We start from the raw sequence: 64,406 nt of genomic DNA on the forward strand, positions 1-64,406 counted from the left end.
GCATGGGCAAAGCGTGGGATTCGCAGGGGCTGTTCTCCACCCTGGAGGGCAGAAGGTGTCCACTCCTGAACGGGGGGTCCCCTCCCCAGTGCCATGCAGAGACCACACTCTTCTAGAGCCCAGGTCACCTGGCTGCGGTCAAAGTCCCTTTCCTCTCTGCAGAATCCTCTTTGTGTCACGGCAAAGCCTTGCCCATGGCATTTCTGTGACAGCTCTGTCCCCGCCAAGTTCTCCTTGAACCTGATCAGTGGGAAGAATTTGACCCCTTTGGTTTAGGCATCGCTGCAGTGGCAGCTGGTGCTGCTGTCACCCTGCCTCGCAGCCCCTCGTGCTTTCCTCCCCAGAGCTGAACGGGGCAGAGACCCATGGGGACCCACCCGGCGTGCATGGGGAGCCCGGCCCTGAAGCTCTGCTCTCCCGGCTTCCGGGGGGGCCCTACCCCCATCCCCCGCTGCAGATCCCCAGGGAGGCTCCTGCCTGCAAGCTCTGACTCATGGAGAGGGGACACGGGCTGTGTTCTAGGGGAGGGCACAGGAAGGGGCAGAGGCTGCGTTGGGGCTGGCATCTGCCTGCCTGCCACAGGGCAGGAGCCCCATGACAGGCTTTGCTCAAGCTTGGAGGAAGCCTGGAGTGACCACCTGAGTCCAGCCGGGAGGTCAGCAGTGCTGCTGCTGCTGGCAGGGCCATCAGCTCCCAGGGCTCACCAGCAGCTCCTCTCCTCCCAGATGCTGCTGGCCTTCACCGAGTGCCCGAGAGAAGCCGTGCGTGAGAGGGCCGTGGGGAGGATCGGGATGCTGAGCCGTTTGCTGGCCAGCTATTCCTCACTGGAGGTAAGGAGCCAGGCCCTCTGCAGCCAGGCCGTCTCCCCTTCCCTGTGCACTGGAGCAACCCGCAGCTCGGGGCTGCCTGTGAGGCATGCTGGGGCACAGGTTGGGGCACTCGGCAAGGCTCTGCTCTAAAGCAGGGCTCTTGGTCCCTCCTTTCCCCACGGGCTTCTCTCTGCAGTCACCTCTGAGGCAGGAGCCAGCTTTGCCCCCAGTCCTGCACAGGGCAGGACAGCCCCAGCAGTATGGCGGGAGCCCGGGCCTGGCAGCTCTCCCTGTGCCGGGACGGTGCCTGGCGCGAACTGCTTTGGGAGCCGGGGCCAGCAGGGCTCTGCACAGCTCTGACTCGCCGGGTATCCAACCCTGGGCACAACTCCTGGGTTCATGCCTTTGGCCCAGGCTGCTGCTCCTCAGCCCTTCTGATGTTCTGCCTCCCTCGCCCAGGGCTGGTGGCCCTTTGGAAGGGAGCAGGACAGCCCTGCCTGCTGCGGAGACATCCACATCCCCATCCTGGGACAGCTGCTGGGACGCCTCATCCTTCTCAGCTCCTGCAAGGAAGAAGAGACCAGCTGTGCAGCTGTGGATGCTCTTCGCCACCTCTTCAGATTCATCCTGCAGCAAAGATGTAAGAGAAGCTGTGGTGGTCCGCGTCCCTCTGCACACACACATCCCTGGATGTGTCTGCTTGTTTTCCTGAGCATTGCAATGGACCGTTCTTGTGCTTGGTGGAGGCTGTCCATGAAAGTCAGCCAGCTTCCCCGACCTCCTTTGCCCTCACAACTGCTTTCCGTAGGATCCCAGCGCTATCATTTGGCTGCAGAAGCTGAATGCTCCCCTGAAGTCCCGGGTCTGCTCTCTGCTGCTTTCCTTCCTCACTCCTCTCAGGATCTCGGAGCCAGCTGTTTCAAGGGCCCTGCGGCTGCAGCTACCATTCATTGCTACGGCTCCAAACCACTTCTTCCCTGGCAGTGAAGAGCAGATCCAGCTGGTCCCTCCAGGGCCTGCAGCAAGAAGCTCTCCCTTCTTCCTAATCCTTCCCCGCCGTTCCTGAGGAATGTTCCCGTCTTGTTCCCATTGCCCGTCCCCCCTTGCTTAACACCCATCCACCACCGCCTGCCCTGACTCTGGGCTGTCACCTGCCTCCTCAGCCATTCCTAGTTCCAAGCTCTTTCCACCCTTTAGGAAGCTTGTTGGCAAAGACGCTGTGGCTTACGGACTCTTCTGTGTTTCCCTCCATTTAGGCAGGACACTGCCAGAGGCTCAGGCACAGCTCCAAAGGCTTTTGGAAGCCGAGAACACCTCCTGGCCTTCTTCAGCCAGAACCAGTGACATCACTGCGGTAATGAGCTCCCCCCTTGCTGGGACTCTTGTCCGAGGCATCGACAGGGGACTTGTGCGAGCAGAGGGACCCAGAATGAGTGGGGCTGGCGGTGTCCCTAGGGAGAGGGTTCCTGCTGTCCCCGAGCAGGGATGGTGCCAGGGCTGCACTCCGGTGTCCCGGCAGCAGCTCCTAGCCACCAGCAAGCTCTGGTTCTCGGCATGGCCAACACACTGCACTGAGGAGCCCAACCTCCTCCCTCACCCTGGGGCCCTCTCTTTTCATCCCCCCCATGCAGCGACCGCAGCCCCTGCTGCCAGCTTTCCCCTGGGCACTGCCGCCAGCACGACCGGGCATCTCTCGCCAGGGCTGCTCACACTGCCCAGCTCAGCAGCACCCTCAGGGCACTCGGTGTGACTTGTCTTCCCTCCCCTCCTTGCTCCTAGGCGTTTGGAAAATACCTCCAGCCTTTCGAAAGAACAGACGTCGTCCTGACGGCCATTGAGGTCATGACAGATGCTAGAATTTCTGACAAGGAGGGGGCTAGCAGCGTGCTGGACGAGGCCATGAACGACCCTGACTCGTGGCTGGCAGACGTAAGTGGCCTATGGCTAGATTGCCCTTCCCGTGAGCCCTGCCAGGGGCTGTTCTTCCCTCCCTCCCTGTCTCCCTTCTTCCTCCCAGCACTCGATCCTCCCTCCCTCCCAGGCCCTGGTGTCTCGGGCACCTGAAGCTCTCGCACCCCAGCGGAGAGGGATGGGAAGGGCAGCAGTTTCAGTGGCAGTGGCTGGGGAACGACTGCGCTCCAGTGGCAGCACCATCCTCACCTGTGTCCCCTCCAGGTGCCACAGATCGTGGGTGGCCTCCTCGGAAGCATGAAGCGCATCCCCACAGAGCCAGCCCGTCGCAGCCTGGACTCGCTCCTCCTCCTGCTGACCAGCCGGTGCCCCGGGGAAGTGGTCAGGAACCTGCTGAACTGCTCTCAACCAGCTGACAGGTACCGGCCCCGGCAGCCCTGAGGGCTTGTTCTCTGTTGGGAGAGGATCCCAGAGGCTGTCTGGCTGCCGGACCCCAGGAACACCGCAGGACCCCCCCGAGGAGCAGGGCCCTCCATCCCACCACTCTCCCCAGCTCGGGGGGGGCCGGCCAGGCCCGCAGCAGCCAGAGCTGGCTCAGCCCCACGGGGACACACCGCCTCAGCCCTCTCCTGCCGTCCTGGGCGAGAGGGGTGGATGGGGCCAGGGCTGCAGCACCGCCGGGGTCCAGCAGGGCGGGCCCGGGCCCAGCATGGTGGCCAAGGCAGCCTTGCTGATGCAGCACTCCGGCTTGCAGTGCTGCCCTGGCCATGTTGGAGGTGATGTTCTCCATGCCCCAGCCTGCGGAGATGGTCTTGAGGGAGCTCCGCCGCGAACTCCAGCAGCAGCAGGTGCACAAGCTGTTCAGCACCATCACAGACTACATCTGCATCCTCCACCTGGATGTGAGTGACCAGACCAGGGCTTGCTCACCCGCAGGCCTGTGCGCGCCCCCTCCCCTGCCATCAGCCCCCCAACACTGCTCCGTCGCTTCTCCGAGGTGTGAGGACAAGAGGCAGTCAGAGGACAGGAGGAGCCGACACAGACACCGTGCGGTGCGCGGCGAGGTGCAGGGCATGGGGGGGCCAAGCAGCCCTCCGCCTGCGGAGCTGTGCCCGGGATGGGCTGTCTGGCACTGCTGCCCTTGCCCTGAGCTGCCAGTGGGAACCAGGAGCCGCACGGTGTGGGGAGCCCTGCGGGCTCTGCCAGAGTCTCATGGACATCTTTGTTTCAGCTGCTGGCTGCCAGGGACATTCGGTCCCAGGATTTTGCTGCCGTGCACAGCATCTGCAGCTCTCTGAGGTATCCGAGCCTGGAGATGCTCTCGCTGGTGCTCCAAGGCCTTGTCACACTGTCACAGAGACCGGAGACGGTGAGTGGGGTGCAGTCGCGTGGAGCCACACTGGCAGCCCGGAGCTGGGGCAGTGGGTAACGCGGCGGCTTGGCCTGGGCTGGGAGTCAGGGCGTGGGGTGATGGCTCCAAACACCCTCCCTGCATGGAGGGGCCTGCTGGCGTCCTGGGGAGCTCTCCGGGCACGCAGCTTTACCAACCTGTCTGCCTTTCCGGCCGGTGGGAAAAGGGGGTGGCTGAGCAGGGGACACGGAGCCTTTGCTCTCCTGCCCCCCCTTCCCTGCCCCTGCTCTCCCCGCATCCCCATCCGTGCTTCCGTGGGCACCGCTGGCCAGGAGGCTGCTGCAGCAGTTCCTGAGCCCACTGCCAGGATGCCAGGCAAAGGCTGGTGCTCAGGGACCAGAGCGTTTGTGCCGGGTTGGTCTTTGGCCGCTTCACATGAAGGAAATGGCATGTTTCATACAGGCAAGAAAAATGCAGGTCCTGCTGGAAGACCTCATGGCGACCCTGCAGCATGCCAGCGAAGATATCCAGATGCAGGTCCTGCTTGTCTTCAGAAACGTGCTGGGCCATGTGATGGGGGAGGAGGCCAGCCCCATCGCTCTGCAGCTGGTGGAGAAGCTCCTGCCACTCTTCAACGACGTAAGGCTGCTGCAGGACCCCGAGCCGCGGCGATGGGCACGCTGCAAGGAAAGCTGCCCGTCAGCCCAGCCCTGCGGTCAGCCCTCGGGCAGGGCTGCTCCCCTCCTCGCTCCCCCGGGCTCTGCAGCTTTGATTTCCACCTGATGGAAACATCTTGGTGGCCTTTGACAGGCCCGGGGCCGTTGAGCTGTGGGTGCAGGTCTGACCCACAGCTCCCGTGTTCAGAACCCAGCTCCGGAGCATCTCCCCTCCCATCAGCCACGCCAACGCCCTTGCTCACCTTGGGCAGGGAGCGGCTGTGGCTGAAGTCCCTCATCCTCCTCCCTGCCAGGTGTCCAGCAAGGTGCGGGAGCTCTCCATCAGCCTCCTCAAGGACGCGATGAAGACTGTGGTGGGGAGGAACAAGAAAAGGATGAAGAAGCAAGTGCGGAGGGTCCTGCTCCCCCTGTTCCTCCGTATGAACGATCAGATGGAGAGCGTGGCCAAGGTGCAGTGGTCAGCGACCAGCGGCATGGGGAGGGGTGTGCAGACACCACAGGGGTGGCCGGGCACAAGGACTGCTGGGCGTCGGAGTCTGGGGATGCGTGCCACCGCTGGGTCCCACTGCTCTCCTCCTGCCCCTCGCTGGTCCCACCACTGCCTGCCTCCTTCCCCCCTGCTGCTTGGGCTGTGCCCGAGAGACCCCAGATGTCTGGGGCTCTGCCTGCAGAGCGGGCCCACTCGTCCTGTGCCCTTCAGCCGGCCCCATCCCTGGCAGCAGCTCAGCAGGATCTCTGTTCCTCAAGAGATACCTGCGGTGGTGGCTGTCCCGTGTCCCCGCCCTGGGCATCGAACCCAGTACAGACTCGGTCCCCCCCCACCTCTTCCCAGAAGGGGCTGGGAAGGGCTCAGAACCTGACCAAGGGGAGGGGGACGCCAGGTCTCCTTCCCCAGGCCGTGGTGCCATCTCCCAGCTTCTGCTGCTCCGCAGGCCTCCAGGGAAGCCCTCCTGGTTGCAGCAGAGCTGCTCGGGTGGAACCAGCTCAGACACCTGGTGCGGACCCAGCAGGCGTGGAGGATCGGCGAGTGCTTGGTGAGGATGACCCCCAAGCCCCTGGGCCCAGGCTGAGCGAGGGCTGCCCCCCGGGTCTCAGCAACGGCCGGTGCTGGAGGAGGGCCTGCTCCAGCTGACCAGGGAGGCTCTGCGACGTGCCTGTGCCCGTGTGCTCTCTGCAGCTGGCGCAGGACAGGAGCAGGGCTGAGGAATACGTGGAGCAGAGCCTGCCATACCTGCGGGATGCCCAGGCCCCTGTGCGAGAGGCGGCCATCAGATTCATCGGTGAGCCACAGCCCCTGGTCCCTCTCTGGGCAGCCTGGCCCCAGCCCGCGCCACTGTGCTGGCAACAAGGAGCAGCCCTGGGGCTGCCGGAGTGCCGGCTGCCCCACGCGAGGCGTGGGCCTCCCTCTGCCCCCCTGCCCCCGCCGGTGGGCTTGGTGGCACCTTGCTCAGCTCCCCCTCAGCTGCTGCTTTTCTCGGGGGTCACCCTGCTGAGGGGGGGAGGGGGTGCGGCCCAGCCGGCAGGGCCAGGGGCTGCGCTGCTGGGAGCATGCTGGGGAGCAGGGGGTCTGACGGAGCTTTGTGCCTAGGGCTTGTCGCACGACCCCTGAGGGACCAGAGCGAGGAGAAGGTCTGCGAGATCTGCAGCGGTGAGTGTGGTCCAGCGGGGATGCCTGGGGGTCTCTGCCAGCACGGGCACTCATCTCGGCTTTCTTTCTGTTTGTCACAGTCCTGCAGACCCTGAAGGAAGACAGTGAACCCTCTGTCCGTGCCCTGGCAGGTCAGACCATCCACATCCTGAGCTCTCCCCGGGCACAGCCGAGGCTGGGATGGATCCTGCGAGCGCTGTGCTGCTGGTGCTGCTGAGCCGGGCAGAGGGGCAGCTCCTCTTGGGACCGCGGCTCTGTTTCAATAAAGCTGGCACAGCAAGCCTAAACCCACGGTGTCCTTCAGATGCGCAACGTCCTGAGCGTGCTGAGCAGGCAGCGTCGCTCCTGGCCTCTCCCGCTGCCTGTGGGACAGCTCACCCCTCAGCACGCCCTGGCTGCCGTCTTGTTTGACAAGTTTACCCCTCGACTAGGTTCTGCCCCAAAAGTAGCTGGGCTTGTTCCCCCCTGGAGAAGTCTCTCCTTTAGTGGGGCAGGGGGCAAAGGGGACATGGCAGCCCCCGGGGAAGCAGAGTTGCCCGGGGAGGGTCTCGATGCCGTCCCTTCCCAGCAGCCCACCACTGGAGCACAGAGACGCAGAGGGGAGGAGGAGGAGGAGACGCTTTAGGCAGCCCGCCCCCTCCCCAGACACTCCCAGGCACGGAAAGGCCCCCGCGTCCTGCCAAGCCGGCGAGTCGCCACTCGTGCTGCAGTGCAGAGGTGGCCACCTCCTGCGTGCTCTGGGCTGGCACAGCCGTGCCCTGAGCTGAGGGAAGGTTCCCTGTGCCTCAGTCCAGAGTCCTCACCTGCAAAGCCTCATTTTCAGGGCCAAAATCCTCATTTTCGGGGCCCCAACATGTCTTTGCCCACAGCCGTGTGTTTCCCTCTCCCACTGATTGACCTTTGTTTCTGCACAAACTCAGTTCTCCCCTGGCTCCCATCCATACATCATGACGAGACCTTGGGTGCAGAAAGATGGGGGGGGGGGGGGCGCCCTTCCCCCAGGGCCGTCAGCCCTCTCTGGTGGTGAGCACTGCAAAAGGTGAGAAAACGCCCTGAGAGCACCCTTACCCAGAGCCACCGTGCCAGTAGGCGTGACACCATCTGGGGTAAAGCAGTGTAACTCTACTGACCTGCTCTTCTCTCTCTAGTCTTCCCTTTCTTCTGAGGGTTTCTGTCAGCAGGGTTTGCTCCTGAGTTCCTGCAGATGCAACCAGAAACCCTTCTGTTATGGCCTAGGAAATAACTCACCCAGGAGCTATTTTTCCAGCAGGGCTACGGTTACTTGTCTGACACCAGCAAGGTCCACACAGAGCTTCTGATGCACCTCCTGAGCACAGGGATGCAGACAAGGGGTTGCTAACACTTACAGTAACTCACATCATTTAAGAACACACAACAGGGACTTGAATGTGAAAATGAGCACAAAGAAAGGCATCTTCTCACAATCACTACCTCTTTCTTTTTCATGTCCATATTTTCCTCACCATGAGGAGGAAACACAGGCCCTGCAGGCCCTGCGGTCAAATACCTTTCTGGGGGACAGGCGAGAGAAGAAAGCAGAGAGACCTGAACAGGGAATTTTCAAATGGGTGATGAGTCAAGTAGAAGCAATGGCAAAGTGTAGCAGCAATTTACAGAAATTTAAACCCGATGGAACTGAGTAGTAGAAGTATTACAGAGAAGTAGAGGGCAGCACTGCAGTCAAAAGGGTAAGCAACGCAGACAGCTCTAACCGCAGTTTTTCACCTGGTTGCCTTAAACAAAACAGGCTTGAGATCCCGACTGCTCACTTCACCCTAGAACAGTCTCATTTCCTCCTCTGACAGCCACTGTGCACCTGGCTGAGGACTGACACAATCCACACAAGGAGCAATCAGAGCTAAAGGCTGAACTTTCCTTAGTGAAGTCTCACTGTTATTGCGAGAACCAGGAACTAATAAATCCCTCACAGGCTGACTGGAACTTCCCGGCTGTGGTAAACCCATCCACCCTCGGTACCCCCATTTCCCAAGAGCCGCCAGCACAGTTTGGGTGGGGGGAAAGGCACCAATCAGGCCTAGGGGCCAAGACTCGAGCACAAGCATCTGCCAAGGGAGCCACATCCAGCCAGGAGCGCTCCCCACTGGCTTCTCTGACAGCTCAGCCCTGGGGCGTGCCCCCACCAGGAGGGAGAAACCACTCCCACGTCTGGAAATCCCCATTTGTGACAGGCTGTCAGCAGAGAAAGGTGCTCCACGAGCACAAGCCCCACGCACAGGCCTGGGGACAGCAGAGGCCCCCGCTCTGTCCCCACCAGCGCACGCCTGCCCCATAGCGTGGAGCCGCCTGTGCGAGAGGAGGCCGCTGCGCCTTGCCCCGGCCTGCGGGCAGGACACACTGACCTCCAGCTGCCAGGGCTTGGGCCTCACTGCAGCCCAGGCAGAGAACATCCACAGCCTTCCCCCCACCCAGCTCACCCACCTCACCCGGCCCTGCCCCCAGCTCTGCTCCCACCCCGCCCCAGCTGCCCCCCCCCCATCTCTCACCTCTTTCTCCTCAGGCCCCTCGGCCTCTGCCCTCCGGCCCCGCCCCAGCCCGGCTGGGACTGACGGGCAACCTCTGGCTGTGCTGATTGGCTCAGCTGTGGCCAGTGGGCGGGCACAGGCAGCCCAGGCCTCTCCTCACAGCTCCGCTGATTGGCTCAGCTGTGGCCAGTGGGCGGGCACAGGCAGCCTGGGTCTCTCCTCACAGCTCCGCTGATTGGCTCAACCGTGGCCAGTGGGCGGGCACAGGCAGCTTAGGTCTCTCCTTACAGCCCTGTGGGCAGGGGCAGCCATTTTGTCCTCCCGTGGTGGCCAAAGCCGTTTGTCTGCAGGGAGCGGGGCGGGGAGATGCCGAGCTGCTGTCGGTCTGGGAGGGCGGCAGGGACACGAGGCAGTCACAGCACGCACACAGGGGGGACAGGAGGAGAAAGAGGCCTGCCCAGGTTCTCCTGCTCTCTCAGTCTGAGCTCCGGCCTGGGTGTGCAGCCCAGCACCACAGTCAGGGGTTTCCTCCCGGCTGCACAGCTTTGTATCAGGGAAAGGGACTCTGCTCCTTCCTTATTTAGTTGTAGGCCTACAGTTTCCCTTTTTTTCCCACCTTTTCTTTCTCCCTGTGACATGCGGAAAGCAGACTCCACAATCTGTCAGACTGTGAAGTAGGTATGTTTATTCGTGCCGGGCGGCACGGGGGGTAGTCCCACCAAAGTCGTGCGCGCCGAACAGCAACGGGTCTCTTCAATTTATACAATCAAATATTACATATACATTAGATTTCCCAATACACCTATACACATGCATCTATCCTCATTGCATATCAAAATCGGTTCTGAGAAATAATTTCCATATACTCCTCCCAGTTGCGCTTGCGCAGTGCCTCCTAGTGCTGGTCATCGGGGGTCCCAAGATGAAGGCCCATCCTCTTCATCACGGTGTCAGCTGATTGACCTTTGTTTCTGTACAAACTCAGTTCTCCCCTGGCTCCCATCCACACAGCAAGGTCGGTCTTGACCGGTTCTAGGCGACTCCCAGCCCCTACCAGGAACTGACCCCTTTGTATGGAGATGCAAGATTCTGCTTCAGTTAATTTAGACAATAGATGAGCACCATCAGCTTTTTAAATGCACAGTAACTATTAGGTAATGCCACTTGTATTAAAATCCCTTTTAACCCCTTCCTTCACCTGCTTCCCCCTAGTTTCATTCTCTATTAAAGACAGTTAGGATTTTATTTCTGGACGTGTCAAGGAGTGGCTAGATACAGGATATAAGCGTAGGCGAGTCTATACCTGCAGAGCTGTAGGCTACGGGTAGAGTAACGATTTGCTCATTGTAGTTTCTTTGTTATATTCTAAAATAGGTAAGCCCGAGGACAGCAGTGTAGTCCTCCCACTGAGAAGGTGGGCTCGGTGCAGAGTGGCAGGAAGCCCACCCGGACTGATGTGGGAGGAAGGGAGACGGGAAAGGAGCACAGCAGAGAGGTCCAGTGAAGAGGCAGCTGAAAGACGGTTCCTCCTGCACGCGAGGTAGGAAAGCCTGGGCTGGAGAGACAGAGGGCTCTGCTGCTGATGCTGGAGACAGCCAGAAGCAGGTCCTCTTCACAGAAGGTGATGTGCATTGCAGCCTTTCAAAGGGCCTTCAGAGCTCCTGTGAGTTGGGGCCCTGTGACAGTGACAGGCAGGTCGTCAGCCCGCAGCTCTGCGGCAGTTCAAACTACCGCTGAAACACTTCTGGCAGGTGCTGTTCTGTTTCACTCTGGGCACTCCTTTCATTGACTAGAAATATTTCTTTCCAATTAGGTGAAGCCGATCTTCTTGCACTGGTCTTCTCTTTCTGGAGCACGCCCTGACATGATTTGTTGTTCAGAGCTTTCACCTCTGTTACCAAGAGGAGAGGCAGTCACGCTGTAAAACGACTGCTGGGAGTAATGACTTCTTCAAGTCTGATTTTGAAGGTCCAAGCCCTCTTTTTGGAGTCAAAAGCTTTATTTATAGGGTCCGAAGTCCAAACCTTCAGTTTTAGCTTCCAAAGCCTCCTTTTCAGGGACAAAAGCCTCCTTTTTGGAATTCAGACTGCAATTCGGAGGGTGCAAAGCCTTGTTTTGAGCATCCAGAGACCGATTTTTAGGCTGCACGTCCTTAATGTTTGGGGTCAAAGCATCATCTGGGGGAATAAAATTTTATTTCAGGGTTCAAAGCCTCTTTTTTATTTCCAAAGCTTTATTTTTAGGGCTCAAAGCCCAATTCTTAAGGCCCAAACACACATCTGGAGCTTCCAAAGTCTCATTTGCAGCATCCAAAGCCCTCTTATACAGCGCAAAGCCTCCATTGGAGTGCCCAAAGCCCTGCAGGCACAGTGACTGAGCCCAATGACCAACCTGTGCAGGTAGCAGTCGCCCCCGTAAAACTAAAGAAAGATGCAAAGAGAGCAGATCGCTCCGGGAGGGATGACGATGAGCCAGGGTCATCGCGGGAGATAGAGACAGAGATCATCACCCGGTCCCTGTCCCTGGGCGAGCTGCGAGACATGCGGAAGGATTTCAGCCGCCACCCAGGCGAGCACATTGCCACCTGGCTGCTGCGGTGCTGGGATAACGGGGCCAGCAGCTTGGAATTAGAGGGCAAGGAAGCCAAGCAGCTGGGATCCCTGGCCAGGGATGGGGGCATTGACAAGGCCGTTGGGAAAAAGGAACAAATCCTCAGCCTCTGGAGGAGACTTCTGTCAGGCGTGAGGGAGAGGTACCCCTTCAGTGACGATTTTGTATGCTATCCTGGCAAGTGGACCAATATGGAAAGGGGTATTCAGTACTTGAGGGAATTAGCTGTGCGGGAGCTGTTTTACTGTGACACAGATGATGAGCAGGTACCCACAGACCCAGATGAACTTAAGTGCTCACAATCCATGTGGAGGAAGTTTGTGCGGAGTGCACCCTCCTCACATGCCAACTCACTGGCAGTTGTAAACTGGAAAGGTAAAGACGCACCAACAGTGGATGAGGTGGCTGTCAGACTCCGCCAATATGAGGAAAGTCTCTCTTCCTCCCTTGTCTCAGCCGTGGAGAAACTGGTCAAGCGACTAGACAGGAATATGTCCTACTCCCCACCTGTGCGGGCCCGCATCTCAGCTATTAGGGGCAAGCGTTTCCCTGCTCAGGAGAGGTAATACAGAGGCTACACACCACGGGGCACCCTGTGGTTTTACCTGCGTGACCACGGAGAGGACATGAGGAAGTGGGATGGAAAACCCACCTCAAGTCTAGAGGTACGAGTCCGTGGGTTGCGAGGTAAAACAATCACAAAAGGGGACTCTGTTAGGAAAAGTGCCGCTCCAGTTTCCAGAAGCCAGCTCTCCAGACCAGGTAGACAGTTTGACCTTGATTCCGATCCTCTGGAGGGGACCTCCAAGTCATTTTTACAGCAGGTGAGCAGCAAATTCTCTGACGAGGATTAGAGGGGCCCTGCCTCCAGCCAGGTGGAGGAAAGGGACAACCGTGTCTATTGGATGGTGTGGATTCGGTGGCCTGGCACGTCAGATCCACAAGAGTATAAAGCTCTAGTGGACACTGGTGCACAGTGTACTTTAATGCCATCAGAGTTCAAAGGGTCAGAGTCCATTTGCATTTCAGGAGTGACAGTGGGGTCCCAAGAGCTGAGTCTACTGGAGGCTGAAGTGAGCCTCACTGGGCAGGACTGGCAGAAGCACCCCATTGTAACTGGCCCCGAGGCTCCGTGCATCCTTGGGATAGACTATCTTAGGAGAGGCTATTTCAAGGACCCAAAGGGGTATCGGTGGGCTTTTGGCATAGCTGCTGTGGAGACGGAAGAAATTAAACAGCTGTCCATTTTGCCTGGTCTCTCGGAGGATCCTTCCGTTGTGGGGTTGCTGAGGGTTGAAGAACAACAGGTACCCATCGCGACCACAACGGTGCACCGGCGACAGTATCGTACCAACCGAGACTCCCTTCTCCCCATTCATCAGCTGATCCGCCAGCTGGAGAGTCAAGGAGTGATCACCAAAACTCGCTCACCCTTTAATAGTCCCATATGGCCAGTGAGAAAATCTACTGGAGAGTGGAGACTGACAATAGACTACCGTGGCCTGAATGAAGTCACACCACCGCTGAGTGCTGCCGTGCCAGACATGCTAGAACTTCAATATCAGCTGGAGTCAAAGGCAGCCAAGTGGTATGCGACAACTGACATCGCTGATGCATTCTTCTCCATCCCTTTGGCAGCAGAGTGCAGGCCACAGTTTGCTTTCACCTGGAGGGGCATCCAGTACACCTGGAATCGACTGCCCCAGGGGTGGAAACACAGTCCCACCATTTGCCATGGACTAATCCAGATTGCACTGGAAAAGGGTGAAGCCCCAGAACATTTGCAGTACATCGACGACATCATTATATGGGACGACACAGTGGAGGAAGTTTTCGAGAAAGGGGAGAAAATAGTTCAGATCCTTCTGAAAGCCGGTTTCGCCATTAAGCGAAGTAAAGTCAAGGGACCTGCGCAAGAGATCCAGTTTTTGGGAATAAAATGGCAGGATGGGCGCCGTCAAATCACAATGGATGTCATCAACAAAATAGCAGCTATGTCTCCACCAACCAGCAAAAAGGAAGCACAGGCCTTCCTGGGTGTTGTGGGTTTTTGGAGGATGCACATCCCAAATTACAGCCAGATTGTAAGTCCTCTGTACCACGTGACCCGGAAGAAGAATGATTTTGAATGGGGCCCTGAGCAACGACAGGCATTTGAACAGATTAAACGGGAGATAGTTCATGCCGTAGCCCTTGGTCCAGTCCGGTCAGGGCAAGATGTTAAAAACGTGCTGTACACCGCAGCCGGGGAGAATGGCCCAACCTGGAGTCTCTGGCAGAAAGCACCAGGGGAGACTCGAGGTCGACCCCTGGGGTTCTGGAGCCGGGGATACAAAGGATCCGAGGCCCGCTATACTCCCACTGAAAAAGAGATTCTGGCAGCATATGAAGGCGTTCGAGCTGCTTCAGAAGTGGTGGGCACTGAAGCACAGCTCCTCCTAGCACCACGATTGCCGGTCCTGGGCTGGATGTTCAAAGAGAGGGTCCCCTGTACGCATCATGCCACCGATGCTACGTGGAGTAAGTGGGTCGCTCTGATCACCCAGCGCGCCCGAATGGGAAACCCCAGTCGCCCAGGAATTCTAGAGGTAATCATGGACTGGCCAGAAGGCAAAGATTTTGGAGCATCGCCAGAGGAGGAGGTGACACGTGCTGAAGAGGCCCCACTGTATAACCAGCTGCCAGAAGATAAGAAACAGTATGCCCTGTTCACGGATGGGTCCTGTCGCATTGTGGGGAAGCAGCGGAGGTGGAAGGCTGCTGTATGGAGCCCTACACGACAAGTCGCGGAAACTGCCGAGGGAGAAGGTGAGTCCAGCCAGTTTGCAGAGGTGAAAGCCATCCAGCTGGCTTTAGACATTGCCAGTCGAGAGAAGTGGCCAGTGCTCTATCTTTACACCGACTCTTGGATGGTGGCCAATGCCTTGTGGGGGTGGCTGCAGCAATGGAAGAAGAACAACTGTCAGCGCAGAGGCAAACCTATCTGGGCTGCCCCATTGTGGCAAGATATTGCTGCCCGGCTAGAGCAGTTGGCTATAAAAGTCCGTCACGTGGACGCCCACATCCCTAAGAGTCGGGCCACTGAAGAACATGAAAACAACCACCAGGTAGATCAGGCTGCTAAGATTGAAGTGGCTCAGGTGGATCTGGACTGGCAGCATAAGGGTGAACTGTTTATAGCTCGGTGGGCCCATGACACCTCGGGCCACCAAGGAAGAGACGCGACATACCGATGGGCTCGTGACCGAGGGGTGGACTTGACCATGGACACCATCGCACAGGTTATCCATGAATGTGACACATGCGCTGCAATCAAGCAAGCCAAGCGGGTAAAGCCTCAGTGGTATGGAGGACGATGGCTAAAATATAAATATGGGGAGGCTTGGCAGATTGACTACATCACACTGCCACAAACCCGCCAAGGCAAGCGCTATGTGCTCACAATGGTGGAGGCCACCACCGGATGGCTGGAAACCTACCCTGTGCCCCATGCCACCGCCCGGAATACCATCCTGGGCCTGGAAAAACAAGTCCTGTGGCGACATGGCACTCCCGAAAGAATCGAGTCGGACAACAGGACTCATTTTCGCAACAGCCTCATAGACACCTGGGCCAAAGGACACGGTATTGAGTGGGTGTATCACATCCCCTACCATGCACCAGCCTCTGGAAAGATCAAGCGGTACAATGGGCTGCTAAAAAACCTATCTGAGGGCAATGGGGGGTGGGACTTTCAAAAATTGGGATCCCCATTTAGCAAAGGTCACCTGGTTGGTTAACAGCTGGGGATCCACCAACCAGCCTGGTCCTGCCCAGTCAAAACCTCAGTGCCCCGTAGAAGGAGATAAAGTCCCTGTAGTGCACATGCGGAACATGTTAGGGAAGACGGTTTGGGTTAGTCCTGCCTCGGGAAAAGGCAAGCCCGTCCACTGGATTGCCTTTGCTCAAGGACCTGGGTGTACCTGGTGGGTAATGCGGAAGGATGGGGAAGTCCGATGTGTACCTCCTGGGGATTTGATTTTGGGCGAAAATAGTCCATAAATAAATTGTATAAAGTTAATTGTTAAATAACCCTGTCACTGTCTGTTATCACTGTTATAATTGTTATATTTTGTACCAGTAGTAGCATAGTAAGAATCATCCACATTAAAGAAGGATGGACTTTTTTGATGAAAACCTAGCAGAGCACAGCGATGATGGAACTGGACCTGGTTTTCAACAACTGGCATCCAGCAACTTCATCAAGATCAACATCTCCTGCAGACTGTGGACATGGGCCGCACCAGATATATCAGCCGTGAGCTCCGGATGCAGCAAGTGACCGCCCACCACCACACATCACCTCTCCTGCACGGAAGACCATTATGACAGATGGAGCCCAAAGTCATGGATTAAATGAACTCAATGGACACTTTAGAGTGATGATCCATAGACTAAGGGAATGATATCTGGAGACAGGAGAAGTGGTGGTGATCAACTGGACAATGGGGGACCTGGGCATGACGTAGATGGTATGGAATAAGGGGTGGATAATGTCCTGGGTTTGGCCAGAACAGGGTTAATTTTCACCGGACTCCAGGAAGGGGCACAGCCGGGGGGTGGGGGCTGACCCCACCTGGCCGAACAGAGCCCGGTGTTCCATACCCTGTGACGTCACGCTGGGTTCCGGTGCGGGGGGGCGGGGCGGCGGGAAGGCACTCGCGGCTTGGGGGGACGCAGCGCCGGTCCTGTTTCGGGAGAGCGGCTGTCTGGGTTGTACGGTTCGTTGTTGTGTTTCCTCCTTATTTGTATCGTTGCTGTTCCTGGATTCCCTCTGTTTGCTGTTCTGTTAAACTGCCCTTATCCCGACCCATCAGTTTCTGCCTCTTTCTTTTCATTCTCCTCCGCACGCCGACGGGGAGAGGGGCGGCCGCGTGGCGCTTTTGTTGCAGGCGGCAGCCGAAATCGAAACAGTTTTTCAGCAATTTAAGTCACAGATATGATCTGTAATGGGACAGATGACACTAACTGCATCTGACCATCCTAATATACTCCAGATGTTTATCTTTGCAAATATTGTTAGCTTGCAGTAGACTTTGTGCAAAGGTAGCAAGAGGAAGAGAAGTCTGTCTTTGAATTTTAAAGCTTTCTTTGCATGTGTCATTTTGTGTCCTTCTGTCTACGTGACTCGCAGCACTACACTGCACGTTCTGCGGAGCCCCTGATCTGCTAGTGACATTCACGGCTAGCTGGGTGGTGGTGGAAGGGTGCCAGTTCTCGCAGTGCGATTTCAGTAAGGAATTTCAAACTAGTTAGACTTCCCTAAAATCCAGAAACTCATTTACCAGTTCAGGAAGAGGTGGTGGTGTTGCCTTGTCCTGCCAGTGCTGAGTGCTGTATGTCCTGGGTTCGGCCAGAACAGGGTTAATTTTCACCGGACTCCAGGAAGGGGCACAGCCGGGGGGTGGGGGCTGACCCCACCTGGCCGAACAGAGCCCGGTGTTCCATACCCTGTGACGTCACGCTGGGTTCCGGTGCGGGGGGGCGGGGCGGCGGGAAGGCACTCGCGGCTTGGGGGGACGCAGCGCCGGTCCTGTTTCGGGAGAGCGGCTGTCTGGGTTGTACGGTTCGTTGTTGTGTTTTCTCCTTATTTGTATCGTTGTTGTTCCTGTTTTCCCTCTGTTTGCTGTTCTGTTAAACTGCCCTTATCCCGACCCACCTGTTTTCTGCCTGTTTTCTTTCCATTCTCCTCCGCACCGCGGCGGGGGGGAGGGGGGGTCGCGTGGCGCTTTTGTTGCTGGTGGCAGCTGAAACCAAAACACTGTAGCTGTCACAAGAAGATGTGCAGATGTTGCAAACCTGCCTGACAATAAGAAAAGCAACTGTTTTGCTACCGTTTTCCTTTAGAACAGCGTCTTTCCCAGGCAGGCGTTTGACCTGTTCGTGGAATAACAACTGCCACTAGAAGTGGGCCGCATGGGAAGAGCATGCTGTTCTCCTGGAAGTCAGAAGACTGGCTTCCGTTCCTGCGTGTTGCTGATTTGCTTTATGACCTGCGAGTCCTCTCCCGCTATGTTTGCTTTACTTGTTTTCTCGATGGCGATCTGTTCAGCAGAGGAAATGCCTTTTACTTCTGTGCAAGATCTGGGCTCAAGTTGCTTGGGGGGGAAATTGCAGCTGGTTGAGAAGTCAGTCACTAATTTTTGCTAACCAAATTGTAGCTGAGATAAATTTGCCTGAAAAGTACTTTCCTTTATTGGAAAGGACTCTATAGCTTTACACACACTGAATTTAAAACCATGTAGAAACTTCAAAGTGCTTATGCCAGCTGAGCTTTTTGTCTTTTAAATGTGTTTGAAGCTGCTTCAGAGCAGAAGCTTTTGCTGCTCTAGGGAAAAAGCTTTAATTCTAGATACTGCATCAATTTACCAGCGACTGTCAGACTTTCCTTGACCTGTCTCTGTAAAGTAGTTTGTAATGGAGAGATCCTTCAGTTAATTGATGGAATAACCTTGTACCTCCAGCCTGAGGCTATTGCTAAGGACGGTTTTCTTGCTTGGATGCGCTGTTTGCCGTAGCCCCTGGCTGGAGTTGATACAGCATTTGAATTCGGGCTAGTAAGGTTTTGTTTCTACTGGTAGTGGAATTGAGACTGAAATAAAGCAGGTGAAATTACGACCTTACTGAAGTCATTAGCAAAGCTGCCATTGACTGAAGTAAGGCTAGGATCTCAGCCAAGGGTTTGGGTTGTTTAATTTATGGTAACATATTAATTGAGTTATATTAAAACAAGATTTTGAAAAAGTTAATCTTTAGCTTCGTGATACAATCTCCATTCCATAAATATTGTACATAGTGTTACTAAAAGTTTACCTTTTTTGGGCAGGTTGATAGAGGTAGATTTTAATTTATTTTTATAATCTGTGTGTTTGCACTCCTAGGAAAGAACTAAAGTACGCAGATGTCATTATTTCTGTAAATGAAAAGGACTTAATCCTAAATCTTCTAATTCTTTTATAGTATATGGCAGCAGAGCTATCTAACACTCTGTCCCGCAGGAAATATTTGGCATACTTGTAAGCTCCAGGGAGAGGAGAACTAGGATGATAACATCCATTAGCGTTGCTTTTGAATGAGAACTTGCATAAAGACTTTCTCGAGGAAAAAAAAAAATCACTATTAGATTTAAAGGCTTTTTAGCAAAAGGAATGTATTGCAAGCTTTTGACCTTCCTGTGCTGTATGAAGCTTTACTGGTGCGTATGCCAGAAAATTCTGTTGATTACTGGACTCTTCCAATGTGTGCTGCCCTTCTAGAAAGTCGACATCTGGACTGTATTTATTCTACTATTTTCTCGTCACTGGATGTGTCAGAGTAGATTTTCCTCCTTTAAATTTTGATAAACTTTGTTTCTATGATTTGGCAGAAAAGATTTTGTGCAATTTTAAAGGCACGACTAATAATGCGTTCCCAAGCTCTGATGACAGTTAGAACAAACGGTATTGTTTTAAAACGTAAATGGATATTTTGCTGTACTACTCTTCTTGCTTCTCTTATCTGCTAGAATAGTTTTAGCATTAAGCATATTTTAATACACATCTAGAAACAGGCAAGACTGCTTTTATTATATTATTATATTGCTTGAAGTCATGAATTATGTTAATGTAAACACTGTAGTAAAAGGGAGACTGTATTGGCACCTGAGGTCTTTTATTCCTGCTTGTCAGTCTTCACATTTGTCTTGTATGTGGAGACTCTGGACTGGGTAGAAATGGGATTATTCATTAAGAGTCAAAGTGTGTTCTTCCACTTGTAGCGGTCCCAAAGTACACCCAGTTTGTGTTGCACATCGATGGTATCTTGGCAAAAAGGAAACCGAGTTATCCATTAGCTAATTTTCAGAGTAATCTTCTTTGTAACCAGCTCTTCAAGTAATACCTTCCAAGTTTTCCCATGCAATGAGTAAAGCTAGCATAGTCAACAAGTTTCAAGGAACTGCTCTCTCAATCACTGGAAAGTTTTGACTAATTGAGCACAGTGATTTTTAATCTCTGGTATTCTGTATTATTTTTCAGTGATGTTTGTCTTATGAGGAACAATGGAACAAAATGGTTTTGGACAGGTTGATGTAGTTGCTTCTGAGAATTCGGGAGCGTGCGGCGCCGGTGCGGTCCGAGAGAGCGGGTCTGTTTTATTGATGTATGCCATCAATAAAATCAGGTGCCTTGATTAACCCTCTAGTATTGCAGGCCACAACTTGGTAACTGAGGCTGTGATAAATATCCCATAGCTTGTCTGCAGAATCAACTTTTTTTTTTAGTGTTTTCAGTTAAAAGTTTTCTCCTGCAAAACCTAGGGACTGATACTGTTCTGTCAGGTCAAACAGATAAGCTGTTTCACCTGAAGTTTGTACCTAGCTCTTGTAGGCTACTTTTCCATGATGGGTTTGCAAAGCTGCTGTGAGTGCACTTCCTCAGTCTCCATTGCTGCTTGCTCATGGGTGGAGGAGTGCACATATGGCCACCTCATAGCGAGAGGTCACCTCTGCTAGCGCAGCTGTCCCGTGGGCTTTCCGTCATTTGAGAAGGTTGGAAGGTAAGAAGAAATGAGATTGCTTTAGAGTCCATTCTCTTTGAACATCTGGGGTGATATCCTTTCTGGGGTGATATCCTTTCTGTATATGCAAAGTTAAAATTTCAAGTGCTATATTGTCTCATTTTTGCAGAGGTTAAGTGTAATGTGAGGATAGGGATGCTTCTAAGCTGCCTATCTGATCAAGAAGTGCAGGTCTGAAGGTACTAAATACCCAAGTGAATGCAGACTAGCTGCAAAACTGACGTATGCAGCATGGTGGAGGAAGGTGAAGACTGTAAGAATGTGCTTAAACTCCCCCTGCTAAATTAACATTGCTGTTCTGAGTATCTTAGCTGAGAAATATGCAAGCATGCAAAATGTACACTTGTCATTCTTAAAGTAGTTGGTTTCCAGCCTTTAATTTCTGAAGGACTGTTGAATGACGGAACTACTTTGACTTTTTCCACACAAATCCCTCTAATGAAATGCGTTTCTGCTTCACACCCGTAAGAGTTGCTAGTGGCAGTCACTGTCTCGCTTGAAATAGGATCTTTCTCCAGTAATTTACTGCCAGTTAATCAGGGCTAAGTGAGACCTGGTAATCCCATTGATGTGCCTGGACTTATCTGAAGACAAGACCTAATTTTTATTTTTTTAAAAAGAGCTGTAGTAACATCATTCGTAATTATAGTGATATGAACTTGGTCACGCTTCCTGCCTACAATATCATGTATGTAAACACTACAATAAATTCTGTCTAAACACGTTCTGCTTTAACTCTACCTCTGTCTTAAGAAGTAAATATGCATTTGCTGTCTTTATTTATCTCTGTACTGTACCACTCTGCACTAATAAATTCATTTCTTAATGAATTCATGTAGCCGTGTGGCCAGAAATATATTTTTTAACTAGCTAAGAGTCTGTGATAAGCAGTGCAAAGAATCTGTTTCTTTAAAATATGTTTTACTGTACTTTGAAACTGGCTTCTAAAGATACTGAATGTTTCCATCAACTTGGTAATACTCATAACCAGCTCCTGGTATATACAATATATTAAAATGATGCTAAATATAAAAGTGTGTGTGTATAATGATTTTAAGAAAACTAATATATATGTCTCTGCACTCTGAATAAATCTGTCTCTGGACTTGTGATCAAGGCAGGGGACAGGGCTGTTTCTTGTTACTTAAGGTAACACAGGAATTCAGGCACATAGCAAAAAGCTTTTAATCACACTAATGTGATGCATTGTATCAACATCTTAATGCTAAGATGATCTTTAGGATGAAGAAAGTATTTTAAACAAACACCATGTAGTTCCCTGCAACATCGGTGCTTTTTGTTCTAGACAGTGAAGGTCTGTTGTGTAGTCAAAGCCGTAAATGGAATGAAATGAGGTTGCTTTAAACAAAGGTTTCATAAGTTGTTGAAAATCAGTTTTGAGGAAAATGTCTGAAATGTTTTGCAGAGGTGAATCTGGTGCTGGGAAGACTGAAAACATGAAGAAGGTTATTCCATACCTTGCTCATGTTGCTTCCTCCCATAAAGGAAGAAAGGACCATAATATTCCCGTAAGTTGGGATATTTTATCATTTGTTTATTGTTCTTTTTGAAAACTACCATCTTTGCATTTAAAAAAACCATAATATTTTTACTAAAGATAAGCTGGAATGTAATCCACATAATTTTCTCAACCATTATTTTCTCTTTAGTAGGGGCTGAAATGAGCAGTTCCATTAAAATTTCCAGTTGATGTTAGCTGTTTAACTTCTCTTCTGAAATTAAAGGCTTTATGCAACCATTGTAACTAGGAACGGTATCAAAGCTTTCTGATGCAGTGTATGCCAGTTTTCCAAAAATTTAATTAACTTGGGCAAGTCTTAGTGAATTTAGTTCCCTCAGATGCAGTTTTCAGTACTATATTTGTGAACAAGCTTTCTGTTCTTTCAAAAATTATCTTGTAGATAAGAAAAATCATCAAGCTTCAAAACTGCTGTAGACTTGATATGTCTACAAGCGAGCACCTAATAAAAAGCTCTAGTTTTAGTACATTACAGACAAAAACATATGCACTTATGTCAGAGTCTTGGGTTTTTTGGTAACTTGTCACTAACTGATTTATGTAGAACTTTCTTCAGATTTACTGCTAGACTTCAAAATTCACAATGAGTTTTTATCAATATTTTGCTTTACAAGATATGGATGGGTTTGAATATCTGTTGCTATGACCACTTGGATCTCTTTGCAGTGGAATATTATTTCAACTTGCTAGAAGCAAGTGGCTTGCTATATTCGATACTGGCGTATGTGGTTGGAAGTTTTCAAACTATATCAGACTCAGAAGCATCAGCTTCTGTAATTTCTAGTGTATAACACTTAATATTAAGATATTCTGGAATGTGTCAAGACTCAAACTCCTAGAAAACCAGGAGAGGACTTTTGACCAGTCTGTGAAGGAAAAAAAGCAATAATTTGAAGTTGGAGAGAGGGAAAGATTGCTCTGCAGATAGATTTGGAGGCCTTAGGAGGACGCTGTGACTGGAGTGTCGGCAGCATTAGCATTGTCATGTGCTAGGGGAATACATGGCTCTGCAGAATGCTATTTAGAAAGTCATCCTTCAGAACTTGTTTTCTGTGTGGGTTTTGATTTATAAATATTCTTGGATTTATGGCTGTGCTGCCTTGAACAAAACTAGTGTTTTTAAAATTTCTACAGGAGTATAATTGCCTACAACTTTTTTGGGGGGAAGGGAATTATGCAGAGAATGGAACTGCACAGAGTTTGTATACCAAGTACTTCTAAACACACTATTGACAGCTTGGAATGCACCAGGTTGAAGAGACTTCTGTGAGCCTCTTGTCGAGCCTCCTTTCAAAATATGCTTCCCTTTAAAGCTGAGTTTTGAAAACCTTGTGTGATGAAGATTATACAACCTTTCTGCAAAACTTTTCCTGTGCTTAACCACTTAAACAGTCAAAAATAGGGGTTTAAAAAGTACTCCTTGTTTGTTTGGCTGTGTTTCCATAAGCACTTTGTGCCAGTACCTGTGCTAAAAGTAGTCCCCTTTTTGAGTTTTGTCATCGTAACAATTCCTGTGGCCACTCACTGGGCTTGGAGACTGCAGGCTCAAACTACTGTTCTGAAAGTCATAGAATCATAGAATGGTTTGGGTTGGAAAGGGCCTTAAAGATCATCTGGTTCCAACCCCCCTGCCATCAGCAGGGACATCTTCCACCAGACCAGGTTGCTCACAGCTCCATCCAACCTGGCCTTGAACCCTGCCAGGGAGGGGGCAGCCACAGCTTCTCTGGGCAACCTGGACCAGTGTTTCATCACCCTCATGGGGAAGAAATGAAGTCCATCTGGCTTTAGATGAAACAAGTTTCCTCTGTTTGTTGCGTGGCTGCATAACTGATATGAAGTGAAGGCACAGAAAAAAGCTGGGGTGGAAGATGTTGGTGAAGGGAAGGATGAGCTGCTCAGTCTAATGCAGTGCTGGCTAATTCTGTTTAAGTTGCTGGTTGAACTGGAATCTAATTCTCTACTTAGCAGCGTGATCAAATGGGACAGGAGTTTAAGATGGTGGGTGTAATCAGCTGCTTCGTGAGCCATCGAAGACTGTCACGATGAAGACTGGAAAAGTTTTTATTCTTTGTAAAACATAGTTCAGACACAGTAAAAAGAATAGGGTAGTGTCCTGAATAGAAGTTTGATACTTTGATTGTGCGCTTCATTCAATGCACTGCTATAGTAAGCACTGAATTAAGTATATGTTTATGAAAAATGCAAAATGTTCACGTAACCTAAACCGTTTTGAAAACACAAATGAGTCTCGCTTCTGTAACAATTAATTTTTATTTATATACTGCAGATGAAGAATGTCTAATCTACACACCTAACACTCAAAAGTTAGGAAGTGTCAGAATTGGTTATATTTAAGCAGCCCTAACTTGTTCCTGTTCACATATACATTAGAAAACTGTAGAGGGCTGGTGGTGATCCGTAGTATCCATCTGTACAGCCTTTGCACTGACCCGTGCACAAAGATGATGCTAAACAGGCTTGTTAAATAGACAGCAAGTCATGGATTTACTTTTATCCATCCTGTAACGAATAATTATCAGTGCTATGCATATTACTGAGACTTCTGAAAGTTGCATGGATTTTTTTTTATGAACAATTTGTATGCTGATGAATGAATAATTATCTTCCCGACACCATTCTGAAGTGTAGAGTTAACTTTGTCTCTTTTGCCTGACAGGCAAACCTTTACAGGGTGCTGTAGAAGTATTACAAACAAACGCAGCCCCCAGTTTGACACCTCAGGCCATGGCCAGAGTAACAGTAATGGTCTGCCATGCCACAAATGCTCACCATGTACGTTCTCCAGCGGCACTGGCTGTGAAATGTTTGGCTTACGCAAGGAGCATCACATAGGAGCTCTACTCATCCCTTCAACAGCCTTCTTGTGTCTGGCATTCAGCTGTTTGTCTGTGACACTTTTCTTTCCCAGCCGCCCTGTTTCATCACAGCTGGTGGCTGTGTGCCTGCAGAGGAAGTCCTGCGTAGCCCTTGGCACGTCATCCCCAGGCAGGGGTCCTGTGGGGAACGGAGCCAGTAACACAGTGTAACCACGGAGGGTGGAATTACAGCGCCGAACAGCCTGAATACTAACGTTTCCTAGTTTTTGAGTGTTTGAATCTGTAGCCACACTGTCTCTTTTCTGTTTAATCACAAAGAATGTTAAAGGTATTGTCTTGGGCACAGTGCTAGGAAGCGTGGGTGGGTGGTGGTGGTAAAAAGGTAGAAGAGAAGCTTTAGTGCTTGTGGGACTTGGCAGAGCTAGGTGAGACTAGGGTAGTCCCTTAAATTAGGAATTGAGTCTGGGCTTTCTAGAGCCAGGTGATGGAGAGCAGGGAGAAGCGCATGGCAGTGAGTTATGAACAGGCTCATCTATAGATTGAAGGTGGAATGAAAGTGAGCCTGAATCCTTGTCTGCAGTGTGCTTGGTTGAGCATCAGAACTAACACGTGTACAGTTCTAGTTGATGCGTAGCAAGGGAGAAAAGATGGAAGATATCTGTTGTAAATAACTGGAAGCTTTAGCTTCACATCCAACACATCTGCGCTCTAATGAATTTGGGGGGAGTGGGGTGGTAGTGTTAAGAACTTTACCAGTAAATCTGCATATTTTATCTGCACCAGGCATATTGTGGTTTATTCGGTTGTTAACCAGGTCATACATGGACCAGCTTTCTAAAGGCAACCATTGTGCTTTAGCCTGGGCATCTCAGACCAAAGGTGACCCACACTGGTGTCTGTTGGTCTGGTCAGCTATCCCATGCTCCTAGGCCAGCATAGGAGCCTCTCTTGCCTTTGCTCTCAATTATTCCTCTGTAGACTCAGGTGGTGTGGAGAAAAGGTTATTTAGAATGAAAGGGTGAGGAAGAGAACAAGGACAGGTAACTGGTGAGTGGAGGGGGGGGCTCATGTGTCCAGAGAGGGTTTTTGACAGATTAAGCAAGGAGGGTAGGGAGTAAACAGAGTCTTCTAAACTACTTGGCTTTGTGGCTCATCACTCCTGTGTGCGCTAAGTGGCATGGGAAAGAGAGAAAAGAATGAAATCGTGTTAATGCATGTGTTAGAGCTGCTTTAATAAGGTTAAGTAATGAGTCCTAATTCTGACTCTTGGGCTCTGCTTTAGTTTGGAAACTTTGTGTTTTTGAATGGGGAGGGAAGTCAGTGCAAAATGTAGAAATAACTAAAAAAAAGTTTGCATACACAGCTTTCCAAAAGAAGGAAAACTGTTGGTTGTCACTCACTGCCTGGGGGCTGCCATGAACTTGCAGGCTCTCCAGGCTGCGTGAAGTTAAGGGGGTACTCTAAGCTGGACTGTGGACATACCTGGACCCTATTCATGGTCAGATACCTGAAATGGGCAGGTGTGTTCCATCGTGGTAGTGTGTGAAGTAAACTTCTATAAATAACTGCATCCATCTACCACCGCTGTGACTTTTGTTCACTTCCCTGCTCCTCAAAGCCTTCACATCCCAAACCCACTCTTATTGTCACTAAAATTCAGGTTTCTAGGTGATGCCATTTTAAGCTTCAGAAATGGAAGCATAGAATCACTTAAGCTGGAAAAGACCTTTAAGGTCCTCGAGTTCAACCGTAACATAATTACTGGTACTTGCAGGTTAATGATGGCTTTCAGTGACTGCATTTGCCTTTGTAGCTGAAATACTAAATTGTTTAATCTGTTTTATGAATTTCAGAAGAAATATAATTGGCTTTGAAGTACAGGATCATGGGTAGGCTCATTCAGACTGAAGCTTCCCTTGGTGAGGATTTCCCAGATGAGCTTTAACTGCCCTAATTGAAACACAGAAGTTAAGTGTGTGTCTGATTATGTTCCGTTCTGTTTCTAAGTGAGGACAGAAACGGACACCCTGAGGAAGCAGTCTATCCTGTCTGAAGATAAGCAAAAGAAATGCCTCTTAAGTTCCCAGGTGTACCTATCCTTCTCCAGTGATTTCGGAAGGAGCGGTAGCTTCATACTGAAACATCTAACCTTATTTTTAGATCCTGAGTTGTTTTCTGAGCAGGTATGATGCAGCTTTGCAAAATTCACATCACTTAGCTGAGTAAACTAAACCTTTGCTAGCTGCTTTGCAGAACTCTGTCAAAACCTGTTATTCTTCACTAAAACAGTGCTAGTTGTTAGTTAATTAAATTAGTAGACATAAACGGAAGAAGTGTGCGTCTGTCTTGGTGTGAAAATTTCTTGTGGTCTGAGTTTCACCACCACGTTTTCTCCCTAGGCTCTCTGGTGTGAAGCTCAAGATTGTTAAATTTGCTGACTGAGACAAGGGACTTTTTTTTTTTAAGATTTTTCTTCTCATGTGGACGGTAATTCTTGAAAGAAAGCTTCTGTCTTGATTGTAGGATTGCCTTTCTTAAGTACTTGAAGTACAGGGCAAAAACAAAGCCACAGGCTCTGTAGGTATTGCTTTCCTCTTAGTTCTTTCATAACCTTTTTGATTTTTGAAAAATAGTGATGATCTTATCCATACAAAAACACCTTGCAGTGACTAAGGCTGTCGAGACAGTTACTTGGTGTTGTGGGTTTATTTTTGTTGTTGTTTGTCAAAACTGTGGAAAGCAGTGCATGACTAATCAAACTCTTGTCCTTTTTCCCTGCTGCTCAAGGTCCATCTATCATCTTGTGTTTTATTTGAAATTAGTCCTTTGCATAAACACAGGTTTTAGTATTTTGCGCATGCAATGATGAGCAAATAACTTCTTTTCTAAAATTAACTTGAACAGTTTCTATGAAGTGAGTATATGTTTAACCTAAACCTACTGACTTTAATAATTTGGGATGTAACTTGCAGCTGGAATGTTTGCTTGCTAACATATGCATTTCTTTGTTTGCAATGAACAGCCCGAATCACCTAAACCCGTGAAACATCAGGCAAGTGTTTTTCTTTATGCTTTTAAAGTTATGTAGGTGAACTGATATATATTCTTCTATTTTCTGTCAACTTGTGTTTATAATATGTGGGAAACTTTGTAGAGGTATACAGTGAGCAGTAAACTTTGTAAATATTTAACTGGCTTTGAGAGAGTGGACTAGCGAGCAGCTTACAATTTCCTCATCATTGCAAAGCACTGCTCCCCATTTTCAAGTGGTGTTAGTCCTGAAGCAAGAGGTTCACCCTCTCTCTAGCTGACCTTCTCCAATGTGCTGTGTGTAGACTTGGTTCATGTGCTGCTGAGGGAGTGCAGAACGCTCTTTTGGTATTAAATAAAGTGCTAAAGAGATGTATTAATGGAAGCTACAATATTCTTTTGATTAACATGCTGTTTTGTCTGGATATTTTTATAGTTTCTCAGATAACCTGATAAAGACTTTGATCTCAAGCGTAAAAGGCTTGGCATACCCAATCATCTTCTGAAGTCAAGTGTTTCCCCTGACTTTCTAGGATAAATGGTGTGAGCGACGTGGTACCTATTCAGTGTTGTTGCCTAAATTAATGATTCCTCATTTGAGCTTCAACTACTCATATTCCTTGGGTTGGCTGGACTGCCGTGCAGATAGCTCTGCATCTCTCCTACTCCCCTAACCCCTCTCTCCATGGGCAGCAGTAGTGAGTCTGGTCCAGGGCACCTTCGTGCACGAGAGCAGGAGCTGCAGTACTCTTAGGGCTATGGAGCGGACTTGGGAAGGAGCATAAGGAGGAGGGTTAGGAGGAAGTTTAGGGTAAGGCTGTAGAAGGAGACAAACAATTGGTGCCATGTGTTAGGCAAGATAAATGCTCCGCGCTCTAACCTGAGATGGTAAGTGATGCCTTTGTCATGGGCACGAGGTTTTAAATCAAGAAAAATCTTTGCAGCAGCTCCATATGGTATAAGCAAGGCTTGGTAACTAAAGAAGCTACCATGAGTTAATTTAGCTGTTTGTATTCTTCTGCTTACATTTTCCTGAAAGCTGACTGTACTGCAACTTAAAGTGTAGTGGAAAGGAAAATAATAAAAGACACTTCAAGTTAGGTCTGGTATACTGGAAGCAAAAAAATCCTATGGACAGCTGTGATGCCTTTGCTAGTGTGTGGTAACTCGTTAAACCTCTGTAACCCAATCATGCATCTGAGCCCACGGTCTCATTTTCAGAATTTACAGACATTCTTAGTATTTGACTTAATCCTCCCTCCTTGCAAACTTCAGTCAATTCTGAGGGTTTTTACAAAAATATTTCTCTGTTCCAAAAATAGACGGAGCACTGTTTAGTTTAACCCTCCTTTTGCTTGTCAGGGTTGAAATAAACCGTTTGTTGGCAAACATTTTAAATGTATTGGTGGAAACATGCTAATCCAGAAGTGTTGATATTGCATAAACCATAATCATTAACATTTCTGTTTCAATGTCATTTTGAACTACAGAGTGGATCCATGTTGTATGTGAGTAGCACGTAGTTTTCCCTGCCTCACCCAGGCTTCACAACGAACCGAATCACTGGGATGCTGGTTTTTCTGAAACTGAGACAATAATCCGTCCTTATCTTGATGTTGCCCTGCATGAAGTATTGCATGACTTCACTTTTTCCACAATACCATGATACTGCTTTTTCCAAGTTCTGTTTAGATGCCTGCACAGGAGACATGCCTGTAGGACAAATTTACACTCTTTCCAAAGCACTGAATGCTTCTAAAAAAGAGAGTTAGTTTTTGGCTGTAAAGCAGTCTATCTAAAGCTGAAAACTACTAAATCGAAGCCGTTTAACGTAGTGTGGGAGGGTTGCTGTTTCGTGGTGATGGCTACAAGGCTCCTTGTGAGCGCAAACTAGAGGCTGGCTAGGCTGTGATCGCTGTGTTTGTCCTCACTGTTTTCACCCACATCTGAGGACCCAACTGAATATTTCATTCAAATCCTCAGAGATGATTATAAAAATGAGCTACTAAGAACTTTACTCATTCTCCAGCCAAATGGGAAAAAATATTTTATGATGCATTGCAGAAATTCCTCTGCGCAAAACCAAATTAAGGTTATGGTACACAGAAGCACTTTAAAGCATGGACGAAGCGTGGCTGCAGTGAGATGCTTTCAAGTGGCACAACGATGTTCTGTGAAGGAGTCAAATTTTGAAGTCGGTGTGCTTTCTTTTCCAGAATAGCTAGAATTTGAAATGTAAGCTGTGACATGCTTGCTGCATTTAATATACGTAGTGTGGTTTATTTCAAGCTGTGTACAGCATGGTAAGCAAGCTTCTCATTTTTATACTTGGTGTCTTAGCAGGAGCTGACAGCATGGTTGGGAAAGGGGAACGGGAGGAATGGTGTAAGCAAATGCTTTCTAGCTCTCTGATGCATTTACATAGGAAATTTTTAGAATATAAATTGCAGACTTGCACGTAGTGGTTATAACAGGGATCTAGTTTTTCTCTAATTATGGATTTTTTGCCAGTTTAAAAGTGCTCTGGAGAACTGTAATGCTGGCAGACCTAACATACTGTGCATAGGCACTGTGTCCTCAGTAGTGCTTCATGTGCTCTGGGCTAAGGCTCACACAATTGTTTCTTCTTTGGTTACTTCAGAATTCAGAGAATGTGTAGTCCCAAAGGGAATATATTTAGAAGTAAACAAGTTTTGAGTAGATAACTTGAGGTCACATTAAAGAACAAGTAGCTATTGGTTTCCTGGAGGACTTGAAATACATTTCGATATACATATAAAAGCCTCTTTTAGGTGTTAACTAGTGAATTTTTTAAATTCCTGTGTAAGAATTTACTTCATATGCAAGCTTTAAGAGACTGTATGTTTCCCATTCTTTGATGCTCAGACTGGGGCCTTTATTCCATCTCTGTGCTATAAATGATTGGAAAAAGCAGGTTTATGAACACAAACGTCAGTTTTTGAGACTACATTCCAGATAGCCTCACTTTTTTTTTTTTTTAAACCATCCTTCAGAGCAGGAAGGCAGTATTGTATTTTCCTATGTTCATCCGTGCCTCCTGGGCTCATGGAAGCAGCACAGACTTTTTTGTTACCAGACCTCCTCATGGACAGCAAATGTAAAAGCCGTTGTGCAATTTCCTTAAGATAAGTGCTTTGATTTCTACATCCATTGGCTTGAACTTAAACACTTAAAATGCATTAAACATACTCAGCAATGCCGGCTGAATTGAGCAATCTGAACATGATCTTTGTATTTGGTGTTGCTCAGTTCCCATTATGCCATTCTGGCGTGCTGCTCAGGTGCTTTCAGGTCAGAGATACTGCAATGATCTAAATGTCTGACTGACTGAAAGTGAGTATTTCGCTGATTTGAAAGTAAGTTTGAGAATACATATTCCAAAGTAGCTATATTGTCAAATCACTGAACAGGAAGCTTAAGAATAACCTCGCACTACAATATTAAAACAGTCAAATTATTTTTTCCCCTTAAGCACTCAAAGTCTGTGCCTAATTTCATTAGCCCTAAATGTGAATTTTCTAGTCCATGTTCAATGATTTTCAACATCTGTTATGTCTTATTTGGTCACTGCTCTGTGTGTGTGTATGTGTGTGTGTTTAAAAACAAAAGAAACCCCTAAAAACTCAACAAAAAAACAAAACACGTTCTTCACTGGATGGAGGAGACGTGTCAGCGGATTTAGAAGTGAGGGGGAAAATGATGAACCCCTTCTGAAGGTGGCATCACTGCCACAACCTGGGTAAAATGACTGTTGGGAAGAAGCAGAATATAGGAACCCTTAATCGCCTGTGCGCCGTGCTTATGTCCCTTTATTTTTCTGTTTGTGTGGTTTTTAGGGAGAGCTGGAGCGTCAGCTGCTTCGGGCGAATCCCATTCTGAAATCCTTCGGGAATGCAAAGACAGTGAAAAATGACAACTGCTTCCGCTTTGTGAGTTACTCCTTTTCTCTTTAGAGCCTGTAAATCTGGATTACTGTTGTTCCCTTTTTAGGAATCAAGCTAACTAATATCAGAAGCTTTATTTGTTCTTTCCTCCATGAATTCAGGTTCTTTTATAATGCTTTCTGTAAAAACATAACTATGCCGTAGAGCTAAACTGTGGCTTGTGTGCACAAATTACTGCTGAAACTACTATAAAGCATGAAGGAGTACGGCATCAAGGTGGAATTTGGCTAGATAAGTAGCCTTCTTGTCAATAGCTATGACTTCATCAATGGATTGGTTTAGAGAGAACATCCTCAATTTTTTAAAAAAACACAAAGCTTGCATATAAAACCTCCTCTAAATTTGCACACCCTTCTGCTCTGACTGATTTACTGAAGGAAAGTCAAAAAGAGAATATGACTTACTCAGGGTGTTGGGCACTCCTGTAACTGGTTGATGTTTTCGCTGGGTCAGTACCTTCTGTTCAGATACTGTTTGTGTGGCAGATAACCACTCTTGATGTGTCCCATTGTTTTAAAAATAGTGGTGGAACTTAGGGTGAGTAGCTATTTACCACTTCTTAAAACTTCCTTTGCTTTGAAGGGGGGAAAAATAGTGCCACCTCCTATTTTTGGGGAAAGATGTTTTTAGTACAACTTTAAAACTGTATTGGAGGTATTAAATCTCTTTTTCTTGTGAGAACACAACTAAAATGCGCAGAACAAATGAAAGATTTCTTGGCTGCGTTGACATTTCAACAATTGCTTGGATTTATAGTGTATGAACTCGGCTCCAGCGATAAGGACTCTGGGAAACTGTATGATTAAATCCGTTAGCCTTTTCAGTCAAGAAGGGAGACCGGAGTACTGCAGAAATTCAACTTTGAGAATTTTATAGGCACGTTATTTACACTATTGCTTGGTGCTTATATGTGTTTGGTATAGGATTTATAATATCAACGGGTGTCACTGTGCAGTAATTCTACTTTCTTACACGTCTTGAACCCATCAAAGATTGTACCAGTTTTGTGATGATACTGTTTTCCTAAAAGATGTTAGCATCTGGTTTGTATTATATTGAAATCTGCATTGCTATCATGAACCTAATCACTCGGATGGCTCTAGCTCTATTTTTACGAAGGAGCAAGTATAATGCACTCCAGATGGTGTCATCTCATGCAGAGAAATAATCTTTAGTAACAACCATTTTAAAACCTGACTTAAAAAACATATATCCTCCCACAAAGTGAGAAGTGCTGTTGTTCAGCCCGTACAGGCTTGTCAGTCTTCACTGTGCAGCGTGAGCATGCCAGCCTGTTCCCTGCTTGCTGATGATACCAGACGGGGCTGAAATAAGGCTGGTGTCAAATCAATTATTTTGTTCCTTTTTTTTTATTCTATCAAAGGCAGTATTCTCCTTGTTTTTTGGGAAATGAAGTCTCTAGTTTACAGTTGACAAGAGAATGGGCTTACTGAGTTCATATTGCAGAACTAAACACTTCCTTCTGATGTGGTTTTTACAAAGCAATGTACTTGGTGCTGTAATGATGGTATAAACAGAATTCAGTTGTTAGATGACCACTACTACAATTTTTAACTGATAAATTAAAGATTTCGTAGCGAGATTGGCTAGCACTAGCCAAAAGGATATATTAATTTTGCTTTTAAGAAGATGAGCTAGATAAGTGACGTCTGTAGTAGAGACTCCAGTGATGACTGAACTTTGAGGCAGGGAGCGTGTAGGTCCCCTCTTCTGGTATGTCAGCTCGTTTAATGACTGCATTTCCTCTCAATTATTTTTGTTCATGGAACTGGTAACTTGAGAGCAGAAATTAGATAACTTTTAAGTGTTGAACAGAGTAAAGTCGTTCTGAATTATATCAGAAAAAGCCACTGACTAGACCTTACGTAATGTTTCATGTCTGTTTTCACATCTAACGTGGCAAATTCAAGCCATGTCATTAGAAGAAGGCTATGGTACCTGTTCTGGGTAACAAGTTGTCAGCTGCCATTCTTGACATGCTAGTGCTGGCACATGCATGTTGTATCTAGTCTATTGGCTGAATTCCGGTAAAATGTCAGTTCATTCTTTGACAGTTATAGGTTTCTGGAATTGTTACTGAGCAGAAAGTATAAATGCTTCAGGTACAGGCTGAGCTTAGTGTTCTGTTTCTTCATACTTAGTCTGAGTTCAAGTGCTGGTGCCTGACAGGATATGCTTGAAAACAAGTCTTGTTCCTTGGCGTGGTCCTTTTGGTGCCACTGGCTTTCCAGCCAAACTGCAGATTAAGCAGTAGGAGTAACCATTGAAGCTAATTTAAAGTATTGCACCAGTTTTCTTGAAACTTGTAGAAATCGCTTGGAGTTGAAGATGTACAACCACAGTCACGGAGCAGTTGCTTTGCTCTGACACTAAGCCAAGGTAAGGCTGGTGGGTGGGTTGTACCTTTCTCTGGATTCGCTGGTGTGATTGGAGGGAGAAACTTGGTCACTCTTGTTCACACAAATCTTTTTGACGTGAATGGGCTTTATCAGGGAAGTTGAAGGGTAGGATGTTCTGGTAAGACATTGCAATAGCTCAAAAGATTGCAGCAATTTGTTCAGGCAGAAGTCTACAGCATGGCAATATATACCTCCTGGTATACACACTTGCTAGGTCGGGCCATTGCTAGAATACATATATTCTACAGGATTGAGTAGAATATTTAATATGAAAATCAGCAGTACAGTCCCTGAGCTGAAAGGATCTGCCAAACAGGAATTCACTTTAACATATTAATATAGCACTAATCAGCAGACTTGAGATAAGTGAGGATTTGCATACTGATTGTAAAAGCGCTTTCAGAAGGCCTCCACAAAAGATACTGGTAGGTGGCTTTGTGCAGATACCATCAAAAGAAGTGTTTAAGACAGGTCGTAGCAAACTACTGTGATGGTCCCTGATCTCCAAAACCTGTTCATGTGTGGACAGAGGACTGCAGAAATTGTGTGCTATGAAAATGGAGAGCCCAGTGTAGTCACTGGCTGTTTCCATTGGTTTCTTCACACCTTTGCAACCAGGGGAATACCTAACAGTTTCTTGAGCGCAAACCTGAAATGCAGTAATGGCGCTGTTAAAAACGGTCCAGCTCTGAGCCAGAGCATGTTGTCCTGTTGGGTTTGTTCATAGCCAAATGACAAATTGGACAGGGGAGACGATGTGGCTTAAAACTGGTATAATCTATCCACTTGCAACCACTTTCTTTCCAAGAGCTGCTCTGTGTGTGGGCAATGTGCTTTTTATTTGGTTCTTAGTGGAGAAAAGGAGGCGTGTGTGGAAGAAACGGGTATGTTGTCTCTCTCTGTCCTTTCTTTACCAACTGCTAGAAAGGAGAGGCTGTGCAGATAGCAGCTGTCCTGGTTTTGGAAGTGGAAGAAGCAGTGTGATGGGCTGGGCAGCACGCAGGTTCAGGAATGCTGCAGATAAAGCACTCTTAGGCACCAGGGAGTTTGCTTTAGTAATATGTGCACTTCAAATCTCAATGTTCCTTTCAACCTTGGACAGCATGTGTTGTCAATGAGAGAAACTGAGATTCACTTTCAGAAAAAGTTTTTAGAAGTCTGGATTACAGAAATCTCTAGAATTCTCTTTCTTTGCTCTTCAGAAGGTGTTTGTGTGCAGTGTAACATATTCCATTGAAACAACGGCTGAGCACATTGAGGGGAAAAGATTTCATTTGAATTTGTGTGAAATGCTTTTTATATGAATGCAAGTGGGATTATGTGTTTATTATATAGACAGCATTGTTGTCTTAATAAAAATTTGTAATTACAAAAAAATCTCTCTTTTTGCAGGGAAAGTTCATTAGGATTAACTTTGATGTTACTGGTTATATTGTTGGGGCCAACATCGAGACATGTATCCTACTTAATGCCATGTCGTTGTAAAATGCAAGGTTCACGATTTGTTTTGCTTTTAACCCTAGAATCTATTGGAATGCAGTGAAAGGGTACCACATCTCTACATTCCTTTGACAACATCCATCTCTTCCTTTGTTTCAAAATAGCAGATCAAATATCACAAATTCAGCGTGCTTCCTCGTGCTCAGAAATTGGATACCCCAAAATTTAGCCCTCTGAAATCTGCTGACTCTTCAGACTAGCCTTAAAACCAGGGTATGTTAAACAGACAAACCATTGAAAGTGTGCTTGCGCTATGAACATTTCTTTTCTAGAAAAAACACCTTCCTAATCAGAAGCTGAGCTACTGTATTGTGCCAAAAGCTTGGTTTTGTTCTTGTCAGCACTGCAGGAGCAGCTCTCTGCCAGGAAGGAGGTGATGCTCATTATAAAGTGACAGAGCTGGAAGTGCTGGGATGCCTTCTGCTTTCTTAGGTCTTCTGGATACCAGCGTAGACTCAATAACATGAGACCTACTAGCAACTAATACTGAAGCCTAATTTAGTTTTAGCTTTAAGGTTCGTTTTTATTTATGATTGCATAAGAACAAGTAAAAATACTTGCACTGAAAGCCTTTGTCTAAAGTTGTTCTCTTCATACTAAAAATATGTGTGTATTTTTTTTTTTTTTTAGTTTGTTTAGCCTCTTTCCTGGGGGAATAGCAATAGGGTGTTCATAAAATTATGAAATTGGGAGTCTTGGTAAACATTATCATGTGGGTATGAATCATAAAAATGCTGCAGTTAAGCTTTCATTCCGTTGCCATGAGTTAAACTGCTTAATTTTAAATTCATTGAATGTTTGGAACTATCATAAATGGCTTGCTATATTCGATACTGGCGTATGTGGTTGGAAGTTTTCAAACTATATCAGACTTAGAAGCATCAGCTTCTGTAATTTCTAGTGTATAACACTTAAGATATTCTGAAATGTGTCAAGACTCAAACTCCTAGAAAACCAGGAGAGGACTTTTGACCAGTCTGTGAACAAAAAAAAGCAAGAATTTGAAGTTGGAGAGAGGGAAAGATTGCTCTGCAGATAGATTCGGAGGCCTTAGGAGGATGCTGTGACTGGAGTGTCGGCAGCATTAGCATTGTCATGTGCTAGGGGAATACATGGCTCTGCAGAATGCTATTTAGAAAGTCATCCTTCAGAACTTGTTTTCTGTGTGGGTTTTGATTTATAAATATTCTTGGATTTATGGCTGTGCAGCCTTGAACAAAACTAGTGTTTTTAAAATTTCTACAGGAGTATAATTGCCTACAACTTTTTTTGGGGGAAGGGAATTATGCAGAGAATGGAACTGCACAGAGTTTGTATACCAAGTACTTCTAAACACACTATTGACAGCTTGGAATGCACCAGGTTGAAGAGACTTCTGTGAGCCTCTTGTCGAGCCTCCTTTCAAAATATGCTTCCCTTTAAAGCTGAGTTTTGAAAACCTTGTGTGATGAAGATTATACAACCTTTCTGCAAAACTTTTCCTGTGCTTAACCACTTAAACAGTCAAAAATAGGGGTTTAAAAAGTACTCCTTGTTTGTTTGGCTGTGTTTCCATAAGCACTTTGTGCCAGTACCTGTGCTAAAAGTAGTCCCCTTTTTGAGTTTTGTCATCGTAACAATTCCTGTGGCCACTCACTGGGCTTGGAGACTGCAGGCTCAAACTACTGTTCTGAAAGTCATAGAATCATAGAATGGTTTGGGTTGGAAAGGGCCTTAAAGATCATCTGGTTCCAACCCCCCTGCCATCAGCAGGGACATCTTCCACCAGACCAGGTTGCTCACAGCTCCATCCAACCTGGCCTTGAACCCTGCCAGGGAGGGGGCAGCCACAGCTTCTCTGGGCAACCTGGACCAGTGTTTCATCACCCTCATGGGGAAGAAATGAAGTCCATCTGGCTTTAGATGAAACAAGTTTCCTCTGTTTGTTGCGTGGCTGCATAACTGATATGAAGTGAAGGCACAGAAAAAAGCTGGGGTGGAAGATGTTGGTGAAGGGAAGGATGAGCTGCTCAGTCTAATGCAGTGCTGGCTAATTCTGTTTAAGTTGCTGGTTGAACTGGAATCTAATTCTCTACTTAGCAGCGTGATCAAATGGGACAGGAGTTTAAGATGGTGGGTGTAATCAGCTGCTTCGTGAGCCATCGAAGACTGTCACGATGAAGACTGGAAAAGTTTTTATTCTTTGTAAAACATAGTTCAGACACAGTAAAAAGAATAGGGTAGTGTCCTGAATAGAAGTTTGATACTTTGATTGTGCGCTTCATTCAATGCACTGCTATAGTAAGCACTGAATTAAGTATATGTTTATGAAAAATGCAAAATGTTCACGTAACCTAAACCGTTTTGAAAACACAAATGAGTCTCGCTTCTGTAACAATTAATTTTTATTTATATACTGCAGATGAAGAATGTCTAATCTACACACCTAACACTCAAAAGTTAGGAAGTGTCAGAATTGGTTATATTTAAGCAGCCCTAACTTGTTCCTGTTCACATATACATTAGAAAACTGTAGAGGGCTGGTGGTGATCCGTAGTATCCATCTGTACAGCCTTTGCACTGACCCGTGCACAAAGATGATGCTAAACAGGCTTGTTAAATAGACAGCAAGTCATGGATTTACTTTTATCCATCCTGTAACGAATAATTATCAGTGCTATGCATATTACTGAGACTTCTGAAAGTTGCATGGATTTTTTTTTATGAACAATTTGTATGCTGATGAATGAATAATTATCTTCCCGACACCATTCTGAAGTGTAGAGTTAACTTTGTCTCTTTTGCCTGACAGGCAAACCTTTACAGGGTGCTGTAGAAGTATTACAAACAAACGCAGCCCCCAGTTTGACACCTCAGGCCATGGCCAGAGTAACAGTAATGGTCTGCCATGCCACAAATGCTCACCATGTACGTTCTCCAGCGGCACTGGCTGTGAAATGTTTGGCTTACGCAAGGAGCATCACATAGGAGCTCTACTCATCCCTTCAACAGCCTTCTTGTGTCTGGCATTCAGCTGTTTGTCTGTGACACTTTTCTTTCCCAGCCGCCCTGTTTCATCACAGCTGGTGGCTGTGTGCCTGCAGAGGAAGTCCTGCGTAGCCCTTGGCACGTCATCCCCAGGCAGGGGTCCTGTGGGGAACGGAGCCAGTAACACAGTGTAACCACGGAGGGTGGAATTACAGCGCCGAACAGCCTGAATACTAACGTTTCCTAGTTTTTGAGTGTTTGAATCTGTAGCCACACTGTCTCTTTTCTGTTTAATCACAAAGAATGTTAAAGGTATTGTCTTGGGCACAGTGCTAGGAAGCGTGGGTGGGTGGTGGTGGTAAAAAGGTAGAAGAGAAGCTTTAGTGCTTGTGGGACTTGGCAGAGCTAGGTGAGACTAGGGTAGTCCCTTAAATTAGGAATTGAGTCTGGGCTTTCTAGAGCCAGGTGATGGAGAGCAGGGAGAAGCGCATGGCAGTGAGTTATGAACAGGCTCATCTATAGATTGAAGGTGGAATGAAAGTGAGCCTGAATCCTTGTCTGCAGTGTGCTTGGTTGAGCATCAGAACTAACACGTGTACAGTTCTAGTTGATGCGTAGCAAGGGAGAAAAGATGGAAGATATCTGTTGTAAATAACTGGAAGCTTTAGCTTCACATCCAACACATCTGCGCTCTAATGAATTTGGGGGGAGTGGGGTGGTAGTGTTAAGAACTTTACCAGTAAATCTGCATATTTTATCTGCACCAGGCATATTGTGGTTTATTCGGTTGTTAACCAGGTCATACATGGACCAGCTTTCTAAAGGCAACCATTGTGCTTTAGCCTGGGCATCTCAGACCAAAGGTGACCCACACTGGTGTCTGTTGGTCTGGTCAGCTATCCCATGCTCCTAGGCCAGCATAGGAGCCTCTCTTGCCTTTGCTCTCAATTATTCCTCTGTAGACTCAGGTGGTGTGGAGAAAAGGTTATTTAGAATGAAAGGGTGAGGAAGAGAACAAGGACAGGTAACTGGTGAGTGGAGGGGGGGGCTCATGTGTCCAGAGAGGGTTTTTGACAGATTAAGCAAGGAGGGTAGGGAGTAAACAGTCTTCTAAACTACTTGGCTTTGTGGCTCATCACTCCTGTGTGCGCTAAGTGGCATGGGAAAGAGAGAAAAGAATGAAATCGTGTTAATGCATGTGTTAGAGCTGCTTTAATAAGGTTCAGTAATGAGTCCTAATTCTGACTCTTGGGCTCTGCTTTAGTTTGGAAACTTTGTGTTTTTGAATGGGGAGGGAAGTCAGTGCAAAATGTAGAAATAACTAAAAAAAAGTTTGCATACACAGCTTTCCAAAAGAAGGAAAAGTGCTGGTTGTCACTCACTGCCTGGGGGCTGCCATGAACTTGCAGGCTCTCCAGGCTGCGTGAAGTTAAGGGGGTACTCTAAGCTGGACTGTGGCCATACCTGGACCCTATTCATGGTCAGATACCTGAAATGGGCAGGTGTGTTCCATCGTGGTAGTGTGCGAAGTAAAGTTCTATAAATAACTGCATCCATCTACCACCACTGTATCCAGTTCTAGGCATTCTGGTACTGTGTACCTCTGGTTCAGGTGAATGGAATTAGACTTTTGTTCACTTCCCTGCTCCTCAAAGCCTTCACATTCCAAACCCACTCTTATTGTCACTAAAATTCAGGTTTCTAGGTGGTGCCATTTTAAGCTTCAGAAATAGAAGCATAGAATCACTTAAGCTGGAAAAGACCTTTAAGGTCATCGAGTTGAACCGTAACATAATTACTGGTACTTGCAGGTTAATGATGGCTTTCAGTGACTGCATTTGCCTTTGTAGCTGAAATACTAAATTGTTTAATCTGTTTTATGAATTTCAGAAGAAATATAATTGGCTTTGAAGTACAGGATCATGGGTAGGCTCATTCAGACTGAAGCTCCCCTTGGTGAGGATTTCCCGGATGAGCTTTAACTGCCCTAATTGAAACACAGAAGTTAAGTGTGTGTCTGATTATGTTCCGTTCTGTTTCTAAGTGAGGACAGAAACGGACACCCTGAGGAAGCAGTCTATCCTGTCTGAAGATAAGCAAAAGAAATGCCTCTTAAGTTCCCAGGTGTACCTATCCTTCTCCAGTGATTTCGGAAGGAGCGGTAGCTTCATACTGAAACATCTAACCTTATTTTTAGATCCTGAGTTGTTTTCTGAGCAGGTATGATGCAGCTTTGCAAAATTCACATCACTTAGCTGAGTAAACTAAACCTTTGCTAGCTGCTTTGCAGAACTCTGTCAAAACCTGTTATTCTTCACTAAAACAGTGCTAGTTGCTAGTTAATTATATTAGTAGACATAAACGGAAGAAGTGTGCGTCTGTCTTGGTGTGAAAATTTCTTGTGGTCTGAGTTTCACCACCACGTTTTCTCCCTAGGCTCTCTGGTGTGAAGCTCAAGATTGTTAAATTTGCTGACTGAGACAAGGGAATAGGGGAATTGAAAATTTCTGCGTTTCTGCAGAAACTGCAAATTTGGATTTTGGGGATTTTTTTGTTTTGCTTTATTACACTCATGTTCCATTTACCCTTTTTTCTGGCAAAAGTTAAAGGTATTCCAGTTTTTTAAGACTTTGCTTCTCATGTGGACGGTAATTCTTGAAAGAAAGCTTCTGTCTTGATTGTAGGATTGCCTTTCTTAAGTACTTGAAGTACAGGGCAAAAACAAAGCCACAGGCTCTGTAAGTATTGCTTTCCTCTTGGTTCTTTCATAACCTTTTTGATTTTTGAAAAATAGTGATGATCTTATCCATACAAAAACACCTTGCAGTGACTAAGGCTGTCGAGACAGTTACTTGGTGTTGTGGGTTTATTTTTGTTGTTGTTTGTCAAAACTGTGGAAAGCAGGGCTGCCGGAGGCCCGGTCAGTCTGACTAATTGAAGTCTTGCTTGTCTTGCAAGCCCCCCTTTCTGTTTGTTGGAGGACCAAAATTCCAAATTTCTGAAGGTGAGACCAGTATGCGTGGTGGAGATTCTGCTCTTAAGTGATGGTAGTACCAAGTGATAGCTCTCAAAGCATTTCAGGCTGCTGTTGCGTTATCTATAGAGTTTGCGCCTGAAGACTTGTGGGGTTTGACCAAGTGGAAGCTGAGACACTGAGAGCTTTAAAAGGGAGATATTTGCCATGCATTCTTTCCAATTCCATGGGTCTTCCAAACCTAAGAGCTGGAAACAGTGTTTATCATAGCTACTGTTGTTCATTGCAAACAGAGTTCCAAAAGTGTAAAACAAAGGCTGTGCTAAAACCAGACCTCCTGTGTGTTCAATTCCAAGTCTCGCTTTCTTGGAAAACAAGTGTTCATGTCTCTGTACGGTTCCAGTTGATCCGTAGTATTGACAGGTCAGTCACTTGAAATGAAATCTGTATTATATCTGGTGTATGAGACCTCTGTATGGATTTTGTATATTCAGTTATTTGTGTTGCTTAGAGACTATTGTTGTGGAGTCTCCTTCTCTGGAGATATTCAAGACCTGCCTAGACGTGGTCCTGTGCAGCCTGGTCTGGGTGACCCTGCTTCGGCAGGGTTGTTGGACTGGGTGACCCACAGAGGTCCCTTCTAACCCCTACAATGCTGTGATTCTGTGATTCAAATTCTATTGTAGAAGTTATTCTTTCTCCCCTTTCTCATGGCTAGAAAATGAAGCTGATGGAGGATCGAATTGCTGAACGTACTTCTCAGCTGGCTGAAGAAGAAAAGGCCAAAAACTTGGCCAAACTCAAGAACAAACAGGAAATGATGATCACTGATTTGGAAGGTTTGTTCTTGCTACATTTGCCTGTTAACAGGTTGTACATCATGCGAGAAAGGAGTGGATCACTTATTACAGTGTATGCAGTATCTGGTCCAGTCTGCTAAGTGTAACCTTATATGTAGATACCTTAATAGCTGTTGCTTTTATCTAAATCTTGAAAGAACAATTTATTGCTTGCAAGCCTTGTTGCATTTGGCTGCTCAGACTTTCTCGTGTTTGATTTGTTAGCTTTTCATTTTTGAGAATCCATTTTATTTAATGATACACTCCAGAAATTCATGTTGTTGCATGCATCCCTTAGTAACAAGGTAAAACATCTGTCTCTTGGGAAGGCACTACACTTTTCTGTAATAACACATTAGAACAACATATTTCTGGAAAAATATTAGTAGGCATTCCTTAGTCCTCTAATATTTTTTGAATAAGCAAATCTGAATTGTTCTGCCTTTCTTGATGCTTTGTTTACCTAAAATGTTTCAATTTCTTTGGCCATTTATTTCTGATTGTTTTGCCTGTGTTGTCACGACTGAATTAGCCCTATATGTAACCTTTCATGATGTTATGGTGGGTTTTTTAATTACTTATGGTTGTAAATAGGTATTGTGCATCATTAATAAACTGCCAAGTCAAAGTTGCAAAATATAAGGCAATGTTGCTATCTGCCCTAATTTGGAAATATTTTTTTCACTTACTGTTATGGGTTGTCTTGCTACATATTTTAATACTGATGCGCTTATGGAAAAATACCAAAGTTTAGTCTTATCTGTGTAGGAAGGTATTGAAGTAATACGAATAATAGATGATTGATGAACCTTTTATTTAAAAAGCCTATTCAGGGACTTTAAGATGGGCATAAGTAAGTTGTACTCATTGGAAAACAATGCTTGAGTAGTTGTGTACTTAAATTGGGACTAGTGTTTCTGAAGATACTTGACAGATGTGGTTGGTTATGGTGCTGTTCCCAGAGTGATGACCTTAGAAATGGAAATTAAAGCTTAAATATAAGGCATGCAACTGCTTGGCTAGTAAAGCACAGTAAAATGATACTCTTTGAGACAATTCAAGAAGCCATGAAGGTCACTCTGCTAGGGTCTTGACACAGGTAAGTACTGAAATTTGGGGGGGGGGGGCAACAAAAACCCACAAAACCCCAAAAAAACCCCACTAATTCAGTTTACTGTGAGTTTTCCCCATTGCGAAATTGTGTCTTATGACACTCTTCTGTCACCTGCCAGAAATATAATGTAAAAACAGAGAAAAGTGCTATTTTTTTTTTTTTTTTGAATGAGGAGCTGTTTAGAGAAAAACAATGTTACTTTAGATTGTCTGGAAAATCCCAAATATCCCTCGGTAGCTCTAAGATACAATTCTTGAACATGGCTCTGTTTCCATGTAGAAGATGTCCTGATCTTGTAGCAGGCTTAGGAGGGGTGTGAGAAACCCCTGCACTGAGAACCCACAAAGTATTGAACAAGTCTAATAACTTACATTTATTCTAATAGATGTTGAATTGTGCTAATGCTATGCTAAGCAAAACCTTCCTGTGACTTCAATATATTACATACCTGGTCACTAGCTAACTGTAGACAATGCAGCCAATAACTATCTTAATCAGACCACAGGCAGATCATCTAAATGTATTTTATTGCTAGGGCACTGATAACTGGATGGTTTTCACAAAGAAATACCTTAGGGCAGGAGTATCTTGGCTACACAAGGAAATTACTGGAGGCTATCAGGGTTGCAAAGTCTTGCTAAATATCAATGGGATGTGAGTTAGTGGTACAGATACTTGCAAAAATTGTTTATCCAAGTTTTCTTTAAGTTACACTATTTTCCAGTAGACCTTTTGGAGTCTAGCCTAGCCCTTCCACAACTATGCAAGCCATAATTTTTTCCAGTCTGTAGTTCTTCATTTTTGAATCCTGATGTCTGCGATCACCTGGCCGAGCAGCTCAAACTGCTCTTCTGTTAGATTCTATTCCTTATTTTTCTGTCAACATGTGATTATGTTTGTTACCTTAACTTCAAAGTTTTTTCTCCAGTCATTGACTTTTTCTTGACTTTCTATCTGAATCATGCAGTTCTACTTTGCTATTTCATCTTTCCCAGTCACCCTTCCAGCTGCAGTCTGGAGAAAGAATTGACACAATGTATATTAAACATCCCACCCTTCTTGCTGTCCCATTGCCCTGCCCCTGAACCTTCTGAGGATAACAACAGGAAAAAATTGCTTACAAATATAATCCTTTACTTCCATAGAGCGCTTAAAAAAGGAGGAGAAGACCCGTCAAGAATTAGAAAAAGCTAAAAGAAAACTTGATGGTGAAACAACAGACCTACAGGACCAAATAGCTGAGCTGCAAGCCCAGATTGAAGAACTGAAGATCCAGCTGGCCAAGAAAGAGGAAGAACTGCAGGCTGCTCTTGCTAGGTCAGATCATGATGGAGCTTTATGACTACAGAAGTGTGGTAGAAACCTACTTTCCCAGACAGAATTTCAGCTGACTGCAAACTGATGAGTTAAAACTGGGAGTGTTCAAGCAGAAGCCAGTTCATGTTTGTACTACAGCACCTCTAGACACCTGTGTGTTTTGCGTAGACAGGGCAAAAAAGGAACTCAATCTTTCATCACCATCCTTGCTCTATAAAGTTCCAAAACCAATGTTTCATCAGGGCTTAATAGCACTTTGACTCTGGAAGCTTTTTAGTCTCCCAGAGTTCAGCCTCAGGAGGGGGAAAAAACATGTAATCGTCGAGAGTGTTCCTTAGTTCGTCCAAATACTGGATAATGTCTGTCCAACTCAATCAAAGATCTGTGTGGTAGTCTCGCAGCCACATGTTATAAACTAAACACCACCTGAGTTTTCTGAGTAATGATCTATAACTTTGCAGGAAGAGACAGTCCTACAGACAAGGGTGCACCCTTGGGAGTGTTGAGGTCTACAAAACTGGAATACCTGAATGCAAACTGGAAAGCTTGATCATTCCAGTAGTGCATCTGTTGTGCCTGGGGCACTGCGCTCATTAGGATCTTGAGAATAACAGTGCAGTAGTGGCTTTGTCTGTGAAATTTTAGGAGGTGGATTTTGTTCAAGTGGGAAAGTTTTTTTTTTTTTGAGTACATAACTTATACTAGACTTATGAGAAGAGATCTGAAGCTATGAAATATCATTAACTGTTGTGGTTCTGTTTAACAGAGGTGATGAAGAAGCAGTTCAGAAAAACAACGCACTGAAAGTGATAAGAGAGTTGCAGGCTCAAATTGCAGAACTGCAGGAGGATCTTGAATCTGAGAAGGCATCTGGCAACAAGGCGGAAAAGCAGAAAAGAGATTTAAGTGAAGAGCTGGAGGCTTTAAAAACTGAAGTAGAAGATACCTTGGATACCACTGCAGCACAGCAAGAGCTGAGGTAGGATCATGTGTCTGTATAAGCAGGCACCATTAAAATTCACCTTGAATTTACAAAAGACTAAAATGTTGATTTTTGATAACTATTGATGCTTCCTCTAGGACAAAGCGAGAGCAGGAGGTGGCTGAACTGAAGAAAGCAATTGAAGAGGAAACCAAAAACCATGAAGCACAGATCCAGGAAATCAGGCAGAGGCATGCTACTGCCCTGGAAGAGCTCTCTGAACAACTGGAAGAGGCCAAAAGGGTGAGCAGAAAATTAATTACAGAAATACATTTTTCAGCTTCAGGACTTTTATAAGTAACATAAGTGGCGTGGTCACTTCCAGTGATATCTGCAGATCTAAATTGTCCTCTGTACATACTTAACTACTGCAGTTGAATCAAATATATCCTGCTGGTTTGAACATATAGCAACTTTTCAGATAGATGCCAAGACTATCTAAAAGTGTTTGTTAGACCTGGAAACAGTGCACCTAGAGATAAGTTGATGTAGTACTTTTGTCGGAATTCTCGAGCAGCCTATGTGCTTATTTGGTGAAAAGCAGTTCTCTGCCTAAGCGACCTGCGGAATGGTTCCAAATAAGGTAATTGTCATGTCAACACTCACAAATAACAAACTGTGAGTACGGGTAGCGTAAAAGTTCTTCCAGCCACTCTTCACTTTATGCTTGTACCGTGACCTCCAGTGCTAGATATCTGTGGAGTATCTTGCTGATTTGCAGAGTTATATTGTGTCTCTGGTAACCCCTGCCAGAGCAGAGGAAGCGGCACACCTGGACAACGTGGTTCCTACTAGTGCAGCTTCAGTGTCTTTGTTCAGAAGTAGAATTAATCCAACACTGCCAAAAAAAAAAAAAAGTATCTCTAGCTTGTAAAATTTTATTTCTAGTCATTCACAGATATATGGGTGGACAGTTTATATACTGTAGTAATATTTTTGTGTAGGAATATTTCAGAAGCCTCCTTAGTTTAAAATACTACGTGAGAAATATAGTAGTTAAATCTGATGAAAATTATAGTTTATTCACCTGAAAATCTTACGTGTTTCCTGTGGTCCTTATTCATTAAATATTCTCAATAAGAGCATAAAAAGACAGAAAAATACCCTACAATCTTAAACAAAGGTCCTGTGATAAGATTGTCAGTTCTGGCAATATAGTAAGAATGGCACTTAAACATCCCTTATGGCAATTACTACCTTTTTAAAAAGGTTTTTGACAAATGTCAGTGCAGTGGTGAAAACTGCTTTATTATGCACCTCCAGGCTGCTATGCCTACTAAAATCAGGGCAGCTGTAGCTGATATCTTTCCTTTTATTTCTGTGAGATGAGCCATGCTGATCTGTTAATGGGCACATTCCTTCCTGCTCAGTGCTACTCACATGGTCCTTTCACAGCACTGACATCCCAGATCTTACTGAATTCATAGAAATATCTTCTGGTCCTCGCTGTTACCTGTGATATCTGAGAGTGGATTAACTTGCATTACCTTAATTTTTTTGGCTAACATATGCAAAATGTTACACAGCAGGATTTTAAATGCTCCCTACTTACAACTTGCTGAGCAGTTGTTTTATCTTTGAGCTTATAATCCTGATTTGCTGGACTGAATATTTTTAGCAGAAAACTTTATTGATATGTAAAAAAGTGTTGAAGTTCTTCCCTTTTGTTTTTCCTAGTTCAAAGCAAATCTTGAACAAAACAAGCAAGGCCTAGAGTCCGACAACAAGGAGTTGGCCTGTGAAGTGAAGGTACTGCAGCAGGTCAAGGCAGAGTCTGAACATGAGAGGAAGAAGCTCGATGCTCAGGTGCAAGAGCTAACTGCTAGGGTCACAGAAGGAGAAAGACTGAGGGTGGAGCTGGCGGAGAAAGCTAACAAGCTGCAGGTAAGGCTGTATGGAATTCCTAAACTGCTGAACTATACACAAGAAAGTAAAAGCTTTAACCATATACAGAAGTGGCTAGGAGGAATGACTATCAAAGATGCAGCTAGGTCTACAGGAATGGGGACTGTGGTTGATGAGGGAGGCGATCTCAGTCATGTACTCGTGTACTTGAGGGGCTTGAAAGTGGTGACACACCTCAGATAGCTGGAGAGCCATGACATGAATCCTGAACTTTTTTGGACTATGTAAGAATCACAGTGGCTTTGAAGTACATGGCTTCCCATTTTGGAGACCAAATCCTGTAGGAGGCTCTGCTGACAGCTGGCCTACAGGTTTTTGGCTTGGATGTGGAGTTGAGTAGAGTGGACTGAGCTCATTTGTAGGCTTGAGCAAAAATGTACTGATTGATGATGGCCACACGTTTCCTTTTGTGCTTCAAAAGGAACTTGACAGATAGGGATTGCAAGTAAAGGGCTGTTCCTCTGCGAAATGGAGAAAACAGACAAAATGCAGTCAGAGCTGACTTCTTAGCCACAGCAAAGAGTATTATGAGTAAATCAAGCTAAAGTGCTTGAAAAAGGGAATGGCCCCATTCTTTTTGGGGGAAGCGTTTTGGCAGTCTCTCACTGTATATACAAGTAGCACAGCCTAAAATAGCAAGAATTGGCACCTGGCATTGACCTTTTCTCTTGCAGTGATGCTTTAAACCCAGCTGCCACCCTGATAATCCTTGAATTAATGGTACTGTAAAATACACGGTCCTATAAAATACATGATCCTATAATGAAAAATATCTTTAAATATGATTGTAGATGTTGGAATGACATGCTCTGCTAAATACCATGGCTAACTCTTATTATGTTCTGTCTTAAGTTCAGGACTGACACGTTTCTAACCAAACTTCAGTATTCTTAGCTTGTTGTACCTGGGATGTGTTGTTGTCTTGCCTTCCACGGAATTTGTTTAGGTTTTGTGTTCCGTGTCAGATGTAGGCTTTGCCATGGATCTGCTGCGCGTTATTACCTTTAGACTGCTTGCTTTGCAGAACGAGTTGGATAATGTCTCAAGTCTCCTGGAGGAAGCAGAGAAGAAAGGTATTAAGTTTGCCAAGGATGCGGCTAGTTTGGAATCTCAGCTTCAGGATACACAGGTGTGTGTGCAGTGAAGCTTGAACTTAGCGCTGAAGCTTTGTTCCTCATTGAAATGCTAACTGCATAACAGAAAATACATTTTCATTCATGGTTTGGAAAGCCCCATGGGTAGAAGCTGTATTTCCTATTGAAGTCTAGTGAAATGCGATGTATGATGATTGCTCAGCTACATGTGGAGCCAGTTTTTCATTATCTAAGATTTACTGCTTGATAGACTGTAGCCTTTCAGTTTCTCTTTTTTATTTCTTAGTCTCTGTGGGAGATAAGCATTAAGTCAAAAAAACCTTTCCAAGTAGGATGTTAATGCAAATAAGGTCCTTGGGGTGTGTGAAAGGCACGAGGGACAATACCCTGTCTTTTACTGACTTAGGCTGAAGTTCTTTACTGACTTCAGCTTAAGTTGTTGAAACTGCCAGTGTTTGCTTTTTGGGTTAAATAGTGCAGCTTGATACATGTATTCATCACTTAAATATACTCTTTTTTTTTTCCCCTGTATAAAAATGCTAATGGTGACTATTCGAGTAATGTTCATTACAGTTGGAGAGTTCTGTGAGGAACAGGGTGAGGGAAGAGAGGGCTGGTGGTTACACTTTTCATTAGTCTCAGTTATGACAGAAGTTTCCACTGTCAAATTACAGCTGTCTTTAAACTGACCTTTACATTTAAGCAATGCAGTGAATCTTGAAAGCATGCTGTCATTGCAGGATTTGTTGCTATATATTCGTCTCAGGTGGTTTAAAATAGGGACTCTATATGCTTGTCGGAAAAGAGAGATATATTTTGAAGGCAACTGCTGTGCTTGTCCCTTTGAAGATAGAAAAGTATCATCCATTGGCTTCTATGAACAGACAGTGGCATGGATTCTCTGAGAAATACGCTTCATAAAGGCTTAAGTGTGCCCCAAATGAATGAGCAGTACCTTTTTGAAAACCCAAATTACGGATGGCTTCATAAGCATGTCGTTGTACAAAACTGCTGAGAGAAAAATAATCAAACCTGAACCTCCAAGTAGAGTAATGGAGAGTGGTGGGCCAAGGCCACACTTAACACGCTATGAACCAAACTGAATTTTGAATATGCCTGTTTGTGTAACAGGAGCTGCTTCAGGAAGAAACCCGCCAGAAACTCAACCTGAGCAGTAGGATTAGGCAGCTGGAAGAGGAGAAGAACAACCTGGAAGAGCAGCATGAAGAGGAAGAGGAGGCCAGAAAGAATTTGGAGAAACAGATGCTTGCCTTACAATCACAGGTAAGCTGTTGTACATGGCAAGACTTCTGTAAGGGCTGCACGTTCCAGGTGAGATGAATTGGTGTCCTAAACCTCTTGGAAAAGTGTCATGTAACTGGCACGTATGCTCGACCACACTTTGGAATAAAATTTTCCATGGACTTTCTCAATTGCCATAGTGACCAGTACAACTAACTGCAGTGGACAGGACTTTCCCCTACTTGGACTCCTGTTAGCTCATAATTTTTGTGTTACTCTAGCTAGCAATAACACCTAGTTTTGTGTTTTTGACTTGTTTCCTTTCTTTCCTTTTCATGATGTACCAAGGAACATTATTTTCTTTTATTTAATTTCAGTTGGCTGATGCTAAGAAAAAGGTAGATGATGACTTGGGAACCATTGAAGGCTTGGAGGAAAACAAAAAGAAATTACTGAAGGACGCGGAGTCCTTAAGCCAACGTCTAGAGGAGAAGGCAATGGCTTATGACAAACTGGAAAAGACAAAGAATGGCCTGCAGCAAGAGCTGGATGACTTGATGGTAGACCTAGATCATCAGCGCCAGATTGTTTCTAACCTGGAGAAAAAGCAGAAGAAGTTTGATCAGGTAGTCTAGTTTCCTGTCATCTTGCTGATTTCTATGATTTTTAAATGGCATCTTGTTTGTGTTGATTGATAAATCTTTTGGGAGCAGCTTGGCCTTTGTTAGGAGTAACTTGTTGCTTCTAATTTCAGTGAGCTAAATGCCATCTTGGAGTCTTGTTAGATCAAGTAATAAGCTCTTTATATACAAAAAAGAAATTGTATTGGAACAAAAACTTCAGACTATTATTGTAATCCCTCAGGATAGACTAAGAAAGGGTGTGAAGACTGAACGATGGAAATAATAGGAAAATTATTTCATCTTTATTAGTAGCTTGCTTTCCTCACCTCATTCCAGAGTAGCTGTAGCTGTTTTCTTACTAGCCTTTGGATCAAGACTGAGAGACTAGACAGCTTCTGAATGCCAGTTAAACTTAGAGCATTCACCACTTCAGTGACTAAAACACCTCTGAGGCAGGAAGGACCTGATTATAGAACTGATGAGATGGATTAATTGTTTCTTATATTCAGATGCTGGCAGAAGAAAAGAACATTTCTGCCAGATATGCAGAGGAAAGAGATCGTGCTGAAGCAGAGGCAAGGGAGAAGGAAACCAAAGCACTGTCTCTGGCTCGGGCTTTGGAAGAAGCCCTGGAAGCTAAGGAAGAGTTTGAAAGACAGAACAAACAGTTGCGGGCAGATATGGAAGACTTAATGAGCTCGAAAGATGATGTGGGCAAAAATGTAAGTAACTTTCCAGACCCTATTTTGTTATGAACTGCACAGGGAACAACACAGGAAAATTGCCTGGTTGGAGAAGTGTTTTTGACACAAATATGGAATGTTTTGAGGCTGATTTGTAACCCAGAATTCTGGAGGAATTAATGCTCAGAACAAGAGGGTGGTCTCTATTAAGATGAGGCCTGTTCAAAAGATGTGAAGACTTGGAGAGCAACAGTTGCTGGCCAAATGCCTAATGGCACTTGTGCTGGATTTAAGAGCTTGTCTTACTACTACTACTTTTTCTCTGTGAATATTGCACAGCTCATCTCTCCATTCATCTGCACGGATGTTTGTTTGGTTCTCTAATCTGTATCTTAGAGATGCTGCTCTCCCTGTTCTGATTGTCCAGTTTGGAGCATCACAAAGTGTGGTGTACTGAGTTCATATAATGTCTACTTTTGCTGTTAACTGCTGATTTTGAGAGGGTCTGATTAATGTTTGTGGCTTAGGTCCATGAACTGGAGAAATCAAAAAGAACTTTAGAGCTACAGGTTGAAGAGATGACGACTGAGCTTGAGGAACTGGAAGATGAACTGCAGGCCACAGAAGATGCTAAACTTCGTTTGGAGGTGAACATGCAAGCTATGAAAGCCCAGTTTGAGAGAGATCTGCAAGCCAGAGATGAACAGAATGAAGAGAAAAAGAGGATGCTGGTTAAACAAGTATGTATCTTACTGTGCTTCATAGCGGGAAGGGCGTGATGATCTTTTGACAAAGCTCTATGGCTTTGAGAACTTGCTACCAGGAAAATAAAACTCTGTGCTTAAAGATCCCATCCTATAGAAGTCCCAAGCATGGATCTTTACCAACAAGACAATAGGTCTTGTTGTGGATTAGCCACTGTTCATGTTAGTCTGCCAGTGATGGTCCTCCAATTCAACTGTACCTTGCCTCCAAAGCACTCAACATGCAAGTAGATTTGGCTGTTGCTGCATGGGTGTCCGTCAAGCCCGTCCTGTTTGGTGTACAGCAACAAATCCATGGATGCCGACATAGACTGAAAGACTGTGATTAAGTGAACAGTTTCTTAAATGAAAAACGTAGCAAAGATTCCAGATTTGCCAGACTTGAGTCTCTTCAGATCTGCCTTATGATACTAGAATTCTAAAGAAATGCCTTTAAAATTTCATGCTTGTAGGAGAAGATAGATCTAAATTAACATTTCTAAAGCTTTAAGGAAAAAGCACCTAATATTTCAAGATTTATCACAAGAAAACAAAAACTTACTGAGAATTACCTGTATAGAGATCTCCTAGATATAAATAAAAACATTGACCTGGAAGGCTTTTGAAGTTCCCTGCAATGCTGAATTGCTATTGTCTTGCACTGGACAAGAGCTCCTGACCTGGCATGAGGAGGGAGGCTTGATTCAAAAGAAACATATTCCTTCATGTTGGTAACCTGTGGCACTTCTGGCTCACTTTTATTGTTGTATGAGTTCATCTTAGTTCTTGTTAGCTGCTTTCTTAGATACTTTGCTTCTCTGTTTTCTTTTGAAAAAAAGAAAAGTTGTTGGTGTATACATTCTAGTAGCACATCTGTTTCAAAGAGAATTATTTCTTTTTTTTTTTTCTTGAGAGTGTGTGGTGATTCTATGTCGTATTTTCCTCTTAGTGGTTCGATCAGAATTAGCAACATCTGCCCCCAAGTCATACCTAAATGTAGACAGATGTACTGGGCCAGAAGCTGATCATGAAGTAGCTGAACAGATGAAATGGAAATGCTTCAGATGCTGAGCTCTTTTCTTTATTTTCCTTTTGTCAGTTCAGAGATCTCTGCTTCCAGTTTGTGGATTTTTTTGCCGTCTGCAGTGTCTTCCCATGTAGCTTGAGTTCTGTAGGCTCTTCGAATCGAGTAATGCTAATTCTGATCTGCAAAGGCCTTTTGGATTCATCAGCCATTTTGTTAGGATTTTGTGTTTGCTCTGTTCCTGGAGCTTGAGCCTGTTAAATCCCTTGATTTCACAGGTGCGAGAGCTGGAGGCAGAACTGGAAGATGAGCGCAAACAGAGGGCTCTTGTTGTGGCAGCCAAGAAGAAAATGGAGATGGATATGAAAGACCTGGAAGGTCAGACAGAAGCTGCAAACAAGGCTCGAGATGAAGCAAGCAAACAGCTACTTAAGCTCCAGGTAGGCACAGCAAATCAGCTGAGCTGCTTTCCCTCCTGCTGACAGTGTGTCAAGGGTGCTGCTTTTCGTTACATGCATTTGTAGTGTGAAGGCAAGAAGGAGTATCAGACTCAGCTATGCTGGCACACGTCACAGTATCTGGCCTGAACTTATCAGCCGCTCAAAACTCCTCTCATCCTTTTGTTGCTAAGGAGTTAAGATTGTCCCCCACGTACTTCTATTCAATAGTGATCATTTTCAACGCTTTGCATAAGGATTTACTGAGGATTGCTTTTGAGGCTGAATCTTTAAAATTTATGGTTGTTTGTATCTTTGAATTTACTGATTTCAGCTCAGCTCTTGCTGATTGCTACTTCCTCTAGTTGAGGAAGCCAAAAATGCTCCAGAGAAATAGGAGGAGTAAATTTTAGTTGCTTTGAAAAAGCTCCAAGATGCCTATTCTTTTTAGATTGGCAAGAAGAATCCAGTACTTGTGTCAAGGATTTATTTCCCATTCCCAGAGAAATACTCCATCTTTAGTAGAGGTCAGTTTTCCCAAGGCTTTCAGTGCCGTGGCCCAAAGCTGCAGGAGTATGAGGCCATGGCAAGACCATGTAAAGCATAGAGCAAACTGCATTGCCTTTCTGTCCTGTCCACTCTATTCCTTGGCAATCCTACTTCAACTGAATGAGGGCAATTCTGGAACATGGTCCAGGCGCTGGATGAGAAGGGAATGGAGATTAAAGCAAGAAATGCTGGTACCTAGCAGTAGCGGCTTCTCTATTCCCAGAGGCTGAGTCAGTTACAGAGTTCATACCTGATCTCTGTACACTTTCATGCAAGCACCTGAAATAAGTGCTCTCATGACTAATGGTATTGCGAAGATGCAGGTACAACTTAAATGCAGTTTCTCTAGCTTTATTCTTTTAGCATCTGAAGTCAAACTTGTGTGAATTAAGATATCAGTCTGTGTTAAGTGTCTTACGGGAAGGATAAGTATGTGCTTCTACGTTATATGTGCAAAATGGTGAATTGTGGTACTTCTACACTGAGAAGTTTCTTACCTTGAGTACTTGTAATAGGTTTTATCAGTCAATTTAAGTAAATAGGTTTGTTTTTTTCCAAGACAATTGCAAGAGCATTACCTATCTACTACAAAGGTATCTCTACTACCTCTACTAGAGGTTTTTTCCTACAAGAAATATACTAATAAATGAAGTGAAGTCTTCTAATGGGATATTTCTGATGAGGAGTGAGTGATGGAAAGATGAAAAAAATGAAGGTTTTAGACTGAAAGAGGGTAGCTTTAAATTGGATATAAGAAAGAAATTCTTCACTCTGAGGGTGATGAGGCACTGGCCCAGGTTGCCCAGAGAAGCTGTGGCTGCCCCCTCCCTGGCAGTGTTCAAGGCCAGGTTGGATGGGGCTTTGAGCAGCCTGGAAGGTGTCTCTGCCCGTGGCAGAGGGATAGAACTCTGATCTTTAAAGGTCCTGTCCAACCCAAACCATTCTATAATTCTATGAAAATAAGAACTGAAAATAAATATATTTAAGTGGAATGAAGCCACTTTAGGAGGAAGGTCTTGCCTCCTAAGGGCAAAAAAGCTTCAGAGCTACTAATAAATCTTGTGGTTGTCCTGCTGTATCATGGCTTATTCTTTCCTCTGCTCTCCAATTGCAGGCTGAAATGAAAGACTACCAGCGGGAGCTAGAAGAAGCCCGTGCATCCAGAGATGAGATCTTTGCACAGTCCAAAGAAAGTGAAAAGAAGCTCAAAGGTCTTGAAGCAGAAGTACTCCAGCTCCAAGAGGTGAGATTGAAATCCAAGAAATCTGTTTTTCTTTCTAGAGAAAAGGGGAAGGCCAGAGTGTGTTTGTTTTTTTTTTAAAAAAAAAAAGTAAAAAGCCATCCAGTGAGTTGAACAGAAAAGTGGGAGCCTGGAGATGTTTCTCTTCCTCTCTGCCCCAGGTCATTAGTGAGCTTCTTATAGCTTTGTAGGAATCCTTCTAGTAGTCTGGACTTCCTTTCCCTGCCTGGGTAGCAGGGAAGCCTTACTACTGCTTAAACAGATTTCAAGCCTCACTAAAATTTGCAAGGTGGTTTGAGAGTCTCTGGAAGCTGTGGTGCACAGTGTCAGTACTAAAACTGGTCACTGGAAGTATATAAAAACCTAACAATCTCTCCAGTACCTCAGTGGACCATGTAAGTCTGTGGAGGTTTATCTCTCTGCTATCTGAGGTCCTCATCCCTTTCTTTTACGGGCATCTGTTCCCTCATTGTTGGCAATTCATGTAAGAGCTTCAAGTCGTGCTACATATCGCTGTCACTTATCTCCGATTATCTCCGTTGTCTGCCACAAGGTTAAACGTTTGAGGTTTGAAGGCAACAGAATTGCCTTGTGTGAGAGACGGCCTCTTTTTGCCCTGTTAACTGCAAAGGTTGAAGCAATCACTCAGCTTACACTGCACTTAATGTTTGAGACTTTTACCTACAACTTACTAGAGCTTCTCCATGTCATTCTTTCACAGACTTCAAACTTGTCAGTCTTGCACTTGCAGTGCATTAGATTGTGTCCTTCTTGGTGAATGTCTGGGTGTTTCTACCACTCAATACAATTTCACAATACAAGATTCAGCGCTGTTATACTTTTGTGCTAAAAATTCATTTTCTATACTTTGCTTTCAGTCATGCTACGTACTCTGTAGGAACCTAAAAAATTTGCTTAATTTCGTGCTCACGTTATACTTAATGAATTAGAGCATGTGACAGAACGGTTTTCTCCTCCTGCTTAGGGCTTGAATGTTACTGGCCTTTTCAGGGGACGGGGAGAAGTAAATTCATAGTAGTCATGTGGCAGTTACGGGAGGAAAAGATCAAGGTGATGCGTCCTGCTAGCTTTTACAGCTGTTGGTTCTGTTTATCCATTAAAAGACCTCGGCGATATCACAGAATCACAGAATCACAGAATAGTAGGGGTTGGAAGGGACCTCTGTGGGTCATCTAGTCCAACCCCCCCGCCGAAGCAGGGTCACCTACAGCAGGCACTTCACAGCATCTCCCAGAAGTTATTAGAAGGCATAATTGTTTGCAGAAGTTTTGAGATTCCTAATGCTGTAATGAATATTTCCTAAACCTTCACAGGAGTTTGCTGCGTCTGAAAGAGCTCGTCGTCATGCTGAGCAAGAAAGGGATGAGTTGGCTGATGAGATTGCAAACAGTGCTTCGGGAAAGTGAGTGATCAAATGTATTAATTGTGCATCTGAAGAACTTCAGGCACCAGCAGCTGCAGTTCTTGGTAGCCTGCTTGCAATTTCTGTTTTGACCTGTTGTCCCGATAAAAATTCCTTCTTGTTACGAACAGAATTGCTTACACAGTAGCTTCTCGTTACAGTTTGGAATGTCTAAAGTATCAAAAGCAAAATAGCCGGTTGCTTTGTATCAGATCTGAGCGTGTCTTGACCCAAATACTTCTTTTCTAGGTCAGCGCTGCTGGATGAGAAGCGCCGGCTGGAAGCTCGGATTGCACAATTGGAGGAAGAGCTCAAGGAAGAGCAGAGCAACATGGAGCTTCTCAATGAGCGGTTCCTAAAGACCACGTTGCAGGTGAGTCCGTTGGTGGCAATGCTGTAGGGGCAATCTATGTTTCAGTGTGCAGATAAGTGGAGGATCTGAATAGCACCAAATGATCTTCTATCCTTCTCCTCTGAAAGGTTGACACGCTGAATTCTGAGCTAGCTGGGGAGCGGAGTGCTGCCCAGAAGAGTGAAAATGCACAGCAGCAGCTAGAAAGGCAGAACAAAGAGCTGAAAGCCAAGTTGCAGGAACTGGAGGGATCTGTGAAGTCGAAGTTCCAAGCAACAATTTCTACTCTAGAAGCCAAGATTGTGCAGCTAGAAGAACAGCTTGAGCAGGAAGCCAAGTAAGGAGAAAAAGAAAAAAAAATCTTTTTGCTTGTGTTTGCCATGTCTGAAACCTCTGTGCCTTAGGTTTTTGTAGGGCTGAGATATGAGCTTCCGGCAAAGGCATTGGGGTTTCTGATCAGGAAACCTACTGTTTGCGGGACACATTTTGACAAGAGAGCTGCAAAGTAACTGGGGTTGAAATTTTCAGAAACGATTTGCTCCGTAACTAAAGCTGCTGAATTAACTCTGGACATTAACCAGGTGAATATGTTGACTGGTAGTCCCAGGATGCACAAGGTGATGCAGAATTTTCTTGAGACAAGATGAAACATCGCCTTGAGACACCTGGTCTCTTTGGTTAGAGGAAGCCAGTTGAAGAGCTTAGGTGTGACAGCTTTAGTTGGTTGAGATGAATCCTGTACTCTGCAGAAGTCTTTCTGCAGTGAGCTCTTCCTGTCTATCCTTGTCATCTTGGTCCTCCAAATATATGTATTTGTTTTAAGCTAGTTCCTCCCAGAATCTGAAGGTCTTATAACAATCTTTGTTCTTTCTGTGCTTTTGGCTCTATGGGAGGAACATTTTACTGGTTAGCAATAACTCTGTAAGAAGCACCTTGATATCCCTCTTTTGAGCCTGCATACCATACTGGTATTGCTCCAGTACTAAGGCTTCATGTTTTCAAAGCTGCATCCCAGCCAACCACCAGCACGCTAAAACTGTTGCTGCTGTTGATGGTGGCAGGCGTGTTAGGAGAACTCAAGTATCAGTTACACCATGAGGCGAGAGCCTTTCAGAAGGAACAGATTTTGTCTTCCTGGCCTTCAAGTACTGGGACAAATGACGGCTTTTGATTATTCTAGGGAAAGAGCAGCTGCTAACAAACTGGTCCGTCGTACGGAGAAGAAATTGAAGGAAGTCTTCATGCAGGTGGAGGATGAGCGTCGACACGCAGACCAGTACAAGGAGCAGGTAGGTGAAAGGGCTTAGCTTTTGAGGCCTATTTCTCAGAAAAGGTAAATAAAACCATACTTTAAGTAGAAAGGGCTTGCTAAGAAGCATGTTAATGAAAAGATGTTGGGGAATCTATCTTGATGACTAAACCACTAGAGTAGTTCCCAGTGGTCAAAACCTCCCCGTGATAGCTCTGATGTGACGGTCCGTTACGCATCCTGGTCTCCCAGACCCAGGAGCTCTGCAGTGTTTCCAGGAGCCCGGGCTGGAGTCTGCAGTGAGGCTGTGTTGGTTCATCTCCAGCTGGAGTGGTTGTGTGGACAGGACGTTGGCTAACTCCTGGTCGTGGCGTTGCAGCTGTCTAGTTTGATCCTGAGTCCCTGGGTTTATATTTCAGATGGAAAAGGCAAATGCCAGAATGAAGCAGCTCAAACGCCAGCTGGAGGAGGCTGAAGAGGAAGCCACACGTGCAAATGCTTCCCGACGTAAACTACAGCGTGAGCTGGATGATGCCACAGAGGCTAACGAGGGCCTGAGCCGGGAGGTCAGCACCCTGAAGAACAGGCTGAGGTAGGTGGTGCCAGTGGCGGTGGGCAGGGTTTGTCTGAGCCCTCGTGTGCCCACAGACTCTCCGCAGTGCATCCTTGGGGAGTATCCAGCTGTGGCGCTGCTGGTGTTAGGGATGTTCAGCTCAGGAAGTGTGGGCTGGATGAGTGCTCCGTGCGGTGGATTGAGAACTGGCTGAATGGCAGAGCTCAGAGGGCTGTCATCAGCGGCGCCGAGTCTGGTTGGAGGCCAGTAACTAGTGGTGTGCCTCAGGGGTCAGTACTGGGCCCAGTCTTGTTTAACTTCATCAGTGACCTGGATGAAGAGACTGAGTGTACCCTCAGCAAGTTTGCTGATGACACCAACCTGGGAGGAGTGGTAGATACACCAGCAGGCTGTGCTGCCATTCAGCGAGACCTGGACAGGCTGGAGAGTTGGGCAGAGAGGAACCTGATGAGGTTCAACAAGGGCAAGTGCAGGGTCCTGCACCTGGGGAGGAACAACCCCAGGCACCAGTACAGGCTGGGGAGGACCTGCTGGAGAGCAGCTCTGCAGAGAGGGACCTGGGTGTTCTGGCGGACGACAGGTTGACCATGAGCCAGCAGCATGCCCTGGGTGCCAAGAAGGCCAATGGGATCCTGGGGTGCATCAAGAGGAGTGTGGGCAGCAGGTCGAGGGAGGTTCTCCTTCCCCTCTACACTGCCCTAGTGAGGCCCCATCTGGAGTGCTGTGTCCAGTTCTGGACTCCCCAGTTCAAGAAAGATGAGGAGCTACTGGAGAGAGTCCAGCGGAGGGCTATGAGGATGGTGAGGGGACTGGAGCATCTCCCCTACGAGGAGAGGCTGAGGGAACTGGGCTTGTTCAGCCTGAAGAAGAGAAGGCTGCGAGGGGACCTTAGAAATGCTGATAAATATCTGCAGGGTGGGTGTCAGGAGGATGGGGCCAGACTCTTTCCAGTGGTGCCCAACGACAGGACAAGGGGCAATGGGCACAAACTGAAGCTGAGGAAGTTCCAGCTGAACACGAGGAAGAACTTCTTCCCTCTGAGGGTGACGGAGCCCTGGCCCAGGCTGCCCAGGGAGGCTGTGCAGTCTCCTTCTCTGGAGATATTCCAGACCCGCCTGGACGCGGTGCTGTGCAGCCTGCTCTGGGTGACCCTGCTTGGGCAGGGGGTTGGGCTGGGTGACCCACAGAGGTCCCTTCCAACCCCCACCATTCTGTGATTCTGTGATTTTTCCAGTGGCTGGTACCAATCCCTTTTTTTCCCATACCCACTCCAGTGGGAATGTCTCAGCATTTTCCTTGAGAGCAGCTCTTGGAGATCAAGGTCTCTACCGAATACAGATGGGAGACAGCAGTGGTGAGGTTGCTGCAGAACAAAACCATCTCGGGGGTAGACAGAGGCTTATAGGAGCGGCAGGAGGGGTGCAGCGCAGCACTGCACAAACGAGTAGTTGGTATTATTTTAGAGACCCTGCTCTGTTTAGGACTTGGTCTGTGCTCGGTGCTTGTACAGAGGCAATATTTTAGGTTGCTTGGGACTTGCAAAATTAAGATGATGGTACGCGCTAAGCAGGAATACCAGAATACCGGAATGTTTGTGCACAGCCTGCCTTCTCCTTGGTCAGAGAAGGGGTTTCAAGACCCTGTGTGTGAAATTTGCCCCGTGGCTGGGGGCAAACTGTTCCCCCATGGTTCAGTGCAGAGGTCTTCCCAGAGCAGCCACCAGCATGGGGCCGTGGGCTGTGGGCGAGCCACGACCCTTCATGGATTGTCTGGTTGCTGTTCGCAGGAGGGGGGGCCCCATCACCTTCTCCTCGAGCCGATCCAGGAGACGCCAGCTGCACTTCGAAGGGGCCTCGCTGGAGCTCTCGGACAACGACGTGGAGAGCAAAGGCAGTGACGTGAACGAAGCGCAGCCGGCGCCCGCCGAGTAGAGCCCCGTCACACCGTTCGCATGCAGAGACCTTTGACACAACAGTCGGCAGGAGGAGGAGGACTTTCCTGACCACCCAACTGCCTTGTGGCCATCAATCTGCCTTACGAGATGTCGGCATGCTACAAGGTTACTTATCCTAGGTCAACTATGTCTTAAGGCTCTCCAGTCTCACCATACTGTACCCTGCTTCAGATATAGTTACAACTGCTTTTTTTCTGTAGTAAATAAAATGGAGTTGTCTCTGTTCAGTGCATCTATTTTCCAGATACTCATTGTATAGCCATTTTATAAAGCATCATGTGAAGGATGGAACTTTTTTTTTTATCAACACGGAAACTTCATTCCCAGAGGGTAGGTGGTTGGGGCAGACCCGTTGTCATGACTATGCATGCTTTGTTGTACAGACAGCATCCTTCCGTTTCTCCTGTGCTCAGGCGGCCTGTGGCTGTATCGAGTCTGGTGGATCATTGAAGACCAAACTGCACCTGTATTTTTTTTTTTCTTTTCTCCTAATTGTTGTGATCAGCACACAATCAGCGAGTGAACTGTGAAAAGGCCTTGGGAAGTGTTAGAGGGAGATGTAGGGATGAACGAGTAGCGTCCATTTTTAACCTGCAATACCCTTTTGAAGTGTTCTCAGCACCTGCTTCATCAGTTAGCGTTCCTGCAGTACAGGCACACTGAAACAGCGTCGCCGTTCCTCATCTGTACAGTACTTCTGCGTTTGTAGAGACCCGCTATCACCACGCCCGACAGATCTGTGTATATATTAAGGCTACTATAATGTGAACACCAGTGGAAAATAAACAGACAACGCAGGCGAAATTAATTTATTAATTTAGGGCCGAGTGAGTTAGCCTTCAAGCCGCAGAGCTGAGTGGCTGCACGATGCGTGGAGGCCGAGGCGATGCGGCGGCTCCGGCGGGAGCGGCTCCGGGGCCGCGCGGGGCGGGTGCGGAGCCGGCGGTGACAGGGGTTCAGCGACGGATGTTGCCTGCCTAGGAGTTGACATGCCAGTGGATGTGAATCCTTTTTGTTGTTGTTGTGTTTTGTTTCTTTTTTAATTTTGAACAGTATTACAGCGAGTAGTTAGCATTCTTTTTGTTTAAATAGCTGAAAAACTGACATTACAGAAAGTGCCTTAGACACTACAGTACTAAGACAATGTTACATATATAATTTGCCTATATAACAATGATTTAATGTATTAATTTTGACTGTGCTTCATATCACGTACCTCTCTAGTCCAAGTGGTATTATTGATATTAGTGACAATGAATCAGTGTTAACTAGGAACCTTCCTCTGCCACATACTCAAAAACCGTGGATTTCCTTTTTTGGTTAAAAGCTTTAACATCTGTCACAAAGGTTTTGTTGTGTGTGTTTGGATACTTTTAATCAAACTGGCTGTTGACCACCAGGCATCTGACTGCAAATATCTTGTTTTCTTGTATACCCATATTTCTAGACAATGATTTTTGTAAGACAATAAATCTATTCATTATAGATGTGGCCGCCTGCTCTGTTTACTTACAGGAAGAGCTATCTCCTGAGGCTGGCCTAGACCTTAATAAACAAGAATATGACTGGAAGCTGCATTTACCCTTCTTCCTCTTTTGTTTGCTCAGGGTTTTTTTTCTCTTTTGACCTAAACACAGTGTAAATGGCCTGGTCAGGGCTGAGCCTTTGTGTTGCCATTAGAGTCCAAAGTCCCCTCCTGCTGACCTGCAGGGCTGGGACCCAGGCAGAGGCCCCACGGCTGCCTTCAGCGGGGTCTGGGCTTTCTGCTGGGCGGTGGAATCTCCTGTTTCGGAGGTCCCAGTGTGCAATACCTGCTGCCCTGGCCCAAGGCAGTGATGGCGTTGGGTAAGGCCAAGGCTGTCACTGGTGCCCTGGGGCTGGTCCCTGCACAGAGAAGGTGGACCAGCGTGGGGAGCTGATAGGAGCAGGGAGATGGTGGGCTTAAAACTGGAGTGAGAGGAGAGGGGTGGGGGAGAGCAGGAAGCCCCTGCCTGGGCTCTACAGTCCAGGGCTGCTGTCAGTGGTCCCTCTGGTGCCAGCAAGCCTGGGCTGAGGGAGCCTCCAGCACCGAAGGGCTGCTGGGGACCAGAGCTGATCCCAGGCACCCACTCCTGGAACCCAGTTCAGTCAGGGGTACCGTTACCTCAGGTGTCTCCTTCAAGGCAGTGGCTGCTGCTCCTCCTGCTGTGAGGACCATACTGGGGAGGGGGCAGGGGATGCTGAAGGGCTTTTCCCTGCCTCTCTCATGGCTTCCATACCTCAGGGCAGGGGTTGGGCCACTACCAGGCACAAACACAGGCTGGGCAGAGAATGGGAGCGAGAACAGCCCTGAGGAGAAAGGCTTGGGGTGCTGCTGGGTGAGAAGCTGGACACGACCCAGCCGTGTGTGCTCACAGGGCAAGGGGGGGATTCTGCCTCTCTGCCCCACGCTGGTGAGACCCCCCCGGGGTACGGGGCTTTGGAATGTGAGGGCCCGGCTGATGAGGATGCGGGTGAAGCTCCAACCAGGAGGTTGCCCAGGATGAGTCGGTCAGCCCCACGCATTACGGCTGCCTCAGCTAAGAAAAAAAAGGAGGGTAACTGTCACAGGCGATTCCCTGCGGAGGGGAACAGAGGGCCCGATCTGCTGACAGGACCCATCCCAAGGGAAGTCTGCTGCCTCCCTGGGGCCCGGGTCAGGGATGTTGCTTGGAAACTCCCTGGTCTGGTGTGATCCTCTGACTGTTACCCCCTCTTGGTAATGCAGGTTGGCGGGGACAAGATCGCGGAGAGAAGTCCCAAGGCCATCAAAGGGGACTTCAGGGCACTGGTCAAGGGATCGGGGGCACAGGTGGTGTTTTCCTCCATCCCATCAGTGGCAGGGAACAGCACTGAAAGGGGAGGAAAGCTCACCTGGTTAACAGGTGGCTCAGGGACTGGTGCCTTCGGTTGAATTTTGGCTTCTTTGATCATGGGGAGGTGCACACAGCACCGGGCCTGCTGGGGACAGACGGAGTACAGCTGTCTCAAAGGGGAAAAAGGATTCACTGAGAGGGCTTTAAACAAGGTTCCAAGGGGGATCACATCACTAGGGATGAGCCCAGGTGTGTCATGGTAGGGTCAGGGGGAGATCGACAGCCCAGCTCAAGTGCATCTACACTAATGCACGTAGCATGGGCAATAAACAGGAGGAGCTGGAAGTCATTGTACAGCAGCTCAGCTAGGTCGTCATCACAGAAATGTGGTGGGACAGCTCGCATGACTGGCATGCTGTCATGGAAGGCTACAGACCCTGCTTCGGCGGGGTGTGGGGGGGTTGGACCAGATGACCCACAGAGGTCCCTTCCAACCCCCACCACTCTGTGATTCCGTGGGAGCCCTGCATCCAGCTCTGGAGCCCTCGGCACAGGACAGACCTGGAGCTGGTGGAGCGGGGCCAGAGGAGGCCCCAGCAATGATCTGAGGGCTGGAACCCCTCTGCTGGGAGGAAAGGCTGGGAGAGCTGGGGCTGCTTAGCCTGGGGAAGGGAAGGCTCCGGGGACACCTAAGAGCAGCCTGAAGGGACCTGCGAGAGAGCTGGAGAGGGTCTTGTGACAAGGGCATGGAGTGATAGGCCAAGGAGTGATGGCTTCAAGCTGCAAGAAGGGAGGGTTTGATTGAACGTGAGAAAGAAATTCTCCACTCTGTGGGTTGTGAGGCCCTGGCCCAGGCTGCCCAGAGAAGCTGTGGCTGCCTCCTCCCT

The 64,406-nt window shown here is 46.6% G+C and overlaps 1 protein-coding gene across 1 annotated transcript; it reads left to right on the plus strand.

The window, feature by feature from the left end:
* Positions 1-21,531: 21,531 nt before the first annotated feature.
* Positions 21,532-60,662, plus strand: LOC142363988 (uncharacterized; the record flags this gene model as incomplete). The annotated part of the gene is made up of 25 exons (XM_075441912.1): positions 21,532-21,634; positions 27,508-27,537; positions 29,006-29,023; positions 31,373-31,465; positions 35,293-35,381; positions 35,441-35,447; positions 41,345-41,371; positions 42,060-42,180; positions 44,440-44,611; positions 45,378-45,590; positions 45,692-45,836; positions 47,271-47,477; positions 48,523-48,627; positions 49,724-49,876; positions 50,212-50,460; positions 50,967-51,179; positions 51,668-51,880; positions 53,186-53,347; positions 55,008-55,136; positions 56,468-56,556; positions 56,806-56,929; positions 57,037-57,245; positions 58,089-58,197; positions 58,577-58,749; positions 60,518-60,662. Coding segments are annotated over 25 exons (3,298 nt in total), but the record flags the coding sequence as incomplete, so codon positions are not given.
* Positions 60,663-64,406: the final 3,744 nt, after the last annotated feature.

Source organism: Opisthocomus hoazin, chromosome 23 (genome assembly GCF_030867145.1).
Source record: "Opisthocomus hoazin isolate bOpiHoa1 chromosome 23, bOpiHoa1.hap1, whole genome shotgun sequence".
Lineage (NCBI taxonomy): Eukaryota > Metazoa > Chordata > Aves > Opisthocomiformes > Opisthocomidae > Opisthocomus > Opisthocomus hoazin.